Below are 72,089 nucleotides of genomic sequence, written 5' to 3'. Positions count from 1 at the left end.
CAGAATGAAGCTAGATAGCATCTAAAACATCCAATAATTGACCCTGACACTATAGGGGACGGCATGCAGAGGCAGCGGCAGCAGCGGCAGGCTAGAGAGTGGCATGGCGACATACCCTAAATGGACTCAGGCTTCAAACCAATGGGTGGCAGACAGGAACCAAAGGAGGTGAGCAAGAAGCGCTCAAATAATATCGGTACATGATAAAAGTTTGCCAGTATATTTTGTGGATTACACAGCAGGGTGGCGACAAAGTTAACATGGAAGCCATGAAAACAACCCAAAATTCTGCCTGACACAGCTCGTTTGATAAGGGGACCATGTATGGAGGCAGTGAACTAGTAGTAGATTAAAGGTGCTGCAGTTAAAACTATGTTAGTTGGATCTTGGCATGGAGCTGGCGCTCCGCTGCCAGGCGAGCTTTCGCCAATCCAAGCCCCTGTCTCTAGGCTACTCCCCAAACAGCACTTCTAAGAACCTTTTGTATAAGATCAAGTGTAGTAGCGTTCTTATAAGTTTGGGATATGGCGGGTGAGGGGAATGTAAACAGATGCGCAAGAAGCGCATGATGCGCATGGAGCTGGCGCTCCGCTGCCAGGTGAGCTTTCGCCAATCCAAGCCCCTGTCTCTAGGCTACTCCCCAAACAGCACTTCTAAGAACCTTTTGTATAAGATCAAGTGTAGTAGCGTTCTTATAAGTTTGGGATATGGCGGGTGAGGGGAATGTAAACAGATGCGCAAGAAGCGCTGAAATAATATTGGTAAATGATAAAAGTTTGCCAGTATATTTTGTGGATTACACAGCAGGGTGGCGACAAAGTTAACAAGTTTGATGTGGAATGCCCTGTAATAGCTCTTGGGCGGTGTGCCTTTTATCGCCTAGGCTCAGCAGTTTGAGCACCGCCTGCTGTCGCTTAGCGACGGCACTGCTGCTGTGCCTAGAGCTACCGACTGATGGCGCCATGGCCACGGATGGTAATTCGGAGGAGGAGGAGGTATACTAGGCCTTTGAGACCTGGACCGAGGTAGGCCCCGCAATTCTCTGCGTCGGCAGTATATGACTAGCCCCCGGGTCAGACTCGGTCCCAGCCTGCACCAAGTTAAGTGTAGTAGCGTTCTTATAAGTTTGGGATATGGCGGGTGAGGGGAATGTAAACAGATGCGCAAGAAGCGCATGATGCGCATGGAGCTGGCGCTCCGCTGCCAGGCGAGCTTTCGCCAATCCAAGCCCCTGTCTCTAGGCTACTCCCCAAACAGCACTTCTAAGAACCTTTTGTATAAGATCAAGTGTAGTAGCGTTCTTATAAGTTTAGGATATGGCGGGTGAGGGGAATGTAAACAGATGCGCAAGAAGCGCTGAAATAATATTGGTAAATGATAAAAGTTTGCCAGTATATTTTGTGGATAACACAGCAGGGTGGCGACAAAGTTAACAACTTTGATGTGGAATCCATGAAAACAACCCAAATTTCTGCCTGACACACCTCGTTTGATAAGGGGACGATGTATGGAGGCAGCTATATGGACGACTTTTGGAGGTAGCAATGGAGACAACGTGTGGAGGCTGCTATGGAGACAATTTAATTTGGATAGTGCCTGTATGTGGCAGTCCAAAAAAGTTTTCAAACCAGAGGAGCAGGTAGGTGGCCCTCCAGAAAAATGAAATAGATTGAGTGCCTGTATGTGGCAGTCCAAAAAAGTTTTCAAACCAGAGGAGCAGGTAGGTGGCCCTCCAGAAAAATGGAATAGATTGAGTGCCTGTATGTGGCAGTCCAAAAAAGTTTTCAAACCAGAGGAGCAGGTAGGTGGCCCTCCAGAAAAAATGGAATAGATTGAGTGCCTGTATGTGGCAGTCCAAAAAAGTTTTCAAACCAGAGGAGCAGGTAGGTGGCCCTCCAGAAAAATGGAATAGATTGAGTGCCTGTATGTGGCAGTCCAAAAAACTTTTCAAACCAGAGGAGCAGGTAGGTGGCCCTCCAGTAAAATGGAATAGATTGAGTGCCTGTATGTGGCAGTCCAAAAAAGTTTTCAAACCAGAGGAGCAGGTAGGTGGCCCTCCAGAAAAATTGAATAGATTGAGTGCCTGTATGTGGCACTCCCAAAAATTGTTTAAAACAGAGGACCAGGTCGGTGGCCCTCCAGAAAAATTAAATGCATAAAGTACTATAGCTAGAGCCAGTGGGCCCTGTCAAAAAATAGCCAGTTTCCTCTGCTTTACTCTACAAAGAGGAGGAGAAGGAGGAAAATGAGGAGGAGGAGGAGTGGATAAATTATTCAGGTTGAGCTTCCTTCACCTGGTGGAGATTGGAAATTATGAGAAATCCAGGCTTTATTCATCTTAATAAGCGTCAGCCTGTCAGCGCTGTCAGTCGACAGGCGTGTACGCTTATCGGTGATGATGCCACCAGCTGCACTGAAAACCCGCTCGGACAAGACGCTAGCGGCAGGGCAGGCAAGAACCTCCAAGGCGTACAGCGCCAGTTCGTGCCACATGTCCAGCTTTGAAACCCAGTAGTTGTAGGGAGCTGTGTGATCATTTAGGACGATGGTATGGTCAGCTACGTACTCCCTCACCATCTTTCTGTAAAGATCAGCCCTACTCTGCCGAGACTGGGGACAGGTGACAGTGTCTTGCTGGGGTGACATAAAGCTGGCAAAAGCCTTGTAAAGTGTACCCTTGCCAGTGCTGGACAAGCTGCCTGCTCGCCTACTCTCCCTCGCTACTTGTCCCGCAGAACTACGCACTCTGCCGCTAGCGCTGTCAGAAGGGAAATACTGTTTCAGCTTGTGCACCAGGGCCTGCTGGTATTCATGCATTCTCACACTCCTTTCCTCTGCAGGGATGAGAGTGGAAAGATTTTGCTTGTACCGTGGGTCCAGGAGAGTGAACACCCAGTAATCGGTGCTGGAATAAATTCTTTGAACGCGAGGGTCACGGGATAGGCAGCCTAGCATGAAATCTGCCATATGCGCCAGAGTACCAACGCGTAAGAATTCACTCCCCTCACTGGCCTGACTGTCCATTTCCTCCTCCTCCAACTCCTCCAACTCCTCTTCTTCTGCCCATACACGCTGAACAGTGAAGGACTCAACAATGGTCCCCTCTTGTGTCTCGCCAACATTCTCCTCCTCTTCCTCCTCATCCTCCTCCACCTCCTCCGATATGCGATGAGAAACAGACCTAAGGGTGCTTTGGCTATCAACAAGGGAATCTTCTTCCCCCGGCTCTTGTGACGAGTGCAAAGCTTCCGACTTCATGCTGATCAGAGATTTTTTCAACAGGCCAAGCAGCGGGATGGTGAGGCTGATGATGGCGGCACCGCCACTGACCATCTGTGTTGACTCCTCAAAGTTACTCAGCACCTGACAGATATCAGACATCCACGTCCACTCCTCATTGTAGACTTGAGGAAGCTGACTGACCTGACTACCAGTTCTGGTGGAAGTTGACATCTGGCAGTCTACAATCGCTCGGCGCTGCTGGTAAACTCTGGATAACATGGTCAGTGTTGAATTCCACCTCGTGGGCACGTCGCACAACAGTCGGTGAGCGGGCAGTTGGAGGCGGCGCTGCGCTGCCCTGAGAGTGGCAGCATCTGTGCTGGACTTCCTGAAATGCGCACAGATGCGGCGCACCTTCGTGAGCAAATCAGACAGATTGGGGTATGTCTTGAGGAAACGCTGAACTATCAGATTTAACACATGGGCCAGGCATGGCACATGTGTCAGTCTGCCGAGTTGCAGAGCCGCCACCAGGTTACGGCCGTTGTCACACACAACCATGCCTGGCTTCAGGTTCAGCGGTGCCAGCCACAGATCAGTCTGCGCCGTGATGCCCTGTAATAGTTCTTGGGCGGTGTGCCTTTTATCGCCTAGGCTCAGCAGTTTGAGCACCGCCTGCTGTCGCTTAGCGACGGCACTGCTGCTGTGCCTAGAGCTACCGACTGATGGCGCCATGCCCACGGATGGTAGTTCGGAGGAGGAGGTGGAGGAGGGGAGGGAGGAGGAGGAGGCATAGTAGGCCTGAAACACCTGGACCGAGGTAGGCCCCGCAATCCTTGGCGTCGGCAGTATATGACCAGCCGCAGGGTCAGACTCGGTCCCAGCCTCCACCAAGTTAACCCAATGTGCCGTCAGCGATATATAGTGGCCCTGCCCGGCAGCACTCGTCCACGTGTCCGTGGTCAGGTGGACCTTGTCAGAAACGGCGTTGGTCAGGGCACGGATGATGTTGTCTGACACGTGCTGGTGCAGGGCTGGGACGGCACATCGGGAAAAGTAGTGGCGGCTGGGGACCGAATACCGAGGGGCGGCCGCCGCCATGAGGTTGCGAAAGGCCTCGGTCTCTACTAGCCTATAGGGCAGCATCTCCAGGCTGAGCAATCTGGAGATGTGGACATTAAGGGCTTGGGCGTGCGGGTGGGTTGCACTATATTTGCGTTTCCGCTCCAGCGTCTGGGGTATGGAGAGCTGAACGCTGGTGGATGCTGTGGAGGATCGTGGAGGCGACGATGGGGTTTTTGTTCCAGGGTCCTGGGCAGGGGGCTGACTATCAGCTGAAACGGGTGAAGGAGCAGTGGTGTGCACGGCCGGAGGTGAACGGGCTTGGTGCCACTGAGTGGGGTGTTTAGCATTCATATGCCTGCGCATACTGGTGGTAGTTAAGCTAGTAGTGGTGGAACCCCTGCTGATCCTGGTTTGGCAAAGGTTGCACACCACAGTCCGTCGGTCATCCGGTGTTTCCTTAAAGAACCTCCAGACTTCTGAAAATCTAGCCCTCGCCGCGGGAGCCCTCGCCACGGGAGCTTCACTACGTGACACATTTGGCGCTGATGCACCTGCTCTGGCCCTGCCTCTCCGTCTGGCCCCACCACTGCCTCTTCCAACCTGTTCTGGTCGAGGACTCTCCTCCGTCTCAGAAGCACTGTGTTCACCCGGCCTATCAACCCAGCTTGGGTCTGTCACCTCATCATCCTCCGATCCCTCAGTCTGCTCCCCCCTCGGACTTCCTGCCCTGACAACAACTTCCCCACTGTCTGACAACCGTGTCTCCTCATCGTCGGACACCTCTTTACACACTTCTTCCACTACGTCAAGAAGGTCATCATCACCCACAGACTGCGACTGGTGGAAAACCTGGGCATCGGAAAATTGCTCAGCAGCAACCGGACAAGTGGTTTGTGACTGTGGGAAGGGTCCAGAAAACAGTTCCTCAGAGTATGCCGGTTCAAATGCCAAATTTTCCTGGGAGGGGGCAGACTGGGGGGGAGGAGGCTGAGGTGCAGGAGCTGGAGGAGTGCCGATTTCGGTGACATGGGTGGACTGCGTGGAAGACTGACTGGTGGACAAATTGCTCGAAGCATTGTCGGCAATCCACGACATCACCTGTTCGCACTGTTCTGGCCTCAACAGTGCTCTACCACGAGTCCCAGTAACTTCAGACATGAACCTAGGGAGTGTAGCTCTGCGGCGTTCCCCTGCTCCCTCATAAGCAGGTGGTGTCTCACCCCGCCCAGGACCACGGCCTCTGACCCCTGCAGTAGTTGGACGCCCACGTCCCCGCCCTCGTCCTCTACCCATAACCCTCGGGTTAAACATTTTGAAAATGAGAGTTATAACTTTAATTTTTTTTTTAACTTTTTTTTGTTTTTTTTGTTTTTTGTGTTTTTTAGTTTTTAAAACCAAACGATGCTATCCTATTGCTATGGCTATTTTCTAGCCAAGTATGAAAGCACACTGCTATGCCAGATGAGATGACGCTGAGTTATGAAAAAAATAAACGTAAAATAAAGAAGGAAATGGCAGACTGTGCCTAATTGAAATACAACCCCGGGCCCTAATAAATTTTCCCACTTCGGTCTTGGCGATGGATATGTGCATCACTAAGCGCAAAACACAGTGGTTGCAAGTCTCACTCCAAATTGCTCACAATTTGCTAGTAGATGCACTGCAGCAAGTACAGCCACCAGCAGATCAACCAGAAATCAAATATATATAACGCTACTGTAGGCGTAAGTAAGCCGTTTGGATTCTCCTATGGCTATTTTCTAGCCAAGTATGAAAGCACACTACTATGCCAGATGAGATGACGCTGAGTTATGAAAAAAATAAACGTAAAATAAAAAAGGAAATGGCAGACTGTGCCTAATTGAAATACAAACCCGGGCCCTAATAAATTTTCCCACTTCGGTCTTTGCGATGGATATGTGCGTCACTAAGCGCAAAACACAGCGGTCGCAAGTCTCACTACAAATTGCTCACAATTTGCTAGTAGATGCACTGCAGCAAGTACAGCCACCAGCAGATCAACCAGAAATCAAATATATATAACGCTACTGTAGGCGTAAGTAAGCCGTTTGGATTCTCCTATGGCTATTTTCTAGCCAAGTATTAAAGCACACTACTATGCCAGATGAGATGACGCTGAGTTATGAAAAAAATAAACGTAAAATAAAAAAGGAAATGGCAGACTGTGCCTAATTGAAATACAACCCCGGGCCCTAATAAATTTTCCCACTTCGGTCTTTGCGATGGATATGTGCGTCACTAAGCGCAAAACACAGCGGTCGCAAGTCTCACTACAAATTGCTCACAATTTGCTAGTAGATGCACTGCAGCAAGTACAGCCACCAGCAGATCAACCAGAAATCAAATATATAACGCTACTGTAGGCGTAAGTAAGCCATTTGGATTCTCCTATGGCTATTTTCTAGCCAAGTATGAAAGCACACTGCTATGCCAGATGAGATGACGCTGAGTTATGAAAAAAATAAACGTAAAATAAAAAAGGAAATGGCAGACTGTGCCTAATTGAAATACAACCCCGGGCCCTAATAAATTTTCCCACTTCGGTCTTTGCGATGGATATGTGCGTCACTAAGCGCAAAACACAGCGGTCGCAAGTCTCACTCCAAATTGCTCACAATTTGCTAGTAGATGCACTGCAGCAACTACAGCCACCAGCAGATCAACCAGAAATCAAATATATATAACGCTACTGTAGGCGTAAGTAAGCCGTTTGGATTCTCCTATGGCTATTTTCTAGCCAAGTATGAAAGCACACTACTATGCAAGATGAGATGACACTGAGTTATTAAAAAAATAAACGTAAAATAAAAAGAAACTGGCAGACTGTGCCTAATTGAAATCAAACCCCTAATAAATTTTCCCACTTTGGTGTTTGAGGTGGATATGTGTGTCACTAAGAGCTAAACACAACGGTAGCAAGTCCCCCTGCAAATTCCTCACAATATGGTACTAGCTGCACTACTAGTGCCAGCAAGCCCAGCCACAAGCAAATAAAAAAAAAAGTATAACGTTATTGTAGCCCTAAGAAGGGCTGTTGGGTTCTTGTTGAATCACTCCTGCCTAACACTATTCTAATAGAACACCCTAACGCTTTCCCTGACCAGCAGCAGCTCTCTCCCTAGCGGCATCCAGACACAGAATGATCCGAGCAGCGCGGGCAGCGGCTAGTCTATCCCAGGGTCACCTGATCTGGCCAGCCAACCACTGCTATCGACGTGTAAGGGTACCACGTCATGCTGGGTGGAGTGCAGAGTCTCCTGGCTTGTGATTGGCTCTGTTTCTGGCCGCCAAAAAGCAAAACGGCGGGAGCTGCCATTTTCTCGAGCGGGCGAAGTATTCGTCCGAGCAACGAGCAGTTACGAGTACGCTAATGCTCGATCGAGCATCAAACTCGGACGAGTATGTTCGCTCATCTCTATTGTTAACCCTTTCAATGTTTTACAGAAATTAAAGCAATATAGAAGTAACATTTTGAAAAATATTTTTTTTTTACTAATATATTAATTTAAACCTAAAATTTACAAATTTACAATGGGTTGTAGGAAAAAACACACACCCCAATTTATCGCACAATTCCTCTCGAGCACGGAAATACCCCACATGTGGGTGTAAACTGCTTTTAGGTCATATAGCAGGGCACAGAACAGAGCGGGCACCATTTAGCTATGCGTGGGTAGATTTTCCTAAAAACTGTTTTATGCCACCATCATTCATTTACAAAGACTCTGGGGAATGGGACCCATTTTGGAAAATACACCCCTGAAGGAATTTATTAAGGGGTATAATCACCTTCTATTCCCTCTGTGCTTCACAGAAATTAAGATGATATGGAAGTAAAACTTTGAAAAATATATTTTTTTACTAATATATTAATTTAGGCATTCTGGAAAATACACCCCTGAAGAAATTTATTAAAGGGTAAAATCACCTTCTATTCCCTCTGTGTTTTGCAGAAATTAAGATGATATGGAAGTAAAACTTTGAAAAATATATTTTTTTCACTAATATATTAATTAAGGCCTAAAATGTACAAATTTACAATTGGTTGTAGGAACCCTCCCCCCCCCCCAATTTATTGCACAATTCCTCCCGAGCACAGAAAAATATTCACGTGTGGGTGTAAACTGCTTTTGGGGCATATAGCAGGGCACAGAACAGTGCGAGCACCATTTGGTTATGAATGGGTAGATTTTCCTGAAACAGTTTTATGCCACCATCATTAACAAAGACTCTAGGGAATGGAAACAGTTAAAAACCCCAACAAGTTACCCCATATTGGAAACTGAACCCTTAAAGGCTTCCAGGATAAAGCAATAGTGACTTATGGGCCCCATTCCACAATTATAGTAGATTTGAGCTAACAGAATAATGTAACACCGCTATAAGTGAACCTTATTGAAAACAACATCCAGAAAGCAGAAATTATTCATCTAGGGGTATAATGAAAGTTTTTGAGGCCAGTAAAATGAAATCCAGCCAAAATCTATTTGCATATGTTGTGAAGAACATCTGTTCCTTCTGTATTCATCTAGGGGCATTTCAATATACCCCTAGATGAATACAGAAATGAAATGTGGTTTTAAATTTTAGGTATAATATCAATTTGTAAATGGTCAACATTGCAATGAAATTTTGGGCATGTTAGTTCAGGATCATGTAAAAATAACAAAAATGACAAAATAACAATAAAATTAATATTCCAGAGAAGTATGGTAACAGTCTTTGATACACAACCCTGGCTTATCTGGGCAGGTGTCGCATTGATAACCGGTATCTTTGTGTGTTCCCTTCTTGTAACACCCACGGCATTTTTTGTATGGCCGTCTTTTCTTTTCTGTGGGGGGGGATCTCAGATGGGAAATGTTGTCCAGGCACAATTCTGCTGGCGTGACTAGTATGGGATGTGCTCGTACCCTCTTCACCCTCTTGGAACAGTAATTGCTTAATTACTTGTTCTTGGTATGCCAAGTATGTTACTTGTTGCCGGGTCTTGCGGTAAATGATAAGGGAATTATACAATGCAGTTTGCACTAAATGCACTGCAACCTTTTTGTACCAAGTGCGGGACTTGCGAATCGCATTATATGGCTGTAGCATTTGATCAGCTAGATCACCCCTCCCATGTGTTGGCTGTACTCCTGTATGCAGACTGGCTTGAGGACTGTGGCGTTGGTTCCTCTAACAGAGACAGGGGTGCTGTAATCTGCATGGATAGATGTGAGGACAAACATCTCTCTTGTCCTTATATTTTGTCAGCATGATGTTACTCTGACACAAGGACTTGCCTTCACCCTGTCTCAATTTAAGGTCCACCAGATTTTTTGGGAGGCCTCTTTGATTTCTCTTTATTGTTCCACAGGCCACTGTTCCTTTTTCAAAGAGGCACTGAAAGAGTGGGACACTTGTATAGAAATTATCTATGTAAAGGTGATAGCCTTTACCCATCAGGGGAATAAAAGATCCCACACAATTGTATAACTTGTGGTTAGGACAGGGGGGAGTCCTTTCCCTCATTGATAAGGAATTTGTAAGTGTATCCAATTTCACTTTCACAGAGCTTGTAAACTTTGATCCCGTACTTAGCTCTTTTTTTTGGCAAATATTGCTGAAATTTAAGCCTACCTCTACCTTTTGTGGGGTGTAAGCCTCCATAAATTTCTCATTTAAATGAGTCACTACTGGCCTAATTTTGGGCATGTCACCAGCGGCAGGACATTGACTATTATCGCTGTAATGCAGAAAACGTCTCAAAACGTGGTCTTCTCATTACAGCCCGGTACATCGGTGTGTGGTATAAAATGTCACTGGACCTATATGTGCGGATGCTAGGTTTTTTAACAAGTCGCATATTAAGAAAGAGCCCCCAGAATTTTTTTAATTCTGTAGCATTAGTGGGGTGCCGACTCTGGCTTCTAGCATAATATGATGTGGGGTAACTGGCCAGAAGCTGTTCTGCATACAGATATACAGAATACACATGTACTAATATTTATTCCTGGGTTGGAACTGAATGCTTGAATTTGGGGAGAAAACATATTTGGGGGCTCCCACCTGGGGTCACTTGACTGCTCTTCACTCTGCCTAAATGCAAGACACTGGGTGCTGACTGCCGAGCATATGCGATCGGCCACAGACCAGCCCAGTGCGTTCTGATTCTGTTAAAAACATGTGACAACACCCTTATACTAATGTCTCTAACACCATACCATTTGTTGCTAACTACTAATGCACACCAACCCTGCTGGAGGATGCTGGAGGAGGTGGAGGAATGGAGGAGGAGGCTGGAGGATAGGACAATAGAGGACAGGAGGAGGCTGGAAGACAGGAGGATGCTGGAGCAGGCTGGGAGACAGGAGGAGGAGGCTGGGGTACAGGAAGAGGCTGAAGGACAGGGGGCCACAGGAAGAGGCTGAAGGACAAGGGGCCACAGGAGGAGGCTGGAGGACAGGGGGGCACAGGATGAGGAGGCTGGAGGACAGGGGGCTACTGGAGGACAGGAGACCACATGAGGAGGCTGGAGGACAGGAGACCACATGAGGTGGCTGGAGGACAGGAGAACCACATGAGGAGGCTGGAGGACAGGAGAACCACATGAGGAGGCTGGAGGATAGGAGAACCACATGAGGAGGCTGGAGGACAGGAGGCCACATGAGGAGGCTGGAGGACAGGAGGCCACATGAGGAGGCTGGAGGACAGGAGGCCACATGAGGCTGGAGGACAGGAGGCCACATGAGGAGGCTGGAGGACAGGGGGCTACAGGAGGAGGCTAGAGGACAGTCGACCACAGAATGAGGCTGGAGGACAGGAGGAGGATGATGGAGGGCAGTGGTGTCTGGAGGCTACAGGAGGAGGCTGGAGGCTGCTGGAGGACAGGAGGAGGCTGGGAGTACAGTTAGTATTATGTGTAAGTTTGGGGAGATAAATAAAAGTGGAAAACCTAATATAAAGGGAGGATAAAATTAAAGAGGGGTTTTGTATGTTGCAGAGTTGCATTAGGGGGTATTATATGAGTCCATGGGGGGGGGGGGGGGGGCAAAGTAAGGGACATTGTACAATGTGGGGACCATCAAGGTCGATATTATACTATGCTTGTGGGTGGGACAGTGGTTTAAAAAAAGATGGAGGGGCTTTTTGTCCCTCTTTCTCTCGCACAAGTTGGGAGGTATGGGAACTGCATGTCTGGAGGGGACCAAGATGAAAAGAAATATATGTTACATGGGACTGAATGTCTTGTGGGGGCTGAGAAGCAAGAGATTGATGTTACATGGAACTGCATGTCTGGTGGGGGATAAGGTGACACAAAATATATGTTACATGGGATTGAATGGCTTGTGGGGGCTGATGAGCAAGAGATGGATGTTACATAGGACTTCATGCCTGGTGGGGAATGAGGTGTATGTTCTATAGAACTGCATATTCGGCCATCTGAGGTGACAAGAAATGTTTGTTACATGGGACTGTGTGTCTGGAGGCGCTGAGGTGGTAAGAGTTGTATGTTACATGGGACTGCGTGTCTGCTGGGGGCTGAGGTGGTATGACATGTAGGTTACATAGGACCTTGTGTCCTGTGGGGACTAACATGGGTGAACAGAACATGGACAAAAAACAGGTGCAGAATGGAGAAAAAGGGGAACCTGGGGTGCAATTTGTGTGAAAAGGATGAGTCAGGCAATCTAGTTAACAGTCTAGTGCAACACCGACCGGGTGATAGTGATGGGTGATGAGCAATATGCAGCAAAGCCCATCTCTGTATGAAGAGGGCTCAGCCCGTGAGCCCTCTCCATACACCCTTCATAGCTCTGTGGCGCATATATCCGCCGCAGAGCGTGAAGGGGTTAAGAACATGCACCAGAAATCATGAATCTGTCGCTTCCCTGCACTGGCTTAACAGAGTTCACCATCTTTTTTTGTGGTGCACCTTTAACATAGGGCGTGCAACACAATTTGCTGGTTAAATCCGGTGCACGATCTGACTCCTCCTAATTTGTGTGCATGGTGGTTAGCGCAACTGCGCCACAAAAGGGTTGCAAGCTACAAAATAGCGGCACAGACGCTTCTTAAATACCTGTGCCGCTACCTTCAGACATAAATGCGTCGCAAAGCCCTTAGTAAATGTGCCCCATTGTATTTTGGATCAATACATTAAAGATGATAACCGCACAAACTTAAATTTTTGCTGCACAAATCATGCTAAGCAGAAACATAGGAGCTTATTTACTGAGGATCCGCAGACCACACTTTCGTTGGATATTCCGACGTTTCACACTGGTGGGACAGGTATTTAAAGGGTGTTGCACGTGATCGGTTTTTGGCGCAATTGCACCGGCTTTCATGCGACAGAAATTGGGGGCGGGCTGTCTAACCATCCGACGGATTCTGACTGAGCACGGGATTTAACTTTAAAATTGTGTGGCATGTGACAAGCACTTACATGCAACAGGAAGAAGAAGGAGAACTCTGGCGGACCTGAGCGGGGAAGCGACACATGCAGGAAATCAGGTGCACCATCTTAGTGATCCACGACAGAGTGCATGATTGTCAGACATTACTGTTCCGGGACGGGTAAGTAAATGTGCCCCATAGTGACAACTCAGAGCTTCATGTAATTATACTCACGAGCCAATCTGGTGTCCATGGTTGGAGACCAATGAAGTGTGTTTTTTCTTTGTCTGCAAAGGGAACCCAAATTCTTTTTCTCCAGCCTGATCAGTAAAAAAATCAATACAATGCTTCCTGCTTGTAAACTTTGTAAATTGTGTGATAAGGATTTATACATGTGAAGAATATTGTGAGAGTAAGATATGAGACTTTCCAAATTTCAGTCCGACAATGGTCTTTTACCACTGAAGTACATAGAGTGGGGAAAGCCTCATATCTGTTCTCAAAAGGAGGGATTGATAGGGATGAATTCTATATCCCCCTATACATCCCCTTATTGAAAGCCTATTTCTCTTATTCCTTTTAGTTCACTTCAGGGGAATTGAGCTGAACAAATAAGGTTTCATAAAGATCATGAATAGGGGTATGTGTAGATGACCAGAATGAACTTTGATCAGTTACTAAGACTCTTAATTACAGAACTTCTGATTATTATCGATCGCTAATAATGGTAGCTTTTTCTAGCTTGCACCTGGCTCTTAATAGATGAATCAATATTGATATGACTTCATCATTATTGCCTTCTAAACATGTAAACCATATGTTGTTGCAACTCGCTAATTAGTAAATATAGCTAAACTGACCAATTGCTATAAAACTATCCAATGGTTCAACGAGGCTGTCCAATGATTGTAAGGCAGCTTAGCATGTAACCGCCCTTCTTTTGGGTTATATAAGACGATGCATGCTTAATAAATTTAGAGTTTTATTCTGAGAACTATCCTGTGTTCTTGTTTAAAATTCCCCACAAGCCCATTGTCATCCTGAATTTGGCTGCTCTCCAATATACTGACTGGTCCCCCTTGATGACAAACCTATCAAACCTATCAGCAGCTGCCTCTTAATGGGGGTCATTTACTAAGGGCCCGAATTGCGTTTTTCCGTCGCGTTACCCGAATATTTCCGATTTGTGGCAATTTTCCGTGAATTGCCCCCGGATTGTGGCGTATCGGCGCCGGCATGCACGCAATGGAAATCGGTTGGCGTGGCCGTCAGAAAACCGATCGGATTCGGAGAAAACGCTGTGTTTTAAAAAAAAATGTGTCGCTTGATAAGCGCTTACCTGCACTCGGCCTGGCTTGGTGAATTTCAGTGAACTCCGACGGAATTCAGCGCAGCAGCGACACCTAGTGGACATTGGGGGAACTACCTTAGTGAATCGCCGGAAGACCTGAATCTTCCACAGTGAAAGCGCAGCTGGATCGTGAATGGACCGGGTAACTAAATCTGCCCCAATGTGTTACTTTTGTGCATCTGACAGCATTTAGTAAACTTGCAAACACAGGGAACATAATCTTCCACATCTGTCCATGCATCAAATGCAGAGGAAAGGGCCTTGTACTGGGTTCAGGTCCCACATAAGGCTGTACTTAAGGAATTCATGGGGGTAAGGGGGGATGTACCTAATGAATTTATGGCTGTAAAGGGGGGCTGTATATAAAATAACCATGAGGGGTGTATATAAAATAACCATGAGGGGGCTGTTTGGTATAATAAACTAGTGAATAGTTTAGGGAACAGGAAACTGTTTTAGGTTTTGAATTTTTAATGCCACTTGAGTTCACTGCAAAGAGGCCCACTGAGGTTCTGTCACCAGGGGCCTAGTGAAACCTGGAGCCGACCCTGACTGAGTTGCTACAATAAGAATGGAGAGTGGTTAATTATATATTGCTGTCAGGATTCGGGATCAGTGGATCCTCTAGATCACCGCGGGAGGTGGTACTAACTGACACCTGGGACCAGAATCTAAGTGGCACCTGGTCTTCACCAGAGCCCACCGCAAAGCGAGATGGACATTCTGCGGCAGGGTACTACCAGGTTGTTCCACAGGTGCGACTAGCCTGCGGTGGCAGCCAAGGTCGAGGTACCTTAGCAGGAGACAGTCAGGTCCAGGCACAGGGTCAGGGCAGGCGGCAGAGATGCAAGGTCAAGTCCAATCCAGGGTCAGCAATGGGAGGTCCATGCAGATGGATACAGGAACACGGCAACAGAGGAACATGGCAATATGGGACTCAGGAGCTCAGGAACACACGTCAGTCCGGTGCGGAGCAGGAGCCGGGACAGGTAAGTCCGGAGCTGCGGCAGCCATGGGGGCATATGGAGGGACACGGGTCCCCGGGATCTGAGACAGGGATAGCAGGAGCACCCATGACAATTGCATTGATTTCTTTATCAATGGTCAGACCCTTTAAAAATGTATTTCAAATTGGATGCCTCTGATTCCATTAGTCCGCCTCTAGACACTGAACAGGTGTATGAAGGGGCTATACAGTCTTTAATTTCACTTCCCATGGCTGCTTAGCAATCTATATGTAGATAAAGAAATATAAACAAGGAACAGATGGGTTATCGGCCATCTTAATCAATCCTTATCGAAAGCTTGAATTCCTAATATTCCTTATAATAATATTCCTGCCATAATAATACAGTGAAGTGAACCTCATGTTTTTGTAATGTGTATGTTAGTGTGGGGGGCATGATATTAGGTAAAACCCATATATTTACCAGTTCTTCACTGCTTTCTTGATATATATAGTGTAGCCTTCGGTCTTTTACTTCATATTTTACCTCATCATTCAGATATTTCTGTCCATAAAACGGCTGTAGTTTGTTGATGGACAGTTAAGATCACATGATGACTTATAATAGATGTATAATGATAAATTACCTAATATCCTACTCCCCACAACACTTCATAATAATAAACTATTTATAAAACGCTGTCAAATTCTACAGCGCTTTACAAATCAAACAAAGTCGAAACTTTTCAAGGCTGCATAGGGTTATATACTGTAGGTCTTGTAAGAGATCCTACTTCACCCTCTTGTAGTACTGAAATACACTGATACCAGCTAATACATTGCATCCAAGCACCCTGGGGATGGGAGTGGGATTCTAAAAAAATGATTTTAAAAAGTATAAGAATATTAAAGATTATAATTAAGAAATTCAGCAGTGGTTGGGATTGCAAGGAGGAAGAACAGAGCAGCAATGAACACAAATGGCAAAAACTGACAAAACTCAATTGCCCACCATATAAAAAAATTAAAATAATCTTTCTGCAACATCCCCCATGGGGACCTAGCCTTTTCTTGGGGCCTGGAGGCAGCTGGGGCCCAGAATACCAAAGTATCTGGCGATTTCGGCCTAGGCACACTGATGTCACAGTGCTCGGTATGGGGAACGGAGGGCTGTCCTAAAGCCTGACAGATCTCCAGCAGGTGGTGTGTGCAAGAAATAAAGAGGGAGAGGTTGATGTACTGGTTCTCCATGGGGCAACCCCAGAGTCCCTGGGTAATGGTAAGGTAAGCGTGTGGTAGTAGACAGTCGTATCCAGGGATCAGGCGGAGGCAACGTTGTGCACATCAACTCACGGTTCTTTGACCAAAATGGTCAAACAGCAGATCTGGATTCTGGAGTGGTCGTGGAGAGGGTCCAGGGCTGCAGCTGCCATGAGGCGAGATGAAAATCTCGCCTCGGGCGGCGGAATGCGGACCCCTTTAAGAGCGGCATTTTGCACTTTACTCAGTTTTATTGCTGTTTTTTCTCCTATCATTGTCTAGGCTGGTAAGTTTAAGATTCAGCAGTGTGGATTGGCAGACACTTCATCATTCCTCTGTGCTATGAGATGTTGTGTGCTGACAATGTGCTTAGATTATCAGGGTACAGAGTTTAGCTACACTTTCATTGAGTTTCTGAAGATTCTACTAATATCTGACACATAGAAAAAGAGAGATGAGACAGATAAGAGTCATGAGATGGATATAAGACAAAGTGACACACTCATCTCTGCTACCTCACCTAATCAATAAAACACAAAGTCAACACGTCTATGCCCTTCCTACCCCTTGGGTCAAGACCTTATCTTGTCTTATCTAGAGTTTGTAGAATATGTCTATTCAGCATGCTGCTACTGGACAGGAAGTGCCTGTGTCTGTAGTGCTCTCTGCCTCCTGCTCCTCCTGTAATTCATGTGGAGTATTCTGCCGACCATAGTCAGTAGTCCATAGTCAGTTTATAGTCGTAACCAGAGACAGGTTGGTATTATAACTGTGAATTTTTGTTAATAAAATTGAATTAGAGAATGTGTTATTTTGTTATCCTGAGTATATTATCAGAACCTTTTGTTAGCAATTATGTAAATCCCTATAGTAACAGAAGAATTCTCAAAACAGCTTGCAAAAATGGAAAAATAAACTGTTTAAAAGTGAGTATATCATTTCGGACATACTTGTGTGGATACTTGGTGAATACTAGTGCACCAAAATGGTGATATGCATAGAAATTAAAATAAAAGGAAGATTTATCTCCATTCAGGTCACAGATGTTTTTTTTTTCAAAAAGGCAAGTTTATGATGTAGGACTCTTCACCTACTGGGTCATATATGTTTAGTTTATATGGAACCTGGGATCTGCTGTAGTAAATACTGGAATACCTGTACAACAACATATGAGAATTTTGGAGCACCATCTTCGGAACAATGTATTGGGGCAGATTTACTTACCCGGCCCATTCGCGATCCAGCGGCGCGTTCTCTGCGGTGGATTCGGGTCCGGCCAGGATTCATCAAGGTATTTCCTCCGCCGTCCACCAGGTGGCGCTGCTGCGCTTAAAAGCATCTGAACGCACTCAAGTTCACTGAGGCGGACCAAGTGAAGGTAAGCGCGTCCCAAGCGACACTTTTATTGTTTAAATGCGGCGGTTTTTCCGAATCCGTCAGGTTTTCGCTCGGCCAGGCCCCCCGATTTCCGTCGCGTGCATGCCAGCGCCGATGCGCCACAATCCGATCGCGTGCGCCAAAATCCCGGGGCAATACAGGGAAAAATCGGCGCAAATCAGAAATATTCGGGTAACACGTCGGGAAAACGCGAATTGGGCCCTTAGTAAATGACCCCCATTGTGTCTGATCCAGTATTCTTACTGAAATGACAATTTAAGTTTTTAATTTGTGCATAATTTATTCTTGTATCTTACTTAGGCCAACTTCAGCTGCCATCTATCATTATATTAAAATAATGATGATGATCACAATTACTCCAATGATTATCGCCCACACTCTCCAGTTCTTCCACCAATAGTTCCTTTTCCCCTTTTCTGCATTCTTCGTAATCAGTGAAGTTTGAGCTTCTAAGTCTGTTAGATCATTCCGGTTTTCCATTTTTTCCTCTCTATTTAAGACATTATTCACGTTGCCTTTCAAAATGTCTGCTGTCTCAATGAGCTGGCCTTGTGTTTGCAGGAGACCCTGGTTAATGCTTCCAACATCGGATGGCACTGGATGAGATGACATGACTGGACTTGATCGGGATCCAAGCAGAGACTCTTTTAACTGGTGGAAGTTACTGTCACAGTCATGTTTAGAATGGAACTGATCCTAGTAGGTATGATGTCACTGAAAGGGGCGGAGCTTCATGGGGAAGGGGCGTGGTTTACTACATTACAGGATCCAGCAAGTGCCCCCTGGCCACATGAGGTTGAAATGTCATTCATAGAATTCCCTCTTTTATTTCACATCTAAGCTCATTTACTGATAAAAAATATAATCCGAATTCATGTAAAAATAAGAAGAGTAGGGTCATATTTAGTGAGTCAAATGAGATGAATCAAGTTTGGAAGCCCGTAATAGAGACATCCATATCTTCTGTTCTATAGTTCCTACAACCATGCTTTTGATGTCATATTTAAGATAAAAAATTTAATCTTTTCAACCTTGTGGTTCTGTGATGCAGGCAGCTAAAAAAAATTAAGGTGCAGCTCGCAATTCAAACTATTTTTTTATCTGCATGCTCACAGAACCACAAAAGACACCAAACAGGTTCTACAGGTGTCCTATAGAACTGAAGTTAGGGGCGTCTGAAGTGACACTCCCTCTACAGACTCTAAACTTGCATCATCTGGCAACTGTGAGTCTTATCTGCCCATTTACATGACTTTTGAGAAAATTTTCTATAGATCAACAGGTAAGATTTCACACAAAAGAGAGCATTCTAGAAAGGACATTTCATACCCCACCTGAGGGGGCTGGTAGTTTTATGGGGGAACATCTAGTGTTCCTTAAATATGCATGCAACGCACGGTGTAAAGTAAGCCAACTAATAAGTGATGGGAACTAGATTTATATTCCAGCATTAGTCACTGGGATAGAGGGGGCTCTTTTTAGGACTCATCTAAGTTGTTGCTGTTGGGGGCATCCTGGATAACTCTTTACTATACAGTCTGATACCAAAGTTTATCATTAGCCATCATTTCATACTCCACCATAAAATATTAATGTAACTATTGCTCTGTCACGGGTGGTCTCGCGACCCAAATCGCGGGTCGCGGGCTCACCCGTGCCGCCCTGCCCCCCCCAGCACGCCGCCAGCGCATCTCACCTGTTCCGGCTCCTGGCTCGCTCCCCTCCGCTGTGCGCACGCGTCCCCGACTGCTAGGGCGCGCGCGGCACCTTCTCCAAATTTAAAGGGCCAGTGCGCCATTAATTGGCGCTGGCCATATTGCCCAATTCTTCATAAGCCTGCCTCTTCCTGTAACCCTTGCCGGATCTTTGTGCCTCATAGCCTAAGAGAAAGCTTCCAAGCGATTATTCCTGTGTTCCTGTATATTCCTGCGTTCCTGTGTATTCCTGCGTTCCTGTGTATTCCTGTGTGTTCCCGCTCCTGAGTCCTGTGTTACCCGAGTTCCTCCGTGTTGCTGTGTTCCGTGTGCTTGTGTTCCCGCTCCCACCTGCCTGGACCTCCCGTTGCTGACCTTGGACTTGGACTTGACGTTGCATCTCTGCCGCCTGACCTGACCCTGTGTCTGGACCTGACTACGAGACTGTCATCCGCTAAGGTACCTCGACCTCGGCTGCCACCGTGGGCTGGTCGCACCTGGCAACGACCTGGTGGTATCCTACCGCAGCAAGTCCAACCCGCTTTGCGGCGGGCTCTGGTGAAAACCAGGTGCCGCTTGGGCTCCGGTCCCAGGTGTCGGCTAGTTACATCTCCCGCGGTGGTCCAGAGGATCCACTGATCCTGACATGCTCTGAGCTCTTCTAGGCAACTATTTAGGTTTTCTGATATCACTGGGGTTAAAATCTTGGTTCTTGAAGAGTCATAATTATTAGATAGATAGGTTGAGGGTTAGGGAAGGGTGTCCTATATTCTGGGATTAGGCATATGGGATAACCTCTTGCATGCTGCCCTACAATTACTACATGTGTTACGGCCTCTTCCTATGCTTTGCCCTCAAACCTTGCCCCATCGCTTTTTCAGAACTTTTGTCTGCCTGCCAGAAACAATACAGCATAAATATAGTTATTCATGTGGAGAATCATTTCTAAAATTCACTCATCGATACAAACAGCACAGGTACAGTAATATAAACAATAGGCTCTATTTGTATATGTGCATACGGGCATAAAAGTGGTACAAACTATTCACTTAGTATTCCTATATAAAAACACACATACACAAGACATGGCTGTATACATGTATACAGAGAGGGTGTAGGACCTCACCACAAAGCAATGAAATATTTCCAAGATACAATAACAGATCTGTATATAACAAACACATTAATATTTCTATAGAATATCTGTATAAGGCCTTGACACTACCTAGGGAGGATTAGGTTACAAATTACATTAGCCAAATGAGGAATGGAAGATGAATGGGGAATGAATGGAGGACAACAGGAGAGGATTTAAAGTTTGAAAACCCTTTTGGTGAACTCCTCCTAAAATCACTTCTCTCCCTTCTTTGTAGCTTCTTGCAGATAAAATCAATTTGCATTTCCATAGGGTAACAAGTTGATTTCTGAGAGACATGCAGTCTGTAGTCTTCTCACCTCCTGCCTCTGTGCTGTGGGTAAACTTTTTTAAATGCTAATAATGTAAGCCGAGAGGAAATCCTTTTTTAGTGTTCTACATATGTTCACACAGTACAAGTGTATATTGTTATGTAGAATATTGGATAAACATCTGAAATATTACTGTTTAGTTATAGAGCATTGATAATTCCATAGTGCTGGACATTAGATGAGGGGTTCAAATACATTACATAAAGACGTAACGCTGTTTAACCCTCTACACATCACGCCCACTTGGCATAGGGGGAAAAAAGGAAAAATTTTTGTAGGACAAAAAACTGGAGAGCAAGTCACAATAAACTCTGCTTTATGAGAGATTCCATAAAAACATAAAGATAAAACAGTTGAAAAAAATTCTTATTTCTGTACCCTACCTTATCCACCAATCCCTGTAGCTTGATGACTTTTTTTATTACTTCTAATACATTTTTACCATTTCCTATTCACTATTGGTGACTAATATGTTCTCCATCCATCCGGGTTATCTCTTTTATAAACTCTATTTCCAGCAACCAATTCAATATAGAGAATATCCTTCCATTTCCTTCATGTCTGGATCAATGTCATAAGATGAGTAGCCATTTTTGCATTAACACTTTTATTACTGCTAGTATCAATATATGTAACAAATCTTCCCAATAAAACCTATTTTACTTTAGATTGTGATGGAAAAGACACAACCTAATTCCACGATCTATTGTTCTGTTCAGTCCCATAAACAGTGTATAAGAACAGCTTTTTGCTTTTCACACTTAGAACATTCTTGTTTATAGTTCAAGATGTTTCCCTCAAAAGGTTTATCAAAGTCCCAATGTGACCTGGTAATATTTTTTAAATTGCTTTTGAGATTTTGTTACCTTCTGTACTTTGGACCATCCTTTCTGAAGCCTAAACTCTGTGGAGCACGTTTATTTGTGTGTCAGTAAATTAGACGTGCGGGACAAGTGTTGTGGAGAAAAAGCTGCGCCCAAATTAATTCATAAAAAGTCATTAGAGTAGAAAAAGAGGGAATTTGTGGCGCCGACACATAATAAGTAGGTCTATGGCAGTCCACAGCAAACAGCATAATTAACCCCTTTCTGACGCGCGCTGTAATAGTGTGGTGCACGATGGGTCCGGGTGCATGGAGAGGGCTCATTGGCTGAGTCCTCTCCATAGCCGGTAAGTCTTTGCTCCATATTGCAGCAAACACTTACTGGTAACACCACTGGTCACAGGTGTTATCTCGTCGATCGCCAACACCAAAGCTACCGGCAGAAGATCATCACTCCCCGTGACAGTATTGGGGGGGGGGCCGCGATCTGTTGCTATGACAGCCTCGGGTCTTCCAAAGACCCGAGGCTGCCTCGTTTAAACCCATTCATTACAATATGCGATTTGCACATAATAATAATAATAGTAAAAGTTTTTTTAAAAGTACAAAAAAATTCAAATCACCCACCTTTTCCTAGAACTGATATAAATAAACAGTAAAAGTCATAAACACATTAGGTATCACCACATGTGAAAATGCCCGGTCTATCAAAATACAGTAGCGCTTTTTCACTGCGTTCACCCTTGCCATTTTGAAAAAAATTAAATTCAATAAAAAGTGATCTAAAGGTTGAACAGTCCTAAAAATGGCAACATTGAAAACATCATCAAAAGTCACAAAAAAATTACACCACCCACAGCTTCATACACCAAAGTATGAAAAAGTTATAGCGCCAGAAGATGTCAAAATCCAAAAAAATTTTGTACAGGAGATTAAAATGTTTGTAATTGTATGAAAACATTATAAAAACCTTACAAATTTGTTATCCCCGCCATCGCACTGACCCAAAGAATAAAGTAGACATATCATTTGGGGCGCACAGTAAAAACCATAAAAATGAAGCCCATAAGAAAATGGCGTAAATGCGTTTTTTCACTATTTTCACTGCATTTGGAATTTTTTTTCCTGCTTCCTAGTACACGGAATACTAAATACCATCACCATGAAGTGCAATTTATTATGCAGAAAAGTAGCCGTCACAGAGATCTTTACATGTAAAAAAAAAGTTATAGTTTTTTGAAGGTAGGGAGTGAAAAATGGAAATGAAAAAGGGCCAGGTTGTTAAGGGGTTAATGTTAACTACAGATGGTAACCCTGATATTGTATTTGTGTTTTACATTAACATTCTTAATCTGAACTTTTAGTTAATGTTTCTTGGATGTATTGATTCAAATGCACCACACCCATAACTCTGCAGATCTGCTCCAGTTCATTAACAATAACCCACTATGACACCTTTAGTGTTGTTTTTTTGCCTTAGTCTCCATGTTTTGCACTTTGGTGCAGAAAGGGAATGTCGACCAGTATTCCCCTGCCATTAGGGCCCACAAGGTAGGTGTCATGGGTGCCCCTGCGACCCATATCCCGGGACGCAGGTGCACCCGTGTACCTTCATGTGCCCCTGGAGCCTCTCCGCCGGTGATTCTTTGCTCCAGCGATGGTCTCTGCAGCTCCAGTAGCTCCCACACTGCGTGCGTCCCCAGCTCCTAGGGCGCGTGTGCGACGGCTCGCAAAGATTTAAAGGGCCAGGGTGCCGATAATTGGCGCTGGCCTGCCGCCTTCCCAGTTAAATTCCCAGCCCCTTCCTGTGTCCCCTGCCAGATCTTTGTGCCTCACAGCCTTAGAAAAAGCTCCCCAGCGATCTTCCTGCATTCCTGTGTATTCCTGCGTTCCTGTGTTACCAGAGCCCATCCATGTTCCTGTGTTACCAGAGCCCCTCCGTGTTCCTGTGTTACCATAGTTCCTCTGTGTTGCTGTGTTCCTGCGTTGCTGTGTTCCTGTGTATCGTGTGCCTGTGTTCCTGTTCCCATCTGCTTGGACCTCCCGTTGCTGACCCCGGATTGGACTTCACCCTGCATCTATGTGTCTGGCTGACTCTGTGCCTGGACTCGACCATGAGTATGTTTTCCGTTAAGGTACCCCGACCTCTGCTGCCACCGCGGGCTAGTCGCACCTGTGGACCATCCCGCTTTGCTGCGGGCTTTGGTGAAGACCACGTAGCACTTAGACTCTGGTCCCAGGTGTCGGCTAGTACCACCTCCCACGGTGGTCCAGTGGACTCACACATCCCGAATCCTGACAGTAGGGACAACAGGGAAGTGGGTTTTGCATTAGGAACCAATGTCTGTGTCACCTCTCCATTTAAAGAACCCAAATTACATTATTTCAATTATGTTAATAAGCTTGTCTCTTGCCAACATATGCCATCGCCATAAACCGCGCAAAAGAAAAACATTTCATACTTAAAAGCCAGCTAGAAATACACACTCTTCTCCAAAATATCTAGGTGAAAGTTTAGAAAAATACACTTTCCATACGAATTATTAAAGAGAACCCGTCATGCAAAATAACCCCCCTAAACTAAATATATTTTCATAAACTGCCATTAGAGAGCATTGCCTCTATCCCTTCATTGTCCCTCTACATGCCTGTAAACCTAAGCAATGAGGTCCTAAAGCTGTATGCAAATGACCTGTGAAATGTCCAATGAAGCATTAGCATATTCAAGCTGTCCACTCTATTCATGAGTGGGAGGCACAGCCACACCCCCAGTGCTTGACTGACAGCTTGTATAATGATGTGAGGCTGTATAATGATGTGCTTCCTGGTGCTGGTGGCCACGCCCCCTGCAGCCTGTGTGTGTGTGTGTGTATAGGAGAGATACAGCAGCTCCAGGCAGCCATGTTACAGCAGAACATGTCAGATTCATGTGTAGCTGATGTCTGTGTCTCTCACCTGTATATTAGGAGGATGCAGCATGTCAGCAGAAACAGCGCACACACTATCAATGCTTTACTATACATTACACACAGACATGAGCAGGGAGAGGGGAGGGGAAACAGGGGTGACATCACTGCCTCTGACCATGTGACCAGCCTCATTTACATAATAAAGAATAGATGATTTTACAATGAATAATGTATGAAATAACTAGATAAAGGCTGGGATGGATCCTTGTGAGCTGCTCCAACAGGTAGTAGTGACAGGATTAGTGACACAGACCTGATGACAGGTGTCCTTTAAGCAACTGTATTACTGAGCTCACTTTTATGCCAATAACTTAAAATTATCAAAGATATGAAATGGAATTTGAATGTATACTTCATATTGTATAGATATTAATTAACATTCTGGCCTTTGAAAATACATGATAATTGCAAGATATGGAGAAATTACCTGCTGGTTATGATACATTAGTCTATATTAAAGATATAGATATGAAAGCAGTAAATCTGAGGAAACAACCAAGCAAAATTTAGTTTTTATGTTCTTCCCCAATATTTTTTGGTATTTATTTTACTTATAAAAAGTTTCCCAGCTACACAAGTCATCCATATATCAATTTGTTTTTAAACTTGCAAATTCTAGAACAAAAGGGAGACAAATTAATTCAGAGCTATTTTCTACTACAATATATAAGTGACATTTTCTGCTGAAGGTCATAACTTAAAAGTACAGGAAGTCCCCGGGTTAAGGTTTCTTCTTAAGTTGAATTTGTATGTAAGTCAGAATTAGTATATTTTATTACTGCAGTTCCAGACAAAAAATTCTTTTGTCCAGTGACAATTGGATTTTTTAAAATTTTGTGCTGTCATGGGACCAAGGATTATCAATAAATCCTCATTACAGACACCTTACAGCTCATCATTGGAGCCTGGGACTAAAGTAATGCATCTACAGGGCTTCACCAGAGGTCACAGGGGCTGAGATCCGTCTGTAACTAGGGGTCGTCTGTAAGTTGGGTTTTCTTATGTTGGGGACCATCTGTATCAGCCTGACCTTGGAGCTTCTATTGTATTTTATAGATATCTTTTGGTTTATAATATGAATGAATTACACCCCAGGTATATTGTTTACCAATTGTAACCTCTATAATATTGGAATATAATTGCCTGAGTGATAATCATTGCATTTGAACATTTTAACTATTATCTATTATTTTTATTAGTTTTACTTTATATCTACTGTACACCAAAGTTATATTTTTATACCGTGACATTTCATTGCATAGTAACTATAAATAGTATTTTGATAATCAATTCAAACAAATTCTGAAGATACATTTCCAGAACTACCTGGTGACCATTTATAAATCATATTTTAACTTGAAACTGTATCATAATCTTGTCCTGCAATGTATCGGGCAATCTGTATAATTTTTTCCTTCACCTTTGTAGGGGAGGCAGGAATTAATACATCTGTATCTGATATAAGGACAGACAGCATTGGTGGGACTTGTAACCCGTTTCCAGATTTGTCTATAAACAGAGGTCCAACGAAAAATAAACAAGGTCCAAATGGAGCTTTCACCTTCCAGTATGATCGGTTACTGTCCCAAACCACAGAATAACTTTCTTTATGGGAGTTAAAAATCCAGTATTGAAAGCCACAGTCATTTTTTTGAAGCCCAAAATGCTTAGGGGGAGAATCCGATGCATACGCATGGTTAATCCGCTCCCATATCATCATTATCGGCCAACATGCTTCTTCAAATTCTGGCATTGACAATATTTCCATATTAGCTGCTGATATTAATTCTTCTTTCCACAAGACAGAATAGAGACAAATCTGTAACACAAGAGAAAATTCATTACTAACACATGGGAAATATTTTGCTTGCAGTCATACTATTGCATCCCCAGTAATTGGCAGAATGGAAACCAAAAGTGCCCCGAGAATGGTGCGCCAGTGTGCAAATGTGGCCACTAGGGGAGAAGTTTGTTTCATTGGATAACCCCTTTGAAGGAAATCTGTCACTAGAAGATAACATCATCCTCTATCTTCACACTTAGAATGCCCTACTTTTAGGAACCCCCTCCGCCTCACATTCTGCCCCCCCCCTTTCCCCCTCTGTACATTGAAGAACCCTCCTGCACACGTTTTAGACCTCCTCTTCCATGTACATATTGGCTCTGTCTGCTCATCCATGCATTGTGGCCCCTTCCTCCATACATTGTAGTGTTGCCCCCCACACAGTGGCGTAAGTAGCACTGTAGCAGCTATAGCAGCTGCTACGGGGCCCGGTGGGTCCAGGGGCCCGATCAGGCTGAGGCATCCAAGGTTCCACACAAATCAAAAGAATGAAAGATGGGCTGTGCTGCATAGTATGTGATACCACACAGCACAACCTCCATTCTTTTATTATTATTTCAGAATTCGGACCCTTAGTAAATGAGCCCCATTCTGTCAATAAAAGCTTTTGTTACTCATAATATGATTGCACTTGTATTTCTGTATGAGATAAAAACATCTGACAAACACACATAAAAACCAGAGGGCAACAGATCATGTGAAAATATAATATTTGTGTCATTCTCAAAACTTTTGGCCATGACTGTATATTTTAAGGTTTTGCAGCAACATGCAAAAACCTTATATTGGTATATTGGGGGTGAGGGAGAGACTAAAAACTCAGCAGGTACAATTTTAATAAATTTTGTGACAGTGGCGGATGCCATGGTTAAGATGAAGGAGGCCCCATTCAGAATTTTGCTATGGGGCCCTGCCTTTGCTAGTTATGCCTCTGCCCCTACATCAAGATGTCCCTCTGCTTGTCCATACAATGTGCCCCTCAAACTCTTCTCCTGGTTGCTGCTATTTAACTAGATCCTGACCGTCCACTATCTTTTGACGGCGTGAAATCCGGGACAGTCCCAAGGGATTCCGGATGGTTGGGCTGTTTATCAAAATATATGTGTGCATGATGTGCCCATTACAGAAGGAGGTCTGGAAGTATCTCACTAAGTGTATATGGAGGAGCAGTTTTGGAGTAATGAATATACATGTGTATATATAGAGGTGGCATAAAATGTATGTGACATGGGATTGCATGTCTGCTAGTGCTGAGATAACGAGATATATTTTACATGGGACTGAATGTCTTGTGGGGGCTGAAGAGCAAGAGATGGATGTTACACGGAACTGCATATCCGGTGGAGCTGAAGTGACAAGAAATATATGTTACATGGGACTGAATGTCTTGTCGGAGCTGAGGAGCAAGAGATGGATGTTACATGGGACTGAATGTCTTGCGGGGGCTGATGAGCAAGAGATGGATGTTACATAGGACTGCATGTCTGGTGGGGATGAGGTGTATGTTCCATAGAACTATATATCTGGACATCTGAGGTGACAAGAAATGTATGTTACATGGGACTGTGTGTCTGGAGGGGCTGAGGTGGTAAGACATGTATGTTACATGGGACTGCATGTATAGTGGGGGCTGAGGTAGCATGACATGTAGGTTACATAGGACCTTGTGTCCTGTGGGAACTGATATGGGGGAGCAGAACGTATAAAAAAACAGCTGCAGAATGGATTCATCTTGTAAAGAAGACCAACTAAGGGTTTATCTAAAGTTGAGTCCACTGCCTTCAACTACTCCATAGTTATCATCCAGCATGATTTATATGGTACAGAATATGACTGATATATCTACCACTAAGTGTCTTGAAAAATGAGGCTTATCTTTTGTGCATATATTGTTATCAGCACCTTTTGTTAGCAATAATCTAAATCCCTATAGCAACATGTTGTAGAAGACTTGACTCCCCAAAAAAGGATTCTCAAAACAGTTTGCAAAAATGAAAAATAAACTGTGTGAGCATATCATTTCGGACATACTTGTAAGAATACAGGCAGTCCCCGGGTTACGTACAAGATAGGTTCTGTAGGTTTGTTCTTAAATTGAATTTGTATGTAAGTCGGAACTGTATAGTTTAAAATTGTAGCCCCAGCCAAATTTTTTTGGGTCTCTGTGACAATTGGATTTGAAAAATGTTGGGTTGTCATCAGAACCAGGATTAACAATAAAGCTTCATTGCAGACACCTTTAATAACTGTTACAGTTGTTTATTGTAGCCTGCGGCTAAAGTACAGTAAATTACCAGAGGTCCGTTTGTAACTAGAGGTCGTCTGTAAGTTGGGTGTTCTTAAGTAGGGGACCACCTGTACTTGGTGAATACTAGTGCACCAAAATGGTGATTTGCATATAAATTATAATGAAAGGAAGATCTCTCTTCACTCAGGTCACTGGGTCATATATGTTTAGTTTATATGGATCTGCTGTAGTAAATACTGGAATACCTCTACAACAACATATAAGAATTTTGAGCACTTCTCCTGAAACAATGTATTGTGTCTGATCCACTATTCTTACTGAAATTACCATTTAAGTTGTTAATTTGTGCATAATTTATTCTTGTATTTTACACAGGCCATCTTCAGCTGCCATCTATCATTGGTTAGAACTTCAGGACACACTACACACAATTATTATAATGATGATGATCACAATTACTCCAATGATTATCGCCCACACTTTACAATTCTTCCACCAATAGTTCCTTTTCACCTTTTCTACATTCTTTTTAAACCCTGAAGCTTGAGCCTCCAAGTCATCTGCTAGATCATTCAGGTCTTCTATTTTTTCCTCTCTATTTTAGACTTTATTCATGTCGGTTATCACAATCTCCTCTATCTCATTGAGCTGGGCTTGGGTCTGCAGGAGACCCTGGTTATTGCTTCCAACATCGGTGGGCAGTGGATGAGATGACATGACTGGGCTTGACCCTGACCCGAGGAGAGGCTCTTTGAACTGGTGTCTGTTACTGTCATGTACAGTCGTGTTTAGAACAGAGCTGATCCTGGCATGTATGATGTCACTGAAAGGGGTGGAGCCTAATAAGGGAGGGGCTAGGTTACCGACATTCTAGGATCAGGGAGTCGCCTGGCCACATGAGGTTCAAATGTCATTCATAGAATCCCCTCTTTTATGTTAAATCTTGCCCATTTACCTTAAAAAAATCTCATCCGAGTTCATGTGAAAATGAGAATAGTAGAGTCATATTTGGCCGAGATGAGTCAAGTTTAGAAGCTGCTAATGGAGTCTCACTTCAGACGCCCCTATCTGTTTCAGCCTTGTGGTTCTGTAATGCAAGCTATTTAAAAAAATATCAGGAAGTGAATCTTAAGCTGCAGCTCGCAATTCAAAGCATGTTTTTACCTGCCTGTATCTGCACTTCTGTAGCTCGCAGAACCACAAATCTTATGCCATCTGAAATGTAGATTCTTATCTTTAATGTGACATCAAACCTTCTGTGTCCTATAGAACGAAGTTATTGGCGTCTGAATTGACACTCCCTCTAAAGACTCTAAACTTGATTCATCTCTGACAACTATGAGTCTTATCTGCTCATTTACATGAGAAGATTTTCTATAGGTAAACAGGTAAGATTTCACACAAAAGAGAGCATTCTAGAAAGGACATTTCATACCCCACCTGAGGGGGTTGGTAGTTTTATGGGGGAACAGCTAGTGTTCCTTTAAGATGCAAGCAATGTCTGGCGCAAAGTAAGCCAACTAATAAGTGATGGGAACTAGATTTATATGGGGTAGAGGGGGCTCTTTGTAGGACTCCTCTAAGTTTTTGCTGTTGGGGGCCTCCTGGATAACTCTTTACTATACAGTCTGATACCAGAGATTATCATAAACCATCATTTCATACTCCACCATAAAATATTAATGCAATAATTGCTCTGTGTTCTTCTAGGCAACTATTTAGGTTTTCTAATATCACTGTGGGGTTTAGTCTTTGTTCTTGAGGAGTCATAATTATTAGATAGATAGGTTAAGGGTTAGGGAAGGGTGTCCTATATTCTGGGATTAGGCATATGGGATAACCTCTTGCATGCTGCGCTACAATTACTACATGTGTTACGGCCTCTTCCTATGCTTTGCCCTCAAACCTTGCCCCATCGCTTTTTCAGAACTTTTGTCTGCCTGCCAGCAACTATACAGCATAAATATAGTTATTCATCTGGAGAATCATTCCTAAAATTCACTCACCGATACAAACAGCACAGGTACAGTAATATAAACCATAGGCTCCATTTCTATATGTGCATAAGGGCACAGAAGTGGTACTAACTATTCACTAAGTATTCCTATATACAAACACACACACACAAGACATGTCTGTATACATGTATACAGAGAGTGTGTAGGACCTCACCACAAAGCAATTAAATATTTCCAAAGGACAATAACAGATCTGTATATAACAAACACATTAATATTTCTATAGAATATATATATTAGACCTTGACACAAACCTAGGGAGGATTAGGTTACAAATTACCTTAGCCAAATGATGAATGGAGGATGAATGGTGGACAACTGGAAGGATTTAGAGTTTTCCCAAACAGTTTTAAATCCTTATAGTGAACTCCTCCAGAAACCACTCCTCTCCCTTCTTTGTAGCTTCTTGCATATAAAAGCAATTTGCATTTCCATAGGGTAACAAGTTGATTTCTGAGAGAGACATGCAGTCTGTAGTCTTCTCACCTCCTGCCTCTGTGCTGTGGGTAACCTTTTTTAAATGCTAATAATGTAAGCCGAAAGGGAATCCTTTTTTAGTGTACTATGTATGTTCACACAGTACAAGTGTACATTGTTATGTAGAATATTGGATAAACATCTGAAATATTCCTGTTTATTTATAGAGCATCAATAATTCCATAGTGCTGGACATTAGATGAGGGGTTCAAATACATTACATAAAGATGAGAACAAGTAACAAATATGCAAATCTAGTCTGAACAAACACAATAATATATATCATACATGTCTGGAATAGCTATGGTATTGTGATATTTTAGGGGCGCAGTGTGGAGATGTGCTGTAAGGACTGAGAGACATCGGGGCAAATTCTGCAGCAATAAGCCGTGGTCAGAAGACATCTTCTTGAAGAAGAATGTCACCTGTGAGGGTCCTCCAGATGAAGACCATTACAGATCCACAACAGTTGCAACTTATATAAAACAGTAAGCAATGTCTATGTGTCATTTCTGTGGGACTTTTTAAGGCTAGGCCACAAAGTGTTCTGCAGGTTGACCAATAGTGACATTGCACAGTGGACCGACATGCAGCCTGGCCAAATGTGTTTTTCTCCTGTTTCCAATTTCAGATTTGCACCAAAGCCACAGTACACCCAAAATGGGAACCCAGCCAATATAAGGGACCTTTAGCGTATTTCATACTACCAATATGCAGTTGCCTGGCAGTGAGCCTAGAGCAGCAACATGCAAGGATTGAAGGATGTAGACACTCTGCAGGGGGCAGGGAGGTCCGGTGCTTCATGTAGCTGCTACCTCATCTGCATCTTTTACAGACAACAGAAGAAGCAAAATAACTATAAACACTTTACTTTGTCCAGGTCATGCTGTTTACCCCTCTCCTATTCACACCCACTTTGCATACTGTGAAAAAAAGGAATTTTTCATGGCTTGTACACCGAAAACTGGAGAGCAAGCCTTGATAAACTCCATTGTTTAAAAAAAAAAGTACAATAATCTTTCTTTCTTTACCCGACCTTATCCAACAGCCCCTCATCCTTATAGCTCAATTTTTATTACCACTAACACATTTTTTACATTTCCTCACGAGAAAAAAATCCTATTCACTATTGGTGACCAATATGTTCTCCATCTATCCAGATTATCTCCAGAATATCCTTCAATTTCCTTTGTATCTGGATCAATGCCATAAGATGTGTAGCCACTTTTTTACTGCTAATATCATTATATGTAACAAATATTCCCAATAAAACCTTAAGATCATGATGGAAAAGACACAACCAAATTCCAAGATCTATTGGTCTATAGGACATTCTTGTTTATTATTCAAGATGCTTCCCTCAAAAGGTTTATCAAAAGCCCAATATGAACTGGTAATAATTCTTCAACTACATTTCCCTAATAATTTTAGATTTTGTTACCTTCTGTATTTGTCACACAATGTCCATTACTTTGGCATACAAGTTGTGTAATAATTCAATTAATGGCAGAAAGTGTCTGAAATGACTCCACATTCATGGCGGTGTTATAGAACTTGGTAGACATTTTTTGTTTTTCTAATTGTGCAGCACAGATTGCATTAGAAAAAGGTGTTGGTAAACTAGATGTGCAGCAAAAGTGTTTTCAGGAAAAAAAAGCTGCACCCAAATTGAGAGACTGATTCATTAAAAGTCATGAGAGTCCAAAAAAAGGAAATATATGGCGCCAAAACACATAATATATAGGTCTATGGCAGCCCACGCCAAAAAACAGATGCAAATAGCACAATTAACATGCCCCAACAACTTCTGATGGTAACCCACTTCCCAAATCTTATTCACTATTCTACCATTAAATATACTGGGGCAGATTTACTTACCCGGCCCATTCGCGATCCAGCGGCGCATTCTCTGCGCTGGATTCGGGTCCAGACGGGATTTATTAAGGCAGTTCCTCCGACGTCCACCAGGTGGCGCTGCTGCGCTGAAGAGCATCGGAACGCACTGGAATACACCGAGCCGGGCTAGGCGGTTTTTCCGAATCCGTCGGGTTCGGCCACACCCCCGATTTCCGTCGCATGCATGCCAGTGCCGATGTGCCACAATCCGATCGTGTGCGCCAAAATCCCAGGGCAATTCAGGGAAAATCGGCGCAAATCGGAAATATTCGGGTAACACGTTGGGAAAACGCGAATCGGGCCCTTAGTAAATGAACCCCACTGTCTCCAGTAGATCCCATGTTCTTGCATATATTAGTTATTTATTGTTTACCTCCCTTTGCATTTATCATCTTGAAAAACTTTCTTGATTGTTTTTCCCTGGCCCATCCAGATATCATGAGTTCTTTATAAATGTCATAAACAAACACATATACACATCACAGATATACACATATAGACATCATCATTGTGGCACAAATCTTGTTATCTATGGTACATTGTATTCTCTTATGTTAGAGAAAGATTGACCACCCTCTTTTTAAAGATTTCAGTAACATCTTAATTTTTAGCCCGGGTTTATTTCTTCAAATAAATTTTTGAAAAGCAGAATTTATTTTATGTACATCCTTATGTCATAATAACAGGAGTCACATTTGCATAGTGTAATATCACCATTTTTATAAAAATTTCCAAATAGAGACAATGATAATTATATTAGTCAGTATATTAAAGATATCAATCAAAGCAGAACATCGGAGGAAACAACCAATGAGGTAAAATTTAGTTTTCTGGTCTTTTTACTTAAAAGTCATCTATATATTAATGTGTAACTGTATCCCAATCTTTTCCTAAAACATAGCGAGTAATCTTTAGCATTCTTTTCTTCACCTTTGTAGGGGAGGCAGGCATTAATACATCTGTATCTGATATAAGGACGGACAGCATTGGTGGGACTCGTAACCCGTTTCCAGATTTGTCTATAAACCCAGGTCCAATGAAAAATAAACAAGGTCCAAATGGCGCTTTTACCTTCCAGTATGATCGGTTACTGTCCCAAACCACAGAATAACTTTCTTTATGGGAGTTAAAAACCCAGTACTTAAAGCCATAGTTTTTTTTTTTAAGCCCAAAATGCTTAGGGGGAGAATCTGATGCATACGCATGGTTAATCCGCTCCCATATCATCATTATCGGCCAACATGCTTCTTGAAATTCTGGCATTGACGATATATCCATTTCCATATTAGCTGCCGACATTATTTCTTTTTTCCACAAGACAAAAAGAAAATATCAGAAACAAATCTGTAACACAAGAGAAAATTCATTACTAACACATGGGAAATATTTTGCTTGCAGTCATACTATTGCATCCCCAGTAATTGGCAGAATGGAAGCCAAAAGTGCCCCGAGAATGGTGCGCCAGTGTGCAAATGTGGCCAGTGTGGATAGGGGAGAAGTTTGTATTATTGGATTACCCCTTTTCACAACCTGTCACCAGCTTGTACCCCATTAAACTTCCATCACCGTCTATCCCCACACTTATAATGCCCTCCTTTACTGCATTTACAACATCTCCCACCAGGGCCTAAACTTTCTCCAGTGTCTGTAAACAGCTGGGGCCCAGAATACCGGAATGGCTGCCTTATGCGGCCTTGGGCACGCTATGGTCACGGTGCTTGGTATTGGGACCGGAGGATGAGCCTACAGCCTGGCAGGTCTCCAGCAGGTGGTGTGTACAGGAAAACTGGAGGGAGAGTCTGATGTAATAGGTTTTTTTTCCCTGGGGAAACCCCTGATGTGCATATGGGAATCCCTGGGGGATTTATAGCCTGCTTCGTTATATATAGTCCAAAATGCGTTTACAGGGACATTACATTTTATGTATTTTATAGAATTTTATGCAGTTTCACCTGCATTTTATTGTATTTTATTCTATACTCAATTATATTAAACTGGCTTCACAGTTTATTAGAGTTGAGTCAATTTTTCAAATTGGTGTAGATACTCCTGCAAGATTACATAATAGTGCTGGACAAAAGCAGCATTACATCTGGCCTTTTGTTTTGCTGGCTTTGTGCCCGATTTTGCCTTGTACTAATACTACCGCACCTCCGTATCTTTTGGAGTTTCCGGGCGTTTTTTGGGCTAGTGGCAGGGCTTTAAGCACATCATAATATTTGGAATCCGAATATCGTGGATCTAACTATTTCCCATATTGGGACGTTTGGCCTGTATTCAAGTGGCGACAAGGTGAGCAGCCCCGCTGTGGGCCTCTGATTTAATTTGGAATTTGATGTGAGGTATCACCCGAGGCGCCGTCCTCTGTTTGTCGTTTTGTCCTTTTTGTGCAAGAGATCTACATTACTTGGAACTGTATGTCAGTGGTGAGGCAACAAGAGATGTATGTGGCATGGAACTGTTTGTCTGGCGGGGCTGAGGTGATGATATGTATGCTACATGGAAGTGCATGTCTAGGGGGGCTGATGGGATAAGATGTATGTTACATGGAACTGCGTATCTGCTGAAGGCTTAGGTGGTGAAAGATATGGTAAAAAGTCGGCCTCTCCAAGCATTCCCTGCTGGATCTTCCTGCTCTATGCTGTTGAGAAAGCTTGTACCCTCGCCTTGTGCCCGTTTCTTGATTTCCCATTGTGACCCTGGTTCTGTGTTTGACTTTGATCCTGTTCCACCTGCCTTTACCTCTTGCTACGTTCCCAACTCTGATCCTGTGCTGCCTGTCCTAACCTCCCGCCTGTCCCGACTACGATTCTGCTTAACGTCTGTGTACTTTGCCTTGGCTTACAAAGTTGCACCTGTGGAACATCCTGGTGGTACCACGCCGTAGCAAGTCAACCCCACTTTACTGTGTGCTCCGGTGACGACGGGATGCTACTTAGATTCTGGTCCTAGTTGTCGGCTTCCGTTATCGTCCACGGTGGTCCTGTGGATCCACTACCCCTGGAGCCTGACAGTAAGATTGGTTCTGTTTCTATGTAGTACGATTGATTTAGGCAAAGTATCTATGAAAATCTCTTTGTTCTGGTCACCTATCTATGTAGTAATCTTGGTTCTGGTACTGTATCTAACCAGTAAAAAATTGTACTGTCTTCATGTAAAACCTTTAGTTATGTTATAGTTTCCATGTTATACGTTTTAGTATATTATTGTTTTTATGCAATAAACACCAGTGTATATAGTACCACGGCAGATTGTTTGTGTAATACTACAATACTACACCAGAAGTAGTATTACCTCTGTTTTATTCAGTTATATATACAATGTTATAACATTATCATTACTGATGAGCTGACTTGTCTGATCCAGCAGAGTTCGGACTACCCAAATTTAGAAAATCTGTTTGGGACCGATTACCGATCCCAGACCTGAATGCCCACCAGTAACACTGATCGCGGGAGTTCACTGTTTAAATGCTGTCATCTTGTCACAATACAATTTACCATTCCCCTCTGATTTCTGTCGCACTTTCACCTTCTTCTCTGTAAATAAACATCCTATGCTTTGAGCATGATCTCATGATGTAGCTTCCAGGACACCGAGGATCGCGTGTTCAGTACCACAGCCTGTGTTACTTTCATCATGTGATCGCATATAGCAAACTCATGTTATGTAACTTGGTTCCAACAAACTCATTATAGTTGTTTAGCCTTTTTGAACTCCATAAACTATATTAAATAATAGAACTGTGATGTTGGTTTAGAGACCCTTAAAATACATGATGTGTCTTAGTTTTGCTTTGTGATCAGCTAAACAATGATATGGGGCTTATTAGTGCATTGTATTATGTTGTTGTATGTTTTTATATTAGGACGTATTGTGTGTGCTCCGTGTTATACATTTATCTGAGTTTCACAGGAACAGCCTGAGATCCACAATGAGAGTGAAGATCCTAACTTGTATTATCACATGACCAAGTCATATATACAGGAGTGGGTGATTCAGACTTTTTAACCATTGTAACCATTATCATTATCATGCCATTATCATGCCAACAATAAGGGCAAGCAGCTGCCCAAAACATCTAAGCAAAATGTGTGCCTTGTAATGGACATGGATTGGTAACTGTATCGAATGTAAAAAAAAGGAAGGGGTGGGATACATTTCATCTTTACAATAAGTATCCATAACATATTGTAATAACTTGAGATAAATCTTGTGTCTGTACAATCCATCATGCTATTGTTTCAACTTGTCTGTTCTGATCATGTAATGGCTAGGCAGCCTCAGCAGATCATATGGTCATCAAATGTTCCTTTCTTCCAGTTGAAAGACCCCAAGGCCCCTTCCACACTTGCATTTTTCACATGCGTGTTCTGCACATGCTTTTGACGTGCAGAACTTGCATTGCACTCTGACCCATTGTAATCAATAGTTTTTTAAATTCTTTTCAATGCGCATTTAAATCTCAGCATGCTCTAATTTTGCAAATCATGTGCGTGAAAAATGCACCATACGAGTCTATAGAGATGTATCAAAAACGCATTCCACTCTGAGACACATGCATGTCCAATGCAAGTGCAATTCATTTCACCCATCAATTGCCATAGAAAAGATTGAAATTGCCAAAAAACGTGCGTGAAAAACTGAGACACTGAACAAACTCTGATTAAAAACTGATCGAACTCTGATGCAAAATGATCAAACTATGAAGTGATCTGCAACGCAAGTGTGAAAGTGTTGGACTGACAAAACTTCTATTCATTCTCCTTTCTTTCCCCTAAAATTCAGCTCTGCAACATCAGCTTGCTTTTCACTGTTTCATTACCAACCAGAACAAAACAATAGATACAGATAAGTGCTCTAATAAAATACATCTAGAAACTTTGTACGTACTGTGTTAGGAATGGTTTCTCGTGTTGGTCTTCATTACAGCAGTCAGGCAGAGGGTAGCTGCAGCTAAATAAAGCGTCCAGACACCCGAAGCTCATTTCCTGCAGCTGTTCTTCTTAAGAAAGTGTCATTTGATCCAAGGTTCTTTGGAAAAAGGTCAGTCGTTACCAGACCAATTATACTGCATTATCATTGACAAACCTCTGAGGTAAAAACATACAGGGGCTCATTTACTAAGGCCGGCAGCACACGTGGCGTTTTGAACCCGTTTTTGGTCCGTTTTTAAGCAGTCTGTTAAAAAATGCATGTGTTCTTGAAAAACGTATGCATTCTTGAAAACATGCTTTTTTGACCCATTTCAATTAAAATATTTGGTAAAACCAGTCAAAAACGGATATCAAACGGATATCAAAAAGCGGTTTTCAAAAAACGCATGTGTTTTTTTAACGGACGGCTTAAAAACGAGCCAAAAACGGGTTCAAAACGCCTCGTGTGCCGCCGCCTAATGGTCCTTTTGTCGGACTATGCAAGTTCTTCATGGCTAAAAGGGCTTGCACAGGTATTTAACCCCTTCACGCTCTGCGGCGGATATATGCGCCACAGAGCTATGAAGGGTGTATAAAGAGGGCTCACGGGCTCAGAAGCAAATAATTCTACACACTCCTCTTGCTTCACTTCATGACCAACATTTGCAATATTAATAGGGCTATCCGTGGGAGGTGACTCCCCCCCCATCCCCTTCCCCTGCCTGGCAGCCATTGGACCCTTGGAAATGACACCCTCCGGGGCTAAGGTTCTCACTCTCCGGGTCCCCTGCTGTGCCATCTCAGAGCTGATCTCGGACTGCTACTTGCCTAGAAATTCTTTTAATTTCAGAACCTATTAGGTCTCTTTTTTGTCAGGAACTTTAGCGTTCTGTTAAGCTAATTTGTTTTGGCTCTTTAATGTTGGAGATTATCTATATGCTTGGTTTATGCTTGTGGAGAGATAAGATGGGAGGAAACTCACTCCCTCTGCTCTTGTTGGATAATGGTACAGGAGCACGAGTGCATGACCCTTTCCTCTCCATTAAATAACAATGCCTCTGCCTATTATTTAAAATGTTAGCAACAACAAGGAAGCTGGAAAGTAAAATGGTGTCTCACCCGAGCATGGTGACCCTCCGGGCTCTGATAGCTCTGCATGCTTGTATTTGGGACTATGCCTACCTAAAGGTTGAGAAGCTTCTTATATTTTCAAAGCAGCAATATTGTGATAAGGATAATACGGTCCATACGTTACAAGCTCACATGTAATCCAAAAACCATACCAACGGAACCAGTGAGAGATGCAACGAGTGATCTTAGGTACCACCCTCGGGACATTGCACGCTCCTGTTCCAGAGGTATTATTCCAAGTTGTATTCACTTTCCAGAGGCCTCCCCTGGGATGGGGCACGACTATTGCAGGATTACCTGCCCTCTTGTCAGTTACCTACCGAGCCTGTTTCTGCAGTGCCAATGCTCCTATCACTAGGGAGGTATTAGATGCAATGGTATTTCCGTCTGAAAAATTTCTGAGACTGGACAGGTTTAACTATTTATATTTCAAGGTCTTCCTGGAAGACCCCCACGTTTTCTTTCCCTGTTCATTTCCTTTTTAGATGGGACCCACTTGCACCGGGATATGAGGTCTTCTTATATAGTGCTGATACCTAAGCCAGGTAAAGACCCAACCAACTATGGTAACTATAGGCCCGTTGTGTTACTGAATTCTGATTTAAAGATCTTTACAAATATCTTCGCTAACCGGCTTAACCCCTACATGCACCTGGGCGTAATTGTGCAATCCTGCGGGAAGATACTTCCCGCACCAGGACTTTCGATTACGCCGAGCTTCTGGCTGCGGCTCACAAACACAGTTGGTACCAGAAGCAGCGGGTGTCAGCTGTATACTACAGCTGACACCACGTTATAATACTCAAGCAGGCTCCAATGACGTGTTAACCCCTTACACGCCACGGTCAAGATTGATTGCAGCGTGTAAGGGTCTTCCCCCTAAAGATCGGACCTCCCGTGCTGTTTACCGGGGGGTCCCCTCATCTTCTGGCGAAGCCCCACGGTTTTCCAAGTGCCCCGGGGCTGCTTGATGTGCCTGCCAATCAGATCTAGTCTGAGCATGCGTCAGCATGTATTGGATCAGAGCATCGCTGGTTCAAATTCAAGTTTGTATACAGTAAAAAAAAATTAAAAAATGAGTTTAAAACATTAAAAAAATAAAAAATAAAATACATGGCCCTAAAATGTCACTTTCCCACACAAACACTTAATAAAGTACTAAAAAACACAAATACACATAAAAACCCCACATATTTGGTATCGCCACATCTGTAACATTCTGTATAATAAAACAAAATCATTATTGGACCTGCACAGTAAACGCCGTAAAAATTAAACCCAAAAAACTTTCCAAAAAGGTTAATTTTTTATTAATACCCTTAGCAAAATACTTGCTTCTGCTTCAGATAGAGAATTTAGAAAAATGAATGAAGAATTTTTTGAAATTTTTGTCAAATGTCAGTTTTTTTCATAACTTAACACAAAAGATATCATTCAAATTTTTAAACTAATTTGAAGTACATTATGTCACGAGAAAACAATCTAAAAATCCCCCAGGATTAAAGCGTTCCAAATCTATAACCACTTTTATTGACACAGGGTAGATTTGAAAAAAGGGTCTGCGTCATTAAAGCCACAATAGGTCCTGAAGGGGTTAAAGGAAATCTACCATTTGCTTTTATGCATTATGAACCAAACATACCTTGAGAATGCTGTAGCAACATATGCAGAAACATATCTTGTTTAACTCCTGAACCGAGTGGTTTTGCTGAAAAAACTATTATAAAATTATGATAATGAGGCTCTGTCGCTCCTGTGGCTGCCCCGATGCTCTCCTCACAGCTCCAGACTCGTTCTGCCCTGCATAAGCCGTGAATATGTCATACCTGTGCTGTTTCTGACAGGCAGAAGTAATTAATTGCTGCACCATCCCCCAGCTGCTTTGTATGAGTCATCCAGCACAGGTTGATTAGTCCTGTCTGGACAGTTCAGGCAGCTCTTTTATGTACAGAAGCCTGTCTTCACCAAGCTTTCCCAAGGTCCTGAATTTGTAATAGTTTTTTCAGCAAAACCACTTTGTTCTTGGTCACACAGGTGATCGTCTCTTTATAACACAGAGAGTAATCAGAGCAATGTGACATAATGAGCCGTGTGACCATGGCCTGATTTCTATCCACTGGAAGTAAACATAGAAGGGGTTGTCCGTGAGCTAAAAAAAAATTATATGTGGCTGGGTGGATAGGGCCTAACTTGTCACCTCTTTAAACTTTCCAGAGATCTCCTAAAATCCTCCACACCTTCTCATTTGAATTCAGGTGAGGTCACACAGTAATGTAGCTATGATCAAGAGCTGGTCGCTAAAATCCTGTACATGTCCAAACAAAACAGCTGTTGTTTTAATATGTTTCTTACCAACATCATCTTCTTTGGAATATTCTTGTATAGCCTCTACCCCTAAATCATTTTCTTAAATTATTGTCTTGTTCTTGAAACCTATCATCCAGTTTTTAGGTAGATAATATATTCGTGGTCCAGTTTACGTAGTGTCCAATGAGTATAGATATAGCAAGAAGTGCAATAGATAACTGTGAGAAATATATTCTTCTGCATAAGATAAATTCTGGAATTCTATTAATTATGCTGCTAAAGTGAATGACCCAGTAGTTATTATTTAGGACAATAAGTTAAGATCCTCATAATTTTCAGCCTAAAGGTCACCTCAAGTGACTGTTCCCTGGTTTCTCTCCATGGGGGAGATTTATTATACACCGGTGCTTGTGCGGCAGCGTATGAAGAAATCCCTGCCTCGCCGGTGCTGGATACATTAAAGGGGTTATCCACGGGATAGTGCCTAACCTGCTGAACAGTGGAGGCCTCAGTGTTGAGACCCTCACAGATCACGGGCGCTTGGCAATTTCCATCAGCTCCATAGAGATTACTGGAGCAGAATAGTCATGCGCAGCCGTCTGCTCCATTAGTCTGACGGAGCGACAAGGGGAAAAGTCCTTTAAGACACTTAGGCCTCCTGATATTGTGTTTACCCCAAAAATAAGAGAGAGTCTTATATAAATTTATATACATTTTTTGCTCCTGAAAAAGGACTAAGTCTCATTCTCAGGGGATGTCTTATTTATCCATAAACAAGAAATCACATTTATTGCTGAACAAAAAAATCAACATTTATTAATATCCAGTAGTCATGTCATCACATACATCATCATAACCATCAGAATTCCATCAAGAAAGTCTTGTGATTCTATTTCTATGTACAACAATCAATGGTACATTTACTGATCCTGGTATTCATGAACAAAAATCAACATTTTTTACTTAAATGCCATAGTGTCAACAACTTCCTTATAACTCTCTCCTTATAAGTCTCTTACTTGTGAGTCCAATTCTATTAGAATCATTGGACTCGATCACTCGTGTTTAGTGATAGCATTTTTCCTGAATGACCCCTTCTTGTCAGGGCAGCTGTTCATAGCGGAACTATCAGTTATTTTATCCCATGAATTCTTCCTCCATGTCACAACCACTTACATTTTCTATGTAATCTAGTAATACTATTGTATGGCTTGGGGGGGAGTTGTAGCAATGACGGCCTCTAGGTCTTACTTTCAGGGGAGGTCTTATACTGCTAAGTTTGATAAATATTACACTAGGTCTTATTTTCAGGGGATGTCTTTTTTGTGGGGGAAACAGGGTAGAACCGCCAGGGCGGCCATGCAGCGTATATTTCTATGCCAGGTCTTACCTGTTGTAGAAAAATCCCAAAGCCTTCCAACTTTCACTTTTGAAAGTTTCTGGCTGCAATGAGTTTGCCAAAGCATTTTGAGCAAAGCTCCGAGTCATGCCATAACTTTGCTCAAAATGTTTTGTCTTGCACGGCTACCTACCTGTAATGATTTTACAAGCTCTACAATAATGAAGTTACTTTTATGGAACTGCCAGAACCATCGTTCCTTATTGCCGTTGTCCTTTAATCAATTACCCCACTGGCATGATGTGTGACAGAATTATTAATAGGCTCCAGGCTTTTAAAGGGGTTGGGCACTTTTAAATACATTTCTTCTGTCAGACATGTCTCTACATGTATATGCACCTGAGTCTTTCCCTCCTTTGAAAGCTGCAGCCTTTCCATTTTCTCAGCATGCTGCTCTCAGCAATACACACAGCTGTCTTCTCTCTCACTCTTATAGGCCGTCCCTATGGTGTCTTCCACTGTATATGTCTCCTGACAGTCTGTCCTCACTGACAGAGACAGGAAGAGGGGAGGGAGCAGGATGAATCTGCTGTAGCCACTCTTATTCAGCTTAGGGATTTAAAGAAATAAAAGCATGGAGGGTTCTGCACACAGTAAAAAAAAAGTAAGTAGCAGCACTGCTGCATCACTTGATAAACATTCAGGGATTATCCACAAGGCAGTAAAAATACATTAGCAACTTATGTAAAGGAGAGCCCAACCCCTTTAATGAATTCTGATGCATCTGGACATAAGTTAAAAATTTGGACTTTCTCATGTCTTGTACACCAAAACACAGGCATGCGAGGGGCAGATTTATCGGGGTTTATGATAAGTCTCCCCCAAAATGTGGTAAATAAGCCCAAATATTTTTATTCCGGATTGTTCACATAATATGGTTTAACAACATACTTTGTAATTTCTGACATTTTTTCTCTCACCTTTAAAGGATTTGCCGGTATTAAAATATCTGTTTGTGATTTGATAACAGTAAGTAATGGAGGTACTTTTAATCCTTCTCTTGATTTGTCAATAAACAGTGGTCCAACAAAAAATAGAATCTGTCCAAATGGAGTATTCACTTTCCAATATGAGTGAGTACTGTCCCAGAGCACAGTATATTTTTCATTGTGGGAGTCAAAAGTCCAACTTTGGAAGCCAAAGTCATCTTTTTGAAGTCCCCAGTTCTTTGGGGGCGAATCCGATGAGTATGCATGGTTAATTCGCTCCCATATCATCATTATTGGCCAACATGACTCTTTAAGTAATGGTAACAGCGATTCTTCCATATTGTCTGCTTAACTTTGCTCTTCTTTGAAAGTTGTTTCAGTTAAAATAAACCTGCAAAAAAAAATAATAATAATAATTCATACTCAATAGGCAAAGAAGGTTAGGTTACATTTCACATGGGCATTAGGGGAGCAAACTGGGCAATTATCCAAGGCCCGCCCTACCTGTGGGGAGAGGATTTATGGTTCCTCTAACCCCTTCACAACCATGCGCATATAAACGTCCCATTTGCACATGCCCAGTGTAGAAAGGACATCTATAAATGTCTTGACAATGACCAACTTCAAATGGCCCCATAAAGGGCAGATTCTTCTTTTTTAAAATGACACTAGAATTGTGTTTCTATGTGTAAGGGTTCAGAAGATATAGGTGCTTGAAGTGAGCCGCCGTCCAAACGGTCAGCTGAAGGCAAAACATAGAAGAAGCTGCAGCAGACTTTCATGTTCACTTTCTAGAAAAACCTGCACCCTCTGCATCTGTAGCCGAACCTGGGAAAGGGGGATGGAATAATGCTGTGCATATTACTAACATATTTTGGTAAAAGTTACTACTTATTTTAAAAACTTTAATTGGAAAAATGACAATAAGCTTGTTTTTGTTCATTTGTAGTCAATTATTGACAAATTTGATAAAGAAAAAATATGTAACGAATAAAACTGTCCTATCAAGTTAAAGTCTCACATGTCATAAAAAAAAACAAAGTAAATTTTTTATGATAAGTAAAGCTTTTCCAGAGATCTGGTAATTTAAAGAAACGCATAGCAGAACGTCAAAAATTGACCTGGACATTCAGGCACCAATGACCATCGGTCACAAAGAGGTTAATACACCTCCTGCAGCGTCTGTAAGCCAGCAACAGCTAGCTGCCTTTGGGAAAAGATCCACCCTCTATCACTCTCCATCAGATCATGTATCTAGGGAAGCCACTAGGAATTTCAGGCCCCTGACATGCACATCATGGGTCCTGGGCTGTAAAAGGCTTGTGACCTTTACACTGGTCTACTGTTTTTATATGATCTGACTTTTGGTGTATATAAACAGTAAAATAACAAAACATTTGCCAGAACCAAGCTTACTACTGTTAGGGGCGGTCAGTATTCTGGAGAGAAGCCATATTCAGGATAATTACGAGCTCGAGAGTAATCAGAGAGACAAGGTTATCTCTCCAGATGTTACGACTGCTTCACTTTCTTCTAATAAAATGTTCCACAAACTCTCTTTCAATAATGTGGTTTTCACCACACGCTAGCATAAATGAAAAGATCCTCCGACAAGAATAGACCACTATTCAGACCATCACTATTGCACTTAAAGGAAATCTAGCACCAGGATGAAGGATTGTAAACCAAGCACACTGACATACTGCTGTGTGCCCCCTCTGGCAGGATCTGCTCTTCTTGTCGCTTCATATGCCTTCGTTTTTAAGAAAAAGAGGTTTTAAAGATTATGCAGATGAGTCTTCGGGGCTCCAAGCTCCATTGACATCTAGAGTCTGGAGCCCCTGAGGCTCATTTGCATAATTTGTGTAATTGTTTTATTGTAAAAACAAGGTCCTGAGAATTTAAAAGGAAAGCAGAACCTGCCAGAGGGGGCACTCACCAGTATGTCAGTGCACTTGGTTTATAATTCTTTATCCTGGTGGTAGATTTCCTTTAATCTTCCTGCGGTTCCACCATTCACCATAGTAGATTGCTGGAAGACATATGCACACAAATAGCGTAGTATGTTCTTTACAATTAGAATTTATTCATATAAAATATACTCACAAAACATTTAGTAAAAATGTGCATACAAAATTGTAAACAGGGCGCCAGCTTCACATGTTTGGGCGGACATGTGAAGCTGGGGTCCTGTTTACAATTTTATATGCGCATTTCTTTGTGGGTTTTTTTCTTGACTCGAGTATAAGCCGAGTTAGGGGTTTTGTGCTGAAAAACTCAGCTTATACTTGGGTATATACAGTAATAATGAAGTCATATCAAAATGTAAAAAGTCACTTATGGATTATTTAATTAAGAGCCCGGTACAAGGTAGTGCAAGCTACCATTTAACCATCGATAATAATCATAAGTTCTGCAATTATGTTCTTTTTTACTGATCAAAGTTCATTCTGGTCATCTATACAGAACACCATTCATAGTATCCATGAAACACTAATATTCAGTACAAATCTCTTAAGGAGAAATATGCCTGAATATGGATTCTATATCCCTCTATTTATCACTACATAGATACATTACCAGAACCAAGCTTACCACATAGATACATTACCAGAACCAAGCTTACCACATAGATACATTACCACAACCAAGCATACTACATAGATACATTACCAGAAACAAGCTTACTACATAAATACATTACCAGATTCAATATTACTACATAGAAACAAAATTGGAACCAAGTTTACCACAAAGTTTTGATACCAGAACCAAGAAAACTACATTGATATCTTAACAAACCAAGATTCTGTACCACAAACAAGATTACTACATAAGAGTAAGCTGTATCCCCTAGATGCCTTCCATACAGGGGATTTATAGACATTATCAGTGGATAGAAGACAAAACTATGCCCTATAATACCAGTGGCACTAATCCATATTGGACCAGGTATGAACAACCCACAAAAAATAGTTTACAAATTGGTTGCATTGTACTCCATATACTAAGTTACATGAAAAATAGTAATAAAAAAGAAACAAATCAACAGCAGCAAATATCCATACAAAGTAAAATTGATGTCAGTTCCATGGCCAATCTTCAATTAGGCCTTAGAAGATTTCTTTAATTTTTAGCAACAGACCGAAGGGCTCATTTGTGTATATAACGATGCAACATCGATAATCATCAAGTTTGACTTCATTCAACTTAAACTAATTGAGAAGTTCTATGATATATGACAAACCTGTAATCGCAAAATTCACATAAAGATTTATGAAAAAGAGTAGCAACTTAGAGTAGTAGAAATAGGACTGCAATAATTGGGTGCTACTCTACAGTACTATAAACTATAAGGGGGGGGGGGCGCTACAGGACTATAAATAATGAGGACCAATGCATGACTATATGTAATAAGGTGCCCACTACAGACTAGAAATTATAAGGGGGGGGGCACTACCTGTTAATAAAGAAATATAATTAGGGCACTATGTATAACATTTATTGGGACATGTATATAAATTATTTGATTATAGGATTACTATACAAAGGAGAGCATTCTATAAAACATAATTTAAAAAAATAGGAGCACTGTATTAAATATTATGCATTATGCATATATATTATGTAATAAATTACCGTATATACTCGAGTATAAGCAGACCCGAGTATAAGCCAAGGTACCTAATTTAGGTACCGTATATACTCGAGTATAAGCCGACCCGAGTATAAGCCGAGGCCCCTAATTTTACCACAAAATACTGGGAAAACCTATTGACTCGAGTATAAGCCGAGGGTGGGAAATGCATTGGTCACAGCTGCCCCAGTGAATATAGCCTGCCAGACCCTGCCCCAGTGTATATAGCCTGCCAGACCCTGCCCCAGTGTATATAGCCTGCCGCCGCTCCGGGACAGATCGCACAGAAGATATACAGGGGTCGCCGGAAAGGTGAGTTTAGATATATTTATTTTTTTGACTCGAGTATAAGCCGAGTTTGGGTTTTTCAGCACATTTTTTGTGCCGAAAAACTAGGCTTATACTCGAGTATATAAGGTAATTTATTTAATAAATAAAAGTTTTCCTCCCTTTTGGGGACAAATACTTATCTTGTAAAATGGGTGCAGACATATTTCCTTAATATGCTAATCTGCCACTTGCCTTGATCCATCTGGCTGCTGTAACACACATCTCTGAATACCAGCAGCTTGCGAACAATGGTTACTCAATAATGACATAGAGAACATTACCTACCTCTCAATTGTCCCAAATTGAACGGGACAGTCACTGATTTTCAGGTCTCTCCCAACGATCCTGGACAGTTAAAGGGTATATCCGGGGCTTCCTCTGGAGGCAGGGAGGGTTGAATTCAGTGTTGATGAATCACCAATGAGCCTCTACTGTTTCTGCAATTATCACAAGTTGGCAAACATAATGTCAATATATCATTCAGAGACAGACGAGGAGAGCTGAAAGGACGCCTTATCACAGCAAAAAGAACAGATGGGGAGTCCAACAGGCATTATGAACATGAGGGCTACAAATAAGGGGCCATTGCAGCCTGGGGTGCCAGAGGAAAGGGGCAAAAATACAGAGGCTACACATAGGGAGGCATTACAAATGGGGAGGGGTAGCTATAAAAACTAGGGTCAATGGGGGATTATAAAAAGGGACTACAGGAAAGGGGGCAAAAATACAGAGGCTACACAAACGGAGGCATTATAAATGGGGGGGGGGGGCTACAAAAAATGGGGCCACAGAAGGCCAGAGGCCACAGAAAAAGGGGCATTTTAAATGAGGGGACTACAGACAAGCGGGCATTATACAATGTAGGGGACAGTTCAAAGGACAATATTATACGCTGCAGGCAAACTAGGGTGTCAGGTTAAGGGCAGGGTATGTAAAACAAAATTTTTAAGGGGCGCAGTGAGCAGACAACACAACAGAAAACTGGAAAACAGTTCTTATTAAAAAGAGTTTTAATTAAAAAAAATATATATATATATTTAAAAACATAACTTTGTGGGTGCAAACCCCAATATCCTGGTCTTGACACACCAGACGATTATATCCACGAAAAAATGAGACTGCACTCCAAGGTAAAAGTGAAAAAAAAGGATGGGTTCTTTATTAGCCCAAGTGCAACGTTTCAGATCCCTGTTCAGGATCCTTTTTGTTTGCAATGATGCCAGAGATTTCACCCTAAATAGTGAGACATGGCGTTTACTAATAATAACGCGATGAAGCTATAAACTGTGTAATGAGTGAATAACCTGATAGGGCATGAATACAGACAGTACGCTTCTCGGGATAAGTAAGTAAAACCTTCTAAGAGGGTGTCCATCAGAACTACAGGGGCTAAACAATCACTTCCATGTCTCTCTCCCCTAGAACGCTGAATTCAATGGGGAATGTAAAAAGATGGTGGATCTGTTTTGTTGAGAAGGTAATAAGAACCAGAAAGCAGTTGATATCGTAAGAATATCGTAAGGCTGCATTGTGATAGTCCTAAAAATAAGTGGCCACCCCCTTTAGGATTCAATAACACATTTATTTAAAATAAAGTAGAATCAGAGTTGAGTTAAAACTGGATATTAAAACTTATAATAAATCGAACCAAAACAGGAAATAGTAATAATGCCTTACCTGATGAAACTAGTCCGAAAGCAAACAAATATCTTCTGGTGAGCAAATATACATGATAACGGTGTTTCCCATGAAAGGCTGGTTCACATAGTGTCTGCATGGGACAATGCTGTTAGAAGGTTACACTGGGGGGCTCTACTTCCTCTGAATTCTTTAAATAACTTCCCCCACCCCCTCTTAGTTGCTCTAGATGACTACTCTGACACAATACCAGCGCTTTTTTACTTCTCACAAGCCATGGGATGGAACAACAATAACAAAATAAGAGTAAGATGTACTTACAATGCCTGGTAGTGTTTTGGATTGAAGGGTTTGGTCTGGGAATAGCTGCAGCAAATGAAAAGGCAAAGTACAGACAGCAGGAAGTGAACACATGCAGCACAACTTAACCTCTTAATAGCCAAGCAACTTTTTTTTTAATCTGTATTAAATAAGAAAATAACTCTATAAAGTATTGGAGACCCCAAAAAATTAGCTTTCATCTTTCTGGCGGTAAAAATAGACAAATACAATATATTTACTTTTTTTTTTTTTTTTAATATTTAAATTTAAACGATATCTACCACCAGGAGCAAGGATTGTAAACCAAGCACACCGAAATACAGCTGTGTCACCCCTCTGGCAGGATCTGCTCTTATAATAGTTACTTAAGCCCATTTTTCTTAAAAACAAGGGTATAAGAAGCTAAAACAAGAGTGGATCCTGGCAGAGGGGGCACAGACCTGCATGAAGGTGGGCGCGGTTTACAATCTTTGATCCTGGCAGAAGATTTCCTTTAACCCCATCCTGACACGTGCCGCAATAGAATAGTACGGCAGGAAGGTACTTCCAAACCATCACCACACTATTACAATGCTAGTTATGGTGCCAGCTCACAAGCAGAGCAGGGATCATACAGGGTGGGTTTCAGCTGTATATCGCCCGCAATTGGAGATCCCTGGCCACTTTCCTCAGCAATCGAACTCCCCTTCCCCCTGGATTGCAGCCCTGGGGTCCAATGATTTCTCCGAAGAACAAATCTTCTCTAAATGTTGCACTATCCATTCTATGCCCGGCCATGTGCCTATACAGCAGTTTGACACCAAGCATTTGCCTACTCAGGAGAAATTGGGTATCAAACTTTTGTGGAGCTTTTTTGTATCTTATACATTTTGAATGTGTACATTTTTTGAAAAATGAGATTCATTTAGCCCCAAAAAATTAAGTTGCTCTACATATGTTGAGGGGTCAAACCAATAAGAGCTACTAGCAAAAAATGGGGGAAACTAGATACACTACTGAAGTTAGGGCTCATTCACACGCCATCTGCGGGCATGTACACTCACCGGCCACTTTATTAGGTACACCATGCTAGTAACGGGTTGGACCCCCTTTTGCCTTCAGAACTGCCTCAATTCTTCGTGGCATAGATTCAACAAGGTGCTGGAAGCATTCCTCAGAGATTTTGGTCCATATTGACATGATGGCATCACACAGTTGCCGCATATTTGTCGGCTGCACATCCATGATGTGAATCTCCCGTTCCACCACATCCCAAAGATGCTCTATTGGATTGAGATCTGGTGACTGTGGAGGCCATTTGAGTACAGTGAACTCATTGTCATGTTCAAGAAACCAGTCTGAGATGATTCCAGCTTGATGACATGGCGCATTATCCTGCTGAAAGTAGCCATCAGATGTTGGGTACGTTGTGGTCATAAAGGGATGGACATGGTCAGTAACAATACTCAGGTAGGCTGTGGCGTTGCAACGATGCTCAATTGGTACCAAGGGGCCCAAAGAGTGCCAAGAAAATAAGTCTGAACCATTGATACAAGGCAGGATGGATCCATGCTTTCATGTTGTTGACGCCAAATTCTGACCCTACCATCCGAATGTCACAGCAGAAATCAAGACTAGAGATGAGCGAGCACTAAAATGCTCGGGTACTCGTTATTCGAGACGAACTTTTCCCGATGCTCGAGTGCTCGTTTCGAGTAACGAGCCCCATTGAAGTCAATGGGAGACTCGAGCATTTTTCAAGGGGACCAAGGCTCTGCACAGGGAAGCTTGGCCAAACACCTGGGAACCTCAGAAAAGGATGGAAACACCACGGAAATGGACAGGAAACAGCAGGGGCAGCATGCATGGATGCCTCTGAGGCTGCTTAAATGCACCATTATGCCAAAATTATGGCCAACAGCATGGCCATGACAGAGTGACAGAATGAAGCTAGATAGCATCTAAAACATCCAATAATTGACCCTGACACTATAGGGGACGGCATGCAGAGGCAGCGGCAGCAGCGGAAGGCTAGAGAGTGGCATGGCGACATACCCTAAATGGACTCAGGCTTCAAACCAATGGGTAGCAGAGAGGAACCAAAGGCGGTGAGCAAGAAGCGCTCAAATAATATTGGTACATGATAAAAGTTTGCCAGTATATTTTGTGGATTACACAGCAGGGTGGCGACAAAGTTAACATGGAAGCCATGAAAACAATCCAAAATTCTGCCTGACACAGCTCGTTTGATAAGGGGACGATGTATGGAGGCAGTGAACTAGTAGTAGATTAAAGGTGCTGCAGTTAAAACTATGTTAGTTGGATCTTGAGATGGAGCTGGCGCTCCGCTGCCAGGCGAGCTTTCGCCAATCCAAGCCCCTGTCTCTAGGCTACTCCCCAAACAGCACTTCTAAGAACCTTTTGTATAAGATCAAGTGTAGTAGCGTTCTTATAAGTTTAGGATATGGCGGGTGAGGGGAATGTAAACAGATGCGCAAGAAGCGCTGAAATAATAACAACTTTGATGTGGAATCCATGAAAACAACCCAAATTTCGGCCTGACAAACCTCGTTTGATAAAGGGACGATGTATGGAGGCAGCTATATGGACGACTTTTGGAGGTAGCAATGGAGACAACGTGTGGAGGCTGCTATGGAGACAATTCAATTTGGATAGTGCCTGTATGTGGCAGTCCAAAAAATGTTTCAAACCAGAGGAGCAGGTAGGTGGCCCTCCAGAAAAATGGAATAGATTGAGTGCCTGTATGTGGCAGTCCAAAAAATTTTTCAAACCAGAGGAGCAGGTAGGTGGCCCTCCAGAAAAATGGAATAGATTGAGTGCCTGTATGTGGCAGTCCAAAAAAGTTTTCAAACCAGAGGAGCAGGTAGGTGGCCCTCCAGAAAAATGGAATAGATTGAGTGCCTGTATGTGGCAGTCCAAAAAAGTTTTTAAACCAGAGGAGCAGGTAGGTGGCCCTCCAGAAAAATGGAATAGATTGAGTGCCTGTATGTGGCAGTCCAAAAAAGTTTTTAAACCAGAGGAGCAGGTAGGTGGCCCTCCAGAAAAATGGAATAGATTGAGTGCCTGTATGTGGCAGTCCCAAAAAATTGTTTAAAACAGAGGACCGGAAAGGTGGCCCTCCAGAAAAATTGAATAGATTGAGTGCCTGTATGTGGCACTCCCAAAAATTGTTTAAAACAGAGGACCGTGTCGGTGGCCCTCCAGAAAAATTAAATGCATAAAGTACTATACCTAGAGCCAGTGGGCCCTGTCAAAAAACAGCCAGTTTCCTCTGCTTTACTGTAGAAAGAGGAGGAGAAGGAGGAAAATGAGGAGGAGGAGGAGTGGATAAATTATTCAGGTTGAGCTTCCTTCACCTGCTGGAGATTTGAAATTAGGAGAAATCCATGCTTTATTCATCTTGATAAGCGTCAGCCTGTCAGCGCTGTCAGTCGACAGGCGTGTACGCTTATCGGTGATGATGCCACCAGCTGCACTGAAAACCCGCTCTGACAAGACGCTAGCGGCAGGGCAGGCAAGAACCTCCAAGGCGTAGAGCGCCAGTTCGTGCCACATGTCCAGCTTTGAAACCCAGTAGTTGTAGGGAGCTGTGTGATCATTTAGGACGATGGTATGGTCAGCTACGTACTCCCTCACCATCTTTCTGTAAAGATCAGCCCTACTCTGCCGAGACTGGGGACAGGTGACAGTGTCTTGCTGGGGTGACATAAAGCTGGCAAAAGCCTTGTAAAGCGTACCCTTGCCAGTGCTGGACAAGCTGCCTGCTCGCCTACTCTCCCTCGCTACTTGTCCCGCAGAACTACGCACTCTGCCGCTAGCGCTGTCAGAAGGGAAATACTGTTTCAGCTTGTGCACCAGGGCCTGCTGGTATTCATGCATTCTCACACTCCTTTCCTCTCCAGGGATGAGAGTGGAAAGATTTTGCTTGTACCGTGGGTCCAGGAGAGTGAACACCCAGTAATCGGTGCTGGAATAAATTCTTTGAACGCGAGGGTCACGGGATAGGCAGCCTAGCATGAAATCTGCCATATGCGCCAGAGTACCAACGCGTAAGAATTCACTCCCCTCACTGGCCTGACTGTCCATTTCCTCCTCCTCCAACTCCTCTTCTTCTGCCCATACACGCTCAACAGTGTAGGACTCAACAATGGTCCCCTCTTGTGTCTCGCCAACATTCTCCTCCTCTTCCTCCTCATCCTCCTCCACCTCCACCTCCTCCGATATGCGCTGAGAAACAGACCTAAGGGTGCTTTGGCTATCAACAAGGGAATCTTCTTCCCCTGTCTCTTGTGAGGAGCGCAAAGCTTCCGACTTCATGCTGACCAGAGAGTTTTTCAACAGGCCAAGCAGCGGGATGGTGAGGCTGATGATGGCGGCATCGCCACTGACCATCTGTGTTGACTCCTCAAAGTTACTCAGCACCTGACAGATATCAGACATCCACGTCCACTCCTCATTGTAGACTTGAGGAAGCTGACTACCTGACTACCAGTTCTGGTGGAAGTTGACATCTGGCAGTCTACAATCGCTCGGCGCTGCTGGTAAACTCTGGATAACATGGTCAGTGTTGAATTCCACCTCGTGGGCACGTCGCACAACAGTCGGTGAGCGGGCAGTTGGAGGCGGCGCTGCGCTGCCCTGAGAGTGGCAGCATCTGTGCTGGACTTCCTGAAATGCGCACAGATGCGGCGCACCTTCGTGAGCAAATCAGACAGATTGGGGTATGTCTTGAGGAAACGCTGAACTATCAGATTTAACACATGGGCCAGGCATGGCACATGTGTCAGTCTGCCGAGTTGCAGAGCCGCCACCAGGTTACGGCCGTTGTCACACACAACCATGCCTGGCTTCAGGTTCAGCGGTGCCAGCCACAGATCAGTCTGCGCCGTGATGCCCTGTAATAGTTCTTGGGCGGTGTGCCTTTTATCGCCTAGGCTCAGCAGTTTGAGCACCGCCTGCTGTCGCTTAGCGACGGCACTGCTGCTGTGCCTAGAGCTACCGACTGATGGCGCCATGCCCACGGATGGTCGTTCGGAGGAGGAGGTGGAGGAGGGGTGGGAGGAGGAGGAGGCATAGTAGGCCTCAAACACCTGGACCGAGGTAGGCCCCGCAATCCTCGGCGTCGGCAGTATATGACCAGCCGCAGGGTCACACTCGGTCCCAGCCTCCACCAAGTTAACCCAATGTGCCGTCAGAGATATATAGTGGCCCTGCCCGGCAGCACTCGTCCACGTGTCCGTGGTCAGGTGGACCTTGTCAGAAACGGCGTTGGTCAGGGCACGGATTATGTTGTCTGACACGTGCTGGTGCAGGGCTGGGACGGCACATCGGGAAAAGTAGTGGCGGCTGGGGACCGAATACCGAGGGGCGGCCGCCGCCATGAGGCTGCGAAAGGCCTCGGTCTCTACTAGCCTATAGGGCAGCATCTCCAGGCTTAGCAATCTGGAGATGTGCACATTAAGGGCTTGGGCGTGCGGGTGGGTTGCACTATATTTGCGTTTCCGCTCCAGCGTCTGGGGTATGGAGAGCTGAACGCTGGTGGATGCTGTGGAGGATCGTGGATTTGACGATGGGGTTTTTGTGGCAGGGTCCTGGGCAGGGGGCTGACTATCAGCTGACACAGGGGAAGGAGCAGTGGTGTGCACGGCCAGAGGTGAACGCGCTTGTTGCCACTGAGTGGGGTGTTTAGCATTCATATGCCTGCGCATACTGGTGGTAGTTAAGCTAGTAGTGCTGGAACCCCTGCTGATCCTGGTTTGGCAAATGTGGCACACCACAGTCCGTCGGTCATCCGGTGTTTCCTTAAAGAACCTCCAGACTTCTGAAAATCTAGCCCTCGCCGCAGGAGCCCTCGCCACGGGAGCTTCACTAGTTGACACATTTGGCGCTGATGCACCAGCTCTGGCCCTGCCTCTCCGTCTGGCCCCACCACTGCCTCTTCCAACCTGTTCTGGTCGAGGACTCTCCTCCGTCTCAGAAGCACTGTGTTCACCCGGCCTCTCAACCCAGCTTGGGTCTGTCACCTCATCATCCTCCGATCCCTCAGTCTGCTCCCCCCTCGGACTTCCTGCCCTGACAACAACTTCCCCACTGTCTGACAACCGTGTCTCCTCATCGTCGGACACCTCTTTACACACTTCTTCCACTACGTCAACAAGGTCATCATCACCCACAGACTGCGACTGGTGGAAAACCTGGGCATCGGAAAATTGCTCATCAGCAACCGGACAAGTGGTTTGTGACTGTGGGAAGGGTCCAGAAAACAGTTCCTCAGAGTATGCCGGTTCAAATGGCAAATTTTGCTGGGAGGGGGCAGACTGGGGGGGAGGAGGCTGAGGTGCAGGAGCTGGAGGAGTGCCGATTTCGGTGACATGGGTGGACTGCGTGGAAGACTGACTGGTGGACAAATTGCTCGAAGCATTGTCGGCAATCCACGACATCACCTGTTCGCACTGTTCTGGCCTCAACAGTGCTCTACCACGAGTCCCAGTAACTTCAGACATGAACCTAGGGAGTGTAGCTCTGCGGCGTTCCCCTGCTCCCTCATAAGCAGGTGGTGTCTCACCCCGCCCAGGACCACGGCCTCTGACCCCTGCAGTAGTTGGACGCCCACGTCCCCGCCCTCGTCCTCTACCCCTAGCCCTCGGGTTAAACATTTTGAAAATGAGAGTTATAACTTGTATTTTTTTTTTACCTTTTTTTTTTTTTTTTGTTTTTTTTTTGTGTTTTTTAGTTTTTAAAACCAAACGATGCTATCCTATTGCTATGGCTATTTTCTAGCCAAGTATTACAGCACACTACTATGCCAGATGAGATGACGCTGAGTTATGAAAAAAATAAACATAAAATAAAAAAGGAAATGGCAGACTGTGCCTAGTTGAAATACAACCCCGGGCCCTAATAAATTTTCCCACTTCGGTCTTTGCGATGGATATGTGCGTCACTAAAACACAGTGGTCGCAAGTCTGACTCCAAATTGCTCCCAATTTGATAGTAGATGCACTGCAGCAAGTACAGCCACCAGCAGATCAACCAGAAATCAAATATATATAACGCTACTGTAGGCGTAATTAAGACGTTTGTATTCTCCTATGGCTATTTTCTAGCCAAGTATTACAGCACACTACTATGCCAGATGAGATGACGCTGAGTTATGAAAAAAATAAACGTAAAATAAAAAGAAACTGGCAGACTGTGCCTAATTGAAATACAACCCCGGGCCCTAATAAATTTTCCCACTTCGGTCTTTGCGATGGATATGTGCGTCACTAAAACAGAGTGGTCGCAAGTCTGACTCCAAATTGCTCCCAATTTGATAGTAGATGCACTGCAGCAAGTACAGCCACCAGCAGATCAACCAGAAATCAAATATATATAACGCTACTGTAGGCGTAATTAAGACGTTTGTATTCTCCTATGGCTATTTTCTAGCCAAGTATTACAGCACACTACTATGCCAGATGAGATGACGCTGAGTTATGAAAAAAATAAACGTAAAATAAAAAGAAACTGGCAGACTGTGCCTAATTGAAATACAACCCCGGGCCCTAATAAATTTTCCCACTTCGGTCTTTGCGATGGATATGTGCGTCACTAAAACACAGTGGTCGCAAGTCTGACTCCAAATTGCTCCCAATTTGATAGTAGATGCACTGCAGCAAGTACAGCCACCAGCAGATCAACCAGAAATCAAATATATATAACGCTACTGTAGGCGTAATTAAGACGTTTGTATTCTCCTATGGCTATTTTCTAGCCAAGTATTACAGCACACTACTATGCCAGATGAGATGACGCTGAGTTATGAAAAAAATAAACGTAAAATAAAAAGAAACTGGCAGACTGTGCCTAATTGAAATACAACCCCGGGCCCTAATAAATTTTCCCACTTCGGTCTTTGCGATGGATATGTGCGTCACTAAAACACAGTGGTCGCAAGTCTGACTCCAAATTGCTCCCAATTTGATAGTAGATGCACTGCAGCAAGTACAGCCACCAGCAGATCAACCAGAAATCAAATATATATAACGCTACTGTAGGCGTAATTAAGACGTTTGTATTCTCCTATGGCTATTTTCTAGCCAAGTATTACAGCACACTACTATGCCAGATGAGATGACGCTGAGTTATGAAAAAAATAAACGTAAAATAAAAAGAAACTGGCAGACTGTGCCTAATTGAAATACAACCCCGGGCCCTAATAAATTTTCCCACTTCGGTCTTTGCGATGGATATGTGCGTCACTAAAACACAGTGGTCGCAAGTCTGACTCCAAATTGCTCCCAATTTGATAGTAGATGCACTGCAGCAAGTACAGCCACCAGCAGATCAACCAGAAATCAAATATATATAACGCTACTGTAGGCGTAATTAAGACGTTTGTATTCTCCTATGGCTATTTTCTAGCCAAGTATTACAGCACACTACTATGCCAGATGAGATGACGCTGAGTTATGAAAAAAATAAACGTAAAATAAAAAGAAACTGGCAGACTGTGCCTAATTCTACTCAAACCCCTAATAAATTTTCCCACTTTGGTGTTTGAGGTGGATATGTGTGTCACTAAGAGCTAAACACAACGGTAGCAAGTCCCCCTGCTAATTCCTCACAATATGGTACTAGCTGCAAATAAATAAAAAAAAAATTATAACGTTATTGTAGCCCTAAGAAGGGCTGTTGGGTTCTTTTAGAATCACTCCTGCCTAACAGTAAGCTAATAGAACACCCTAACGCTTTCCCTGAGCAGCAGCAGCTCTCTCCCTAGCGGCATCCAGACAGAGAATGATCCGAGCAGCGCGGGCAGCGGCTAGTCTATCCCAGGGTCACCTGATCTGGCCAGCCAACCACTGCTATCTACGTGTAAGGGTACCACGTCATGCTGGGTGGAGTGCAGAGTCTCCTGGCTTGTGATTGGCTCTGTTTCTGGCCGCCAAAAAGCAAAACGGCGGGAGCTGCCATTTTCTCGAGCGGGCGAAATACTCGTCCGAGCAACGAGCAGTTACGAGTACGCTAATGCTCGATCGAGCATCAAGCTCGGACGAGTATGTTCGCTCATCTCTAATCAAGACCCATCAGAGCAGGCAACATTTTTCCAATCTTCTACTGTCCAATTTCGATGAGCTTGTGCAAATTGTAGCCTCAGTTTCCTGTTCTTAGCTGAAAGGAGTGGCACCCAGTGTGGTCTTCTGCTGCTGTAGCCCATCTGCCTCAAAGTTCGACGTACTGTGCGTTCAGAGATGCTCTTCTGCCTCCCTTGGTTGTAACGGGTGGCGATTTGAGTCACTGTTGCCTTTCTATCAGCTCGAACCAATCTGCCCATTCTCCTCTGACCTCTGGCATCAACAAGGCATTTCCGCCCACAGAACTGCCGCTCACTGGATGTTTTTTCTTTTTCGGACCATTCTCTGTAAACCCTAGAGATGGTTGTGCGAGAAAATCCCAGTAGATCAGCAGTTTCTGAAATACTCAGACCAGCCCTTCTGGCACCAACAACCATGCCACGTTCAAAGGCATCAAATCACCTTTCTTCCCCATACTGATGCTCGGTTTGAACTGCAGGAGATTGTCTTGACCATGTTGCCGCCATGTGATTGGCTGATTAGAAATTAAGTGTTAACGAGCAGTTGGACAGGTGTACCTAATAAAGTGGCCGGTGAGTGTATAGTCCTATTCTAAAATGTTTAATATACTGAAGTATTTAACCGGTTAAGGACCGGGCCCTTTCCCGTTTTTTCATTTCCATTTTTCACTCCCCACCTTCAAAAATCTATAACTCTTTTATTTTTACACATAAAAAGCTATGTGACGGCTCGTTTTTTGCGTAACAAATTGCACTTCATAGTGATGGTATTAAATATTCCATGCCATGTACTGGGAAGCGGGAAAAAAATTCCAAATGCAGTGAAAATGGTGAAAAAACGCATTTGTGTCGTATTCTTGTGGGCTTGGATATTACGGATTTCACTTCACGCCACAAATGACGCATCTAATTTATTCTTTGGGTCAGTACGATTACGGGGATACCAAATTTGTATAGGTTTTATAATGTTTTCATACATTTACAAAAATTAAAACCTCATGAACAAAAATTTTTTTTTTATTTTGCCGTCTTCTTGTGCTTATAACTTTTTCATACTTTGGTGTATGGAGTTGAGGGTGGTGTCATCTTTTGCGACTTTTGATGATGTTTTCAATGATATTATTTTTAGGACTGTACGACCTTTTGATCACTTTTTATAGAATTTTTCAATTTTTTTTAAATGGCAAAAAAGTGCCAGTTTTGACTTTGTACGCGATTTTCCGTTACGGGGTTAAACGCAGTGAAAAACCGTTATTATATTTTGATAGATCAGGCATTTTTGGACGGCGGCGATACCTAATGTGTTTATGATTTTTACTGTTTATTTATATTTATATCAGTTCTAGGGAAAGGGGGGTGATTTGAATTTTTAGGTTTTTTTATTATAATTTTTTTTTTTAACTTTTTGTAATTTTTATTTTTACTATTTTTCAGACTCCCTAGGGTACTTTAACCCTAGGGTGTCTGATTGATCCTATCATATACTGCCATACTACAGTATGGCAGTATATGGGGATTTTACTCCTCATAGATTACAATGTGCTGATAGCACATTGTAATGAATGGGTTAACCCGAAGTAGCTTCGGGTCTTCGTGAGACCCGAAGCTACCATGGCAACGGATCGCCGCTCCCCGATGACGTCACGGGGAGCGGCGATCCTCGGACGCCATCTATTTGAAGCCCATGCGCCCATGCGCCGCCATCTATTTGAAGCCGCCGACAGCTTTTCCGGCGGCGTTCTGCAAGAAAACACCCGCGATCGGTGCCGACACCGTTTGCGGGTGTTACCGGTAAGCCTTTGCTGCAATATGCGAGCCCTCTCCATGCATCGGAACGCGGCCGCCGCCGTGAATACACGGCGGGCGGTCGCGAACCGGTTAATGTATATTTGAAAAAGATATTTGTGTAACTCATCATATTAATCATGATCTACATGGAAGGCATTGGAAGAACTTTGGTCTGTATGTCTGCTAAAGTAATCTATGAGAACATCATAGACGAGGTTTTGGGTCACAATTTTCACCCCACACTTTCCAAAATACTCTTATTAACCACAATATACAGGAGACATTGGGGCTGATTTACTTACACGGTCCATTCGCGATCCAGCGGCGCGTTCTCCGGCCGGGATTCATTAAGGTAGTTCCTCCGACGTCCACCAGGTGGCGCTGCTGCGCTGAAAAGCATCGGAACGCAATGGAGTTCACCGAGCCGGGCTGAGTGAAGGTAAGTGCAAGCTCCGCGACAGATTTTTTTTTTTAAATGCAGCGGTTTTTCCGAATACGTCATGTTTTCGTTCGGCATGCGCCACAATCCGATCGCGTGCGCCAAAATCCTGGGGCAATTCAGGGGAAAACGGCGCAAATCGGAAATATTCGGGTAACACGCCGCGAAACCGCGAATCGGGCCCTTAGTAAATGACCCCCATTGTCTGCTGTTAGCAACCAATCACAGATCAGTTTCTGTTTTGCCACAGGTCATTAATATGAGCTCTGAGCTTTGATTGGTCACTATAGGTAACGAGTATAAGGCAGCTTATGTGTGAGGTAATATGGATGAAGACGGACCAGACAGACACAGAGAGATAGATATACATAGATATATAGATACTGTAGATGGGTATGAAGGAGGTCTGTTTTCTTAATAAAGCTAAGCTACTTTCAGGTTCCTTTTTTTACTCTGCAATTGCTCTCGAACTTCTCATTTACTTGAATTTGGCTCCTCTCCAACATTTGTCCCCTTGAGACCCATCAGCAGTATGCTACACTACAGTGACATAAAGTACAGATCCTGTGCAACTGCAGGAGATGGGGGGTAGCTGTCACCCGCTGAAGGGAGAGGCTGTTATCCCCAAATACTTGTAATGGCAATACAATGCCAGTCCCGGATATAGAGGAAGTCAACAATAAAACAAAGTATGTTATTTCTGAAATGCACCCAACATGTTTTATTATGGTAAGTTGTTATGGAGCATCTATGCATGATACCTTTCTATGGAGGAATCTCTGGCAGCACACACTCATGTAAACAGTCAATATAAAATAGACTTCCACATAGAGCATTGTTATACAAATAAAACCTGTTTTCCCTTCAGGAGTTCCACTGTTGTACCTGCGGTTGTACTTCCTGTGTCCATGTTGATTAAGGGTGAATGTGACCGCTACTGCCAATCAGTTGTAGGACCGCTCAGCCGCTGAGCAATGCTCTGCCACAGATCCTTATGAAAGTGTGGCTGAGTGTGACATATGCAGCCTTCCCAGGTTCAATGAACTGATTATTCTGTTCCGGACTTGAAACGTGTTTGTACAAGTTTATCAAGTGTTTATTTTAACGAATAAAGAACGAAAATAACAAAATCATTCCATCCAAAGTCCTCCTGCACCAAAAACAACCCAGGTCTGTCATAACGCGTCAGAGTTGGGCATATATATCTAAATGAAGTTGGCAACACACAAAAATCTCCTTTGAAATCCTTATTGAGAAGTTGAAAGGAATGAATGACAAAAGACACCTAACTTTTTCTTTTTATTAAACATAATTTATTGCATATTAATATTGGATTTGGGGGACATTTTTAAGTAATTTACAAAAATATTGAAACTTATTATGTATTCTCTACTGTATCCACTAGAGGGAGCCGAATCTGACCATATGCAACACAACCAACTAAAAATTGTTCTATATAAAATACAATTATAAATAGATCCCTATTTATTTCTGTTGGCTAATAATAGAAAATGATAGCGCAGGTCCTATTCCTGTCCAAGTTTGCAGGTCAGGTGGTCCTTTTCTACTGCCTTTGGCATGTGGGCAAACCTTACACACCAATGATAAAAGGGTTGCAAACAACGGACCACTGGACCATTGTTTGTGGCCTGGGAGAAGGAGGCCTTAAAGCGTAACAAAGTTATAATGACTTTCCAAAATTATTATTTGTGATTCTCCATTTAAAAGCAAACAAAATGATGCCCATATTGTGCTGCTCCCCCTTTTCTTTTCAAGGTTATGGCATTTCCTGGTCTAAAAATGTTGGACAAAAATCTTTCTCACATAAGGTGAAGTGGGCGGAGACAAATATCTGCCTGTCTATGCCCTCAAGATGAGGCCAGTTACCTTGCCCACAGATCCCATGATGCTTTGTGTTCTCTTTCAAAGTAATTAAGCATTAAATCCAATTAGTTCCCCACAAGTAAATCCACTAAACTCTGCATAGTGCACATACATGATGTATATAGTGACCAGCTTGGCAGCTTCCATCACATGTAGGAGCAGGGAACATGTAATAAGTGGAAGAAATCATTATTAAACATGTAACATGAAGTCAATAGCCAATAGCAATGTGCTGTGTGAGCACTAATGGTTATTAGCTTATCTGCACAGTGCACAAAGAGCAAGGTGGGGGAGGGGAGCAGCATGAGGTGCAGATAGAAAAAAAAAAGTAGAATCACAGATAGGGATGGAGGGACTGATAGGGAACAGGGGAGATCTTGTACCTTACTACACTGTGCAGGAGACATCTGTATCCACAGTCTTGGAAGACATCCAGCTCTGTTACATACAGAGAGAGAGCACTGTCACATGACCTCTTCCTCTGTGAGCAGAAGCCCCTCCTTTCTCAGGAGTCCGTAGTTTGTAGATTTGTTTATACAGTTATACGGACTCCATGGCTAGTTAGCACAGAGAGAGGAAGCAGCCATTGTAGCACTCAGATAATCTGAGGCGGATAGCAAAGAAACTGCTGGATTTAGGTAACAAAGATAATAGGCACAGTTACTCTTTAAGTAGAGATCTCTCTTAAAGGGTTTGTGTATGCCAGCACTGCAAGTGCCTGTTTGTTGTACACATCCAGCGGGCTGTACTGCGAAGACCTCCCGTGAATAGTGGATGAAGGTCCGTTCTTGAGAGAGAAACTTGAGGCAAGGCAACAGTGACAGCTTTGCAAGGAGCCAAGAATAGGAAACAAAAAATGCCTAATATTATCTGTGTATACAGTGTAATTAATGTTCATATTCCCTACAGAAAAGGACACCTTAACAATCAGGACTAAACTAAACATGCAACAAATATTGTTAAATATTTCAAATATGTTTAAAATCAACTTTCATCACTGAATCTTTAAGATTTAGAAATGAAATTAGAAATTTTTAACAATTGTTCACCCACCATTAAAGACGGTGCAGGTATTAAACGATCTGTCTCTGATACGATGACAGTAAGTGACGGTGGTACATGTAATCCTGTTCTTGAGTTATCAATAAATCGAGATCCAATGAAATATAAGATGGGGCCAAATGGAGATTTTACTCTCCAGTATGAGTGCAGATTGTCCCAGGCAACATAATATTTTTCATTTTGGGAGTCAAATGCCCATGCTCGGAATCCACAGTCCCCTTTATTCAACCCCCAAGACTTTGGAGGAGAGTCAGATGTATATGCTTGGTTGATTCTCTCCCATATCAACATTACTGGCCAATATGCCTCCTCAAATGTTGGTATCGATGTGCAATCCATCTCCTTTATGTGTACTGTGCTTTCTCTTTCTGAAACGACTCCAGTTGTACAGAATCCAAGTTATTAATGCAAGAAATATGTCTGTGGTATAATGAAAAAAAGAAGAATTTAAAAAAAACTGTATTTAAATATCATTTTTTTTCATATAATTTTCAATGCTTATTAGGGTTAGGCCATAAATTACATTTTTCAATAGGGGATAGGGGGTAAATGTCTGGAGATGTGTGCTCCCTCCAGTCTCCATCAGCTGCCCTGTAAAGTCAATTCCTTGCACCAGCTTGTGCTGTGAACGATGCTAAACCCATAGCGGTCTAAGGAGGAATCCCTTTAATGTCTAGTGTGGACTCCCCAGTATGTTTTGTATATTGTACAATCCTCCAGAATGAATTATATAGAAATTGTGTCCTGGAGAACGGCTGGTGCTACCACTCTGCACCAATAAATAATTGTATCTGCTTACATCCATAGATGAAATTGATCAGAATTTGATACTAAGAATAATATCACAATGCTACTAAGATAACAAGAGATGGCGGGTCATGTCATCACTCAATGAGAATTCACTCGTCCTGCCAGCCATCTGTGCAGTGATTTTGGCATCTAGTCATCTGGACCCCTAACAGGATGCCCCTCCCCCTAACAGTGAACATTATTGAAACAAAATGCCTGTGTTCACACTGCATTTTGATTGAATTTTGAGAAGCAATCCAAAGGCTCCAACCGTGATCACATGCTGATCAAACATCAAGCTTTTGCATTGCGTCTCAAAACGCAACATGTGAACATGGCCCAAGTTAGAAATGCCAGTTGTAAATGGGAATGTGGGCTAGCTATAGGAAAAAAAACATGCCCTAAAGCAACCTTCATGTGGATGGAGCCTGAGGCCGGCGCCACACAGGGCGCTTTGTCTGCGCTTGCAAACGCAAACGCAGACAAAGTCGCGCCCACCGGGGCGGGCCTCGGCCCGATCGCATCGGCGTTTCTATGGAAACGCATTCGATCGGGAAGGAGCCGCCGGTGTTTTGCGTTAAAGCGCAGACAAAGCGCCCGCCTAAGGGTACCGTCACACGTACTTGCTTTGATTCAGTTTAGAAGCAAAATCAGAGTGCACGGAGCATGCCACAGCCCGATCCCATATGTGTTTCCAGGCAAAACTCATGCGATCGATAACCAAACACAGCACTAGTGGCACGAGTGACTGCACCCTAAACAATGCAGGACAAAGGGCGCTGGTTCCTGATTCCATGAATTTCCATGGAAAAGCAAATGACAAGGCTCGCCCATCTACAATTGTTCTGAGTTTCTAAACACAATGCAAGCTCATGTGTGACCGCATCCTGAAGCTACATTTTGCAGTGATAAGTTTGTTAGGTCTGGTCTCAAGTCGACCAGTGCAGTGAGTATAAGGGGTGGAAGTCTAATTCTTAAATAGTTCTTGGAGATCAAAAACACAGACTCAAAGTTAGCCCATGCAAAAAGAACTTTATTTGAACAGATAGTTGTCTTTTATCAGAATAGGTGTATGCATACCATATATAATCTTTACAAAAGTACTGAGAAGATGTTCTTTTGTTTATTTTGTTGTAACACATTTCATCAGGATTGGTAAGTCATTCTTAACCCCTTAAGGACGCAGGGTTTTTTCTCTCATTTCTCGCTCTCCACCTTCAAAAATCCATAACTTTTTAATTTTTCTGTGTACAGACCTGTGTGAGGGCTTATTTTGTGCGTAACAAATTTGACTTTCCCGTAATGCTATTTATTTTAACATGCCGTGTACTGCGAAGCTGGAAAAAAATTCCAATTGTGGAAAAATTGGAAAAAAAAAAAACGCATGTGCGTATCGTTCTTGTGGGCTCAGTTTTTACGACTTTGACTGTGTGCTCAAAATAACACTTCTACGTTATTCTTTGGTTCGGTACAATCGCGGTGATACCAAATTTATTCAGGTTTTATTGTGTTTTAATACATTTTCAAAAATTACAAAAAAGAAAAAAAAAATTTGCCATCTTCTGACGCTAATAACTTTTTCATACTTTGGCGCACAGAGCTGGGGGAGGTTTCATTTTTTGCGAAATGTGCCGACGTTTTCATTGCTACCATGTTGAGGACTGTGCGACATTTTGATCACTTTTTATTACATTTTTTATGTGATGTAAAAAGGTGTAAAAGTCGTAAAAGTCAAACGAAGACCCGAGGCTACCAAGGCAACCGATCGCCCAATTCCCCCCCCCCCCCCCGATGACGTTCAGGGGAGCAACAATCGTAATTAAGATGGCGGCGCCCACGCGCCCTTTTAAATGCCGCTGGCGACTTTGCCGGCGGCGTAGGAAGGGTTAATAGCCGCGATTGGTGCAAGTACCGACCACGGTTATTAGCGGTGGGGGTATGCTGCAATATGCAACAACCCCCACCCTTGTATGAAAGGACTCAGCCCTTGAGCCCTCTTCATACATTCCCTGCACCTTTGCGCTGTAGAGCTACGGCGCAGAGCGTGAAGGGGTTAAGGATCAATTTCCATTATGTTGACACAGGAGGTTTGCTAGATACTAGTAATTGTACTGTAAATGGTACACCTTATACAAACAACACATTCATTCCTTTGTAAATTGAAGGTCTGTCACCAAACTTAGCCTTAAAAGCTAAGAATATCTTACTAAATTATACGTTTTGGATTACTAACACAGAATATACAAATACATGCAAAATAAAATATCAATTACATACACATACAGCACGCATTATATACATGAACATATGAAACACATGATAATGTTACATGATAATATACACATGAGCACATACATCATATACATTATACACATGAAAACATACAGCATATACATTATACACATTAGCACATACAGCATATACATTATACACATGAAAACATACAGCATATACATTATACACATTAGCACATACAGCATATACATTATACACATGAAAACATACAGCATATACATTATACACATACATCATATACATTATATACATGAAAACATACAGCATATACATTATACACATGAACACATACAGCATACACATTATACACATGAACACATACAGCATATACATTATACACATACATCATATACATTATATACATGAAAACATACAGCATATACATTATACACATGAACACATACAGCATATACATTATACACATGAACACATACAGCATATACATTATACACATGAGCACATACAGCATATACATTATACACATGAGCACATACAGCATATACATTATACACATGAACACATACAGCATACACATTATACACATGAACACATACATCATACACATTATACACATGAACACATACAGCATATACATTATACACATGAGCACATACATCATACACATTATACACATGAACACATACAGCAGATACATTATACACATGAACACATACAGCAGATACATCATACACATTATACACATGAACACATACATCATATACATTATACACATGAACACATACAGCATATACATTATACACATGAGCACATACAGCATACACATTATACACATGAGCACATACAGCATATACATTATACACATGAGCACATACAGCATATACATTATACACATGAGCACATACATCATACACATTATACACATGAACACATACAGCAGATACATTATACACATGAGCACATACATCATATACATTATACACATGAAGACATACAGCATATACATTATACACATGAGCACATACATCATATACATTATACACATGAGCACATACAGCATATACATTATACACATGAGCACATACATCATATACATTATACACATGAGCACATACATCATATACATTTTACACATTAGCACATACATCATATACATTATATACATGAACACATACATCATACACATTATACACATGAGCACATACAGCATATACATTATACACATGAGCACATACAGCATATACATTATACACATGAGCACATACATCATATACATTTTACACATTAGCACATACATCATATACATTATACACATGAACACATACAGCATATACATTATACACATGAGCACATACATCATATACATTTTACACATTAGCACATACATCATATACATTATACACATGAGCACATACATCATATTCATTATACACATGAGCACATACAGCATATACATTATACACATGAGCACATACAGCATATACATTATACACATGAACACATACATCATATACATTATACACATGAACACATACATCATATACATTATACACATGAACACATACAGCATACACATTATACACATGAGCACATACAGCATATACATTATACACATGAGCACATACATCATATACATTATACACATGAGCACATACAGCATATACATTATACACATGAGCACATACATCATATACATTATATACATGAACACATACATCATACACATTATACACATGAGCACATACATCATACACATTATACACATGAGCACATACATCATACACATTATACACATGAGCACATACAGCATGTACATTATACACATGAGCACATACATCATACACATTATACACATGAGCACATACAGCATATACATTATATACATGAACACATACATCATACACATTATACACATGAGCACATACATCATACACATTATACACATGAGCACATACATCATACACATTATACACATGAGCACATACAGCATATACATTATACACATGAGCACATACATCATACACATTATACACATGAGCACATACAGCATATACATTATACACATGAGCACATACATCATATTCATTATACACATGAGCACATACAGCATATACATTATACACATGAGCACATACAGCATATACATTATACACATGAGCACATACATCATACACATTATACACATGAGCACATACAGCATATACATTATACACATGAACACATACATCATATACATTATACACATGAACACATACAGCATATACATTATATACATGAGCACATACATTATACACATGAACACATACAGCATATACATTATACACATGAACACATACATCATATACATTATACACATGAACACATACAGCATATACATTATACACATGAGCACATACATCATACACATTATACACATGAACACATACATCATACACATTATATACATGAAGACATACAGCATATACATTATACACATGAGCACATACAGCATACACATTATACACATACATCATATACATTATATACATGAAGACATACAGCATATACATTATACACATGAACACATACATCATACACATTATATACATGAAGACATACAGCATATACATTATACACATGAACACATACATCATACACATTATACACATGAACACATACAGCATATACATTATACACATGAGCACATACATCATACACATTATACACATGAACACATACATTATACACATTATACACATGAACACATACAGCATATACATTATACACATGAGCACATACATCATATACATTTTACACATTAGCACATACATCATATACATTATACACATGAGCACATACATCATATTCATTATACACATGAGCACATACAGCATATACATTATACACATGAACACATACATCATATACATTATACACATGAACACATACAGCATATACATTATACACATGAACACATACAGCATATACATTATACACATGAGCACATACATCATATACATTATACACATTAACACATACATCATATACATTATATACATGAACACATACATCATACACATTATACACATGAGCACATACATCATACACATTATACACATGAGCACATACATCATACACATTATACACATGAGCACATACAGCATATACATTATACACATGAGCACATACATCATACACATTATACACATGAGCACATACAGCATATACATTATATACATGAACACATACATCATACACATTATACACATGAGCACATACATCATACACATTATACACATGAGCACATACATCATACACATTATACACATGAGCACATACAGCATATACATTATACACATGAGCACATACATCATATTCATTATACACATGAGCACATACAGCATATACATTATACACATGAGCACATACAGCATATACATTATACACATGAGCACATACATCATATACATTATACACATGAACACATACAGCATATACATTATACACATGAGCACATACATCATATACATTATACACATGAACACATACAGCATATACATTATACACATGAGCACATACATCATACACATTATACACATGAACACATACATCATACACATTATATACATGAAGACATACAGCATATACATTATACACATGAGCACATACAGCATACACATTATACACATACATCATATACATTATATACATGAAGACATACAGCATATACATTATACACATGAACACATACATCATACACATTATACACATGAGCACATACAGCATATACATTATACACATGAACACATACATCATACACATTATATACATGAAGACATACAGCATATACATTATACACATGAACACATACATCATACACATTATATACATGAAGACATACAGCATATACATTATACACATGAGCACATACAGCATATACATTATACACATGAGCACATACATCATACACATTATACACATGAACACATACATCATATACATTATATACATGAAGACATACAGCATATACATTATACACATGAGCACATACAGCATACACATTATACACATGAACACATACATCATATACATTATATACATGAACACATACATCATATACATTATACACATGAACACATACATCATATACATTATACACATGAACACATACAGCATATACATTATACACATGAACACATACAGCATATACATTATACACATGAGCACATACAGCATATACATTATACACATGAACACATACAGCATATACATTATATACATGAAGACATACAGCATATACATTATACACATGAGCACATACAGCATACACATTATACACATGAACACATACATCATATACATTATATACATGAACACATACATCATATACATTATACACATGAACACATACAGCATATACATTATACACATGAGCACATACATCATATACATTATACACATACATCATATACATTATATACATGAACACATACAGCATATACATTATACACATGAACACATACAATACAGACAATTTCGATATAAACATATGCAGGATGCAAATACAGTATACAATACACACACCTTACATTAATATGACACATACAACTTACATGTCAGACAGGTCTTCAGCAGCAGGGGACAGCATTAGAGGGGAAGCAGCTGGAGAGAAGCACAGTGTCCCTGCTCCCTCCTCCCCTCTGTCCGGTATATATGCAATTTCCTGTAAGAGAAGAGTCTATACGGTAGTGATGGGAAGTCCGGCTCATCTTACTGAGCTGGATCATTAGGCTCCGCTCACTAAGAAGAGCCGTCTTTTTTGGCTCCTGAATGGCTCCCTATTAACCCCTTAATGCCGAAGCCACTTTTCAACTTCCTGACACGGCCTATTTTTTAAAATCTGCCCCGTGTCACTATAAGTGGTTTTAACTTCAGAACAATTTAACACATCCAAGTGATTTTGAAATTGTTTTCTCGTGACACTTTGTACTTCATTTTAGTTGAAAAATTTTGGTGGTATGATTTGCATTTATTTTTAAGAGAACTTCAGATATTTGGTGAAAATTAGGAAAAATTCTAAATGTTCTATTTTTTCCACACACAGTTATTAAGTTTTTTTTTTGCTGTT

General features: G+C 42.3%; 3 long non-coding RNA genes across 6 annotated transcripts; 1 reads left to right on the top strand and 2 right to left on the bottom strand.

Annotated features, from left to right (window-relative positions):
* The first annotated feature begins 29,574 nt into the window (after positions 1 to 29,574).
* Positions 29,575 to 31,672, top strand: LOC140074648 (uncharacterized). The gene is made up of 3 exons (XR_011849230.1): positions 29,575 to 30,200; positions 30,617 to 30,712; positions 31,508 to 31,672. It is a non-coding gene; the product is annotated as an uncharacterized lncRNA (long non-coding RNA).
* A 2,043-nt stretch (positions 31,673 to 33,715) lies between these two features.
* On the bottom strand, positions 33,716 to 38,112 carry LOC140074647 (uncharacterized). Its single transcript, XR_011849229.1, has 2 exons — positions 37,974 to 38,112; positions 33,716 to 34,424 (listed from the first exon to the last, which is right to left on the bottom strand). It is a non-coding gene; the product is annotated as an uncharacterized lncRNA (long non-coding RNA).
* A 3,405-nt stretch (positions 38,113 to 41,517) lies between these two features.
* On the bottom strand, positions 41,518 to 71,791 carry LOC140075434 (uncharacterized). 4 transcript variants are annotated; one of them, XR_011849416.1, is made up of 6 exons: positions 71,575 to 71,791; positions 61,880 to 64,360; positions 49,689 to 49,733; positions 49,407 to 49,515; positions 48,015 to 48,166; positions 41,518 to 44,153 (listed from the first exon to the last, which is right to left on the bottom strand). It is a non-coding gene; the product is annotated as an uncharacterized lncRNA (long non-coding RNA). The 4 variants fall into 4 exon arrangements; XR_011849418.1 differs by having other exon boundaries at positions 49,407 to 49,500; XR_011849417.1 differs by lacking the exon at positions 49,407 to 49,515 and having other exon boundaries at positions 71,575 to 71,790.
* Between the last annotated feature and the right edge of the window lie 298 nt (positions 71,792 to 72,089).

This window comes from Engystomops pustulosus, chromosome 8, assembly GCF_040894005.1.
Source record: "Engystomops pustulosus chromosome 8, aEngPut4.maternal, whole genome shotgun sequence".
Taxonomy (NCBI): domain Eukaryota; kingdom Metazoa; phylum Chordata; class Amphibia; order Anura; family Leptodactylidae; genus Engystomops; species Engystomops pustulosus.
This window is presented reverse-complemented; position numbering and strand designations above follow the sequence as displayed.